Raw genomic sequence first — 72,089 nt, forward strand, 5'->3', positions numbered from 1 at the left:
CCCTCTACTGCTATGTCATAGCATAACTTTTGGTTTGTTCTGAAGCATGAAAAAATGTACCTTTGTGTTGGGGGGGGGGGTGGGGGGGGAATCAGCATGAGTGTTAGTTACAAATTAATAGCTATAGCCACTTCATTGGCTTCTGGATAGATTCCAAATTTGGGATCAAACTGAGTGACAGGAATATTAATAGATTGGGGCGAGGGCCTGGCTGAATGCAATAGGAGAAAAGATGTGAACAAAAAAAAATAAAATCACCAGAATAAGAAAGTAGATTAGTAAATCATCAGTGAAATTTTCATCCGCTAATTAAAATCCAGCAAAGTTATAGACGTCAAAAATTTCAACTGGAGAATATATATTTAGCCTATGTGGTAACTTTTACTTTCTGAATATAAATAAGTTGTGATGTATTTCAGATGATTTTTTTCTTTAAATAATCTAGGTAGTATAGTACAATTTGTAGATAGCTCTTTTACTTAATCTCCTGATAGATAGTCTGCAGTTAAGTGTTTTGGAACATTACTTATTAAAGTTTAATTTATACATCCTATGGATTCCAGTTTACCACAGCATTTAAATGAGATGACCTCTTCTTTCAAGCCTGTTCTCTCTGGCACTTCTACCTTGTTAAAATATAAGCAAAAAAGTTAAATATTTTGTTACATTTACAACATTTTAAGGATAGCTTTTAAATAGAATGGATAGAATCAGATATTGTCTGTTTAAAAATAAGTATATCAATGAGTTCTGTCTGATGTGGTGTCTTATTATGGCAGATCCCATTATAAAACATCTCCGTGTTTCTCACATTTCATTAACTATTCGTTAGCGAGCTAGCTCAAATAACTTAACTAAACTTTCAGGTTCTTGCTTCTTGGAGAAGACCTGACCTTCCTTCCACTGTCAGTCTTCATTGTTGTAAGACACCTTCTCTTCATTACTCCTACTTCTTTTGCACATCACAGGAAATTGAGTCTTAAACCTTGTGTCTTCAAGACAGATTGAATTTGTTTCCTCCTTCCCAGAAAATTCTTTTTTGTGTGCCTAATGTGGCAGCAAAACAGTGCTTCTAGCAAGCGCACCCCTTCTTCTATGGGGGCTGTACTATAGTAAGCTTCCCTAACTATAAGCAAGAAATAAGCCGCTTTCAGAGGATTGCTTTCCATCTAAATCAGCCACAATAAATGGATGAATTTACTCCCATATTGCCCTTCCAACCCCCCGTAGCTGAGAGGGATGCCTCTGTTCTGCTGACATGGCAAATGAGATATTACCAAGGAAAATATTTCATTTTGGATCACTAAACAGCAGTACAGTGCAATTTTGGGCACCAGGATGGCCTTTTCTAGATATTTGTTACGGAAAAGTATGATCTACCTATTGGTTAGTCCTCATGATCCTCAGATTTGTTGTTCAAGTGTTGATCTTGAGAACCCAAAAACATGGTTGTACAATAAAAAGTAAGGTGTGTTTCTGTAACCTTTCTCTGTAGTCAGTTTCATTCCATCCCATAGGGTGTTGTCTGATATATTTTAAATATAATTTAAAAAAAAATAAGATGATACACTGTTGAATACTAACTTGATCTAGTTCATAAACATTAGCTTTGATTAAAAAAATTGTGTATTAGACATAGTATCCGTCACAAATTGTACTTTTTCAAATTCTAGTTTTGTTCATTTCATGAAAATACTACTTAGCTTTATGTCTTGGAAATAGCATTTCATAGTAATAAATACTTTACAATTTATAAACATGTGGTAGGTTCAGAAAAAGTTGCATACACATCAGTAGCGTACTCAATATAACACAGAAATACTTCTGCTGTATCAGAAATGGACAGTCACTAAAATGCATGAAGGATCATTTGTTGTGGAGACAGTCTTCTCAGAAGCTCACTCACTATACATTTGGTTTGGCCTTTTTCTGGTCACTTAAAATTAAAGACTCCTTTTCCTTTAACTTATATGTGGTTGTTGCATGTCGTTGAATTTTAATTTTATAGTTCCTTTATTCAAAACACTAGAGAAGGGTAAGTGGAATAGAATCACAAGCGTGTTCTGCAAAAATATTTGTCTGTTTTAAGTTATCTTTAACATCACCCAGCTACTTTTGTTTTACTGTATGTGAAAAATAATGTTTGCATTTTAAAATAAATTCCTATTGTGCTTAATTTTAACTGTGATTCTCTTAAACTTAATGTTACATTGTTTGTTTTTGTTTATCCTAGGCTTTCTGTTCTGGATTTACCCCTTGACGACGTTGACACAGAATCGTTAAACAAATGTTGGATCCTCTAGGAATTTTCCTTTGTAACTGCTGTACAACTATGTCAGCAGATCATCTTTCTTGAATATAACTGCTTATTTATAAAGTTTTAATCACAATGAATTCAGGCTTATGGAGTCAAGAAAAAGCCAGTTGGGAAGAGCGTATCTTTTATTTGCTTCTCCAGGAATGCAGTGTTTTAGACAAACAAAATCAAAAGCTTTTGAAAGTACCCAAGGGTAGCCTAAGCCAGTTTATTCAAGATCGTTCTTCTGTGGGGCACGGCAGAAATATCCCTTCTAAAGGCAAGAAAATGCAGATTTGTTTAAAGGTTCTGGAACAGCCGCATCCAGTCCTGTTTGTGGATGAGAAAGATGTTATAGAAATAAATGAGAAACTAGCTGAGTTGCTTTTGGCTATTACCAACTGTGAGGAAAGATACAGCCTGTTTAAAAGCAAAAGCCGATTAAGTAAAGGCCTGCACATAGATGTTGGTTCACCTGTGAGAGTACAGCTGAGGTCGGGAGATGATAAATTTCCTGGAGTTGTTCGCTTCCGGGGACCCTTGTTACAAGACAGATTATTATCAGGGATATTTTTTGGAGTAGAACTACTGGTAAGTGTGGTGTGTGTTTTTGTTGTTGTTGTTGTTGTTGTTGTTGCATGCTTGATACATGAGCTCAAACAAACTTTGTCACATAGTTCAATTTGTAAAAAATGTCATCCATCCAGAAGGTCTGGATGCCCTGCAATTATTTAAAATTGAATACAGAATTATACAAAGCATCTATTTTCAGCCTTGCTACTTCTAGTACATTAAAGTCAGCTAGCAGCAAGGACAACTTATGGGTGGTTTTTATGATTTTTATTAAATGAGGCTCCAGTTCAGCTAAGTATTTAAGCACATAGCTAACATTTTTTAAGCATATGAATAGCCCTGGATCTTAAGCCAATATGACTGCTCAGGTGCTTTTAGTTACTCACCTGCAAAAATATCTTGCTGAATCAGGTCCTAATTGTTTACTGGAATTTCTCCAAAATGATGCATTATAATCCCTACGAAAATATTAGTATTTTTAATGTTTTGGTTTCTCTTTCCAAAATCCAGGAAGAAGGTCGTGGCCAAGGCTTTACTGATGGACAGTACCAAGGAAAACAGTTTTTCAGATGTGATGAGGATTGTGGAGTTTTTGTTGCCTTGGACAAACTAGAGTTGGTGGAAGATGATGATGACAATGAACTGGAGAGTGATTATGCAGCTCCAGTTGACACAATGCAGGTAGAACTTCCGCCTTTGGAGATCAACTCCAGGGTTTCTCTGAAGATAGGAGAAGGTATAGAGTATGGGACAGTTATATTCTGTGATGTCTTACCAGGAAACGAAAGTTTAGGATACGTTGTTGGAGTGGACATGGTAAGAAAATCTGATTTTTAATAACTTTTTGCATGTGTGTGTTAGTGAAAGTACATGCAATTAGAAGATAAACAGGTATCTACAAGTTACTTCGATGGAGGCTGATGACATGAAAGTGGGAAATCAACACCGACATACAAAGATGGCATTCAGCAGCTATTTTGGCATGAGGTAACAATATAGTATTTGACTCAACAGTTTTTAGGCAGAATAGTCTGATTAAGTTGCCTCCACTGAGTTACTTACTTTTCTAGATATCATGTGAGGCTTGGTATTATTGAACTAATGGTTTGGCTTGTGAGTATGATTTTTACATTTATTTTGCCTTTAGGGGAAATACATTGAATTACTTTTTCCTCTTTGTTTTGGATTTTATTTTGGTATAACCAGTTTGTCTGCATAATGGTATTTTTTTGTTTTGTTCTGTATTTGCAAGAACACTGAGGTTTTGAAGAACAATACTTTACCTACCTATAAAACACTAAATCTTTTCTCTAAATTTAGTTGTCATGTTCATCTTGTTTTTTAAACTTACTCTTCGCAATTTCTGAAAAATTTACTTAACATAAAGAATACCCATGCTTTTGATAGAACCTGCAAAATGTTTTGGCCTGTGCTTCCTTTCCTGATTGCAGCAGCAGTTTGAACAGCTCCAGTGCTTGTTAGCTAACCTAATTATTAGTACAGAAAGAGAGCTTAGCAGATAGCACGTTCATGCAAACAGGAAATATTTGTGAGGTAGACTGGAAGAGGTAATTTTTTTTTTTTTTTTTTTTTTTTTTTAAAGCCCATACATGTAATAAATAAATAAGTGGAATATTTTAACTCTTAATAAAAGAAGCATAAGAGTCTTCCATGGTGCAAAAACCTATTGTGCCACTGCATGAAGAATTGCATCAGTTGTGGCATTTCTGTATTGATGACCAGTATTAAATCAAGAATGATAATAAAAAATGTTAAAAACTATCTTTAGGGCACTTCTGTTAATTTATTACTGATAACAACATGTCTTTTGCATGTTAAAATATTGTAGCAGAACATTATCTATTGCCAACATTTATGGATTCTGAGAATGGTGTATGTAACGAGGGCCTCCTTTTCGCCCTCGCTCTATGGGACTCCTGCACCCACAAATCAGCCAGAGACATCTTTTGGGTGCAATCACCAGTGCCTTTTATTTACAGTGTCGGCTCCCACCGCCTTCTATCTACAGATGGTTCCAAACTAGCAACTTGAGGGATAGCTAGCTTCTCCAGCCAGCAGGGACGCACAGCCCTTGGCTCCTCCCTTTCCTTTCCCCCCCCCCCCCTTCACTTCCTTTCTGCCAGCCCTATATAGCCCCATGGCTTATAAGGCCGTCAGGTTCTTCCCTTCTATCAATTAGGCTTTGGCTACACTGGCGCTGTACAGCGCTGCAACTTGCTGCGCTTAGGGGTGTGAAAAAACACCCACCTGAGCGCAGCGAGTACAGCGCTGTAAAGCGCCAGTGTAATCAGTGCCTGCAGCGCTGCACGCTCGCTCGCAGCGCTGCAAGCTACTCCCCTCGGAGAGGTGGAGTACGTACAGCCGCAGCAGCGCTGTGAATTCTCGAGTGTAGCCAAGCCCTTAGGCATGGCATACTCAGCCAGCCCTAATTAATGCTTCTTAATTGGAGCTGGGCTAATGGGCTGGCTCAGGACCTCCTGGCCAGCACCCTGTTACAGTGAACTATGGATTTTTAAAAAAATCTGTACTTGAAATTTTGTTGCTAAGCAAGAATTTCTTTTTTCAAACCTTGCATTTTTCCACTTGTGCCACATATGGCCAAACCTGCATCTAAACCCACAAATGTGGTGTTTTCTTAAAATTCTGTAAATACTTCTTTTGGACAATACTTTGAGATCTTAATTTTTTTATTTTTAGGATAATCCTATTGGGAACTGGGATGGAAGATACAATGGAATACAACTCTGCAGTTTTGCAAGTGTAGAAAGTACACTTCTCTTGCATATCAATGATGTTATCCCAGGTATGCTTTGTGGATTTGAAAAACACATGGCTAGTTAATATGTAAATAGTGCAAAGTATATAATTGCAAAATAAGTGCATTAACATTTTTAAATATAGCCCACTTATTAGCTTTCCTGGTATCTGCAACCACTTCTGTTTATGCACTAAACATTCAAGTGGAGAGGAGTTTTGATGGGAAACAGATAGTGTCATGAATACTTGTGGATAAATATTTGAGTACTGGTGGTGGCAGTGCACCCATTCTTGAAAAGATTTTTATTAATCATCCATCAGATTGTGTTGAGCAATTTGTGAATATCTGGAACAAGAAAGTAATTTCTTGTGTAAATGAAGCTTAGGTCATCCAGTAGAATGCAAATAATACTGTGATTTTTACCAGTATCACGCAAGGCAAATAGCAAATACCCATAGCAATCATTTCTGAAAAAATCCAAGTTAAAACTGTGGAATGCATGCAGTTTGTTGTTCACATCGGATGAACGAACTGACCTATAATAACTGCAACCTTTTTGTGTGGATGCTTCACAAATGGTGTACTAAACCTCAGTTTTCAAATTGTGGTTTTTCTAGCTCTGGTCAAAATACTGTGCTCTGTGGTAATCAAAATCCTGAGCTAGAATATGTAACCACCTAACTAAAATTTGTTACCTTTAGTAATATTTATATATATTTATAAAAAAAAATTTTTTTTGGGGGTGGGGCCTAGCATAGTTGCGGTTTTACACAGCTGTGGTCTGTAACTGCAACCTTCTCCCCACACTAACTATTAACCTTTCTTCAAGAGTACATTCATGCTGAGAAGTAGTGTGAAATGGCACATGTACATAAATGCTTCCATGAGTGGCATTATGTGCATCTCCTACTCATTTGTTTAGTTTGCAGTACATGGGGTGCACTAGATTCTATGTTTTTTTCCTCCAGAAAATAGGTTTCTTAATGACTCCCACATTATTGGTAAAGAATGTTTATTGCAGCAATTTTGATAAAAATCATAAGAATTCAAAGTTGCAGGTCTTACTTAGTTGTTTGCACTAGTGACATACGTATTTATTCTTTTGAATAGGAATTTTAATATAGCAAAATCTGAACTCAGTGAATCTAGTTTTTCTGCTTTTAAAATGTAGACTTCAAAGTACAGCAATAATTTGTGTTTTTTTATTTAATAAATACAGCTGAGTATACCTTTTAGTCATCCAAAAATTAGGTTTTGTGCTGCTCAGTTTTGCTAAGTTGCCGTGTAATGCCCAAATACAGCAAGGTATTTAAGCATATGACTGCCTATCTTTAAGCAGGTGTATAGTCTAGTTTATTTTAATGGAGTTACTTGCATGCTTAAAGTTAAGCATATGTTTAAATGCCTTGCTGAGTTGGGGGCCTAACAGTTCAAAAGGAATGACTATAGGCTTTCTATATTTTAAATACAGTTTTGTTGTCAACTGTGTCATGGTAAGTTGATGGAATTTAAGAGGCACTATGCACTTTATCATGTTAAAATGGTAAATCTTCCCAAAAAAAATCCCAAGTATCTTCAGGGGATGTTGTTTTGGATGGCTGGGCAGAGATAAGCTAATGTACTCCAGCAGAAGTCACTGAAGTGTGTTTAAATGTACTACTCCTAAGGGGTTATGGTGCTAAAATGTAAATGAACCACTATCCTCATTCAGAAACATGAGGATTTTTTCATTTGAACTCTTTAAAAAGATATGTTGCATGTTCCAAATCTTCTGATGTTATGCAGAAGAAATGATGATTTTCTGCTTGCATGATAACTTGCTGTTTTCAAAGAACTACGTTTAGCTTATTGTGCATAAAATAGGAGGAAATGCAACCAACATTATATTTAAATTGTTGCATGACCTGTTTTTAAATTCTCTTCATTTTTGTCAATTCTTTCTGTAAAGTGGGGGAAAAGATCATCTTGTACGTGGGGGTGAGGGAAGGAAGAGTTCTTCATTGGCTTGAAATTAATAATTGTTCTTTTGACCACATGCAGAATATGAGACAAATTAATACAAAGCACAGCCTAACAAATGTATAATTGATATAACTTCGGGAAAAATTGGGGCAGCTAGATTGTGGCATAAGTTCATTTAAAGTTATGCCTGTTTTGGGGTCTTGTCTTCTATATTCAGTTTCATTTTGCAGTGTACATCGTAGATTTTCCAGTAGCAGTGAACTATTTCTTAAAATCTCATGAAAAATCTCATGGATAGTTCTGAAATACATTTTGGTTCTTCATGCTTCAACTTCTTGCAGTAAAAATAAAATTGGCATGTCACAAAATGCAAGTGTGTGGGTTTTTTTTTTTTTGTTTTTTTTGTTTTAAATCTTGTTGCTTGACTGAAATGTTGATGTCTCATGGAACAGTACATAAAATATAGCTAATGAAATGAAGAAAAAAACTTACAATGAAATTAGTGTTTCTTACACCTTCATCATAACATCAGACTTATTCCAAGATGTCATTATGAAAGGCCTGATATTAAAAAAAATATTGTAGGTCTGCTTCCTCAAGAATCTATTTATGTGGAACATTTGTAAATGCCCTTTTTGAAAAGGTACCATTGACTTGAAATCTGGTCCACTTCAAAAACTAAGTGGGGTACCCACCTCAAAATCCCTTCCAATTTTTCTGAGAACTGATAGGCCAAAACTTTCAAATCTGGGTGCCCAAGCTTAGGCTACAAAAGCCATACTTAAGTAACTCCTCATGAGAACAGTCTGATTTCCTCTCACCCAACGCGCCCCCCCCCCATAAGGCGATGGTCACCCATAAGGCGATGGTCACCCATAGATACCATTTAAATCAATGGGAGCTACATGTACCCAGTATTCTCAAAAATCGGGCCACCTGTTAAGACTCTGACCTTGTATACCCAGGCTTGAAATCTTTGGCCTTAGTTTTTTAATAAGAGAAATGTTGATGTAACATTTTATTTTACTGATCCTTTGTAGTGGTAGTAGAGGGACATTATTGTGCTTTATTGTACTATGGTTTTAACGTTTTTATGCTTATTTTTTGCCTTAGAAGCATAGTTTTATAACCTCTATTATGCTTGCACCTATGTGAAAAAACTAAAATTCTACCTCTATGCCTATTCTAGAGACACAGGACAGGAGAGTTCCCAAACTTACCTTTGCCTCAAGAGGTGGTGGTGACAAAAGCTTATTCAATCATAGTAAGCAAAAGGTCACAGGTACTTGAGAGTAATTTTACTTCTTCTTAAAAACATAATCCATCTTACTTTATTTTTAGGCATGTTTGTATGAAAACGGAGCTTTTTATTTATTTAGTGTTCATCTGCTCTTCCTTGACACTTGAAGTCAATCTTTTGTGAAATCATAATAAAGACTTCAGGTGAGGAATAGCAGCAAATCTGTTTCCATGAAAATGTCCATAGGAAAAAACACTTGCAGGGAAATGCAAAAAATATATTGCATGGAAGCAGAATACAAAGCTGAATGTGTTTTTCAGTTTTCCTTGAGGTTCAATTGGTTGGTTGTAAATAAGTTTGGAAAGTTTAGACTTTTCGGTAAATGACAATTTCTCATTCTCCTCCCCTCCTCCCCCCCAACAAAAAACAGACCTTCTATTGATGATTGGAGATTGCAGATAGGCAAAGTAAGAAAAATGCTACTTGAGAACTTATTATTTTGGTTAAGAATATTTACTATGTATATTTGGACACATTATATTGTAATTTGTGTTTTAACAATGTTAAAGCTTTAACATTGTTAAAACACGTCTGCCTTCTTTAAATAATTCTGAACCTCCTCCATAATTTTGCACAACTGTAAAAATTTAAATTAAAATGCTTAAAAATAAACATTTATATTAGCTGTCAAAATTATAGTAATTTTTTTTAATAGAATCAGTTTTTTGCCAAGCCTAGTTGTAAATTACCATCTGCAAAGTGAATATTTTGCAAAAAATATCCCCATCCCCACCCCCACTCTCTGGCTCCAGTCCTACATGAAGTGGATGTCCATTGAGGTCAGTGTAACTCTGTGTGGGCACAGGGATCTACCTGCATGGAGTTCAGTGTGGAATTGGACCTTCGTTTGCTCTTCTACTCTGAACTAGTTAATTGAATAGCTTTTATTTAAAGGATAACCAGTTAAATATATATATAAAACTTCAGCTTGGACAATTAAAATAGTTTTAGGAGCTATGTTACCTCAGTGCAGGCTTTGAACTATGTTGTCTTTGCTGCAGGAGTACTCGCTGCCCTTGGAAAGTGGAAGGCAGGATTGCCCTTGTACAAGATATGTAATGAAATGAGCACAAAGCAGGATTTTTATTAATAAAATTCTGTATTTTTAATAAAACATGCTGTTTCTTCTAGGATCTACCTCCGAGCCTGGAAATAGAAACAGATCCGAATTTTTTTATACATTAAATGGCTCTTCAGTTGATTCTCAACCACAAACTAAATCAAAAAACACATGGTATATTGACGAAGGTAATGAGGGATAAGTTACCCTTTTATACAAATGCATGCTGTTTCAAATAAGTCTATACTTAAATATGATCATTAGCACAGTGGAAAGTGAGCGTTACTTGGGGGGAAAAAAATCAAAATGTTTGAAATAGATGTTCTGTGTTAATGAGTGTGTTGATCATGCCAAACGTTGGTGAGTGCCCCTTTAAACAGTGGTGGAAAACCTGCGGCCCCTGGGCTGCACGCGGCCCGTCAGGGTAATCCGCTGGTAGGCTGCAAAACAGTTTGTTAATGTTGACCATCCACAGGCACGGCCGCCCATAGCTCCCAGTGGCCGCAGTTCGCCATTCCCAGCCAATGGGAGCTGCGGGAAGCGGCAGCCAGCATGTCCCTGCGGCCTGCGTTGCTTCCTGCAGCTCCCATTGGCCGGGAACAGCAAACCGGGGCCACTGGGAGCTGTGGGCAGCCGTGCAAATGTAAACAAACTGTCTGGTGGCCCACCAGCAGATTACCCTGTCAGGCCACAGGTTGCCCACTACTGCCTTAGAGGTATTATATACACTTAACCTTAACTTGAAGATTGTAGCTTTTCAGCTCTGTTGTAGATAGGTCTGTAACAAACTCATTGTATGTAAGTGGGAACGGATTGTACACCTAATATTGTTGAGGCACTTCACTGAATGTGGATGATACCTTCAAACCTCCTCCTGGTACATAAAGGAGTTTTATCTGACTTCTCCTTCTGAAGTTAATTTAACTCTCCAGTTTTAAGTGGATCATAATATTTTGTCATATTCAGAACACCAGTTATTCAGAGTTGCAACAAAATCAGCTAGTTATGTTTGATAAAACAATAAATGATACAAAAACGCAAGTATCTTTAAAGTTTATTCCGGAAACTGCACACTTGATTTTAAGGAAATACCTAAAGCATGTAGAATCAGTAAATCTTGATTGTTTTTGCTCTTAGCTAACAGAAGACAGAGAGGTTTATACTATCCCCAGAAATTGCTTCTAGGGTCATAACAGGTGTGTTTCATCTGGCAAGGAGTTCTTATGGCTGAAACTGGGGAGGGGGACTGCTAAAAACATGGGTTTACAATGAAAGCACATATAGCAGTAACAGGCACTGAAGTCAATAAACTGTTAAAAATGAAACCGAGTTAAGATCATTCCTGGCTGCCTAGCAAATAATAAATACATTACTTCAGTGTAAAATCGGTTTATTTGAGAGATGATTCGTCTGATTTAAAGTGAATAAGAATTTATCATTTCCTGGAAAGTAACAAGCATGAAGGAGTTAATTTTGTTTTTTGGAATTTTTAAATATTGTCACATAATTAGGCTGACAAGAAAAGGATAAGTTGCTACTTGCTCTATAAATGCCAGCTGTGCATTCTAGACCAGCTAGGAAGTTGAGGCAAGATGTAAGATGCTTATAAATAGTATCGTACTAGTACATCTGCTTGTGACCTCATTTATCTAGCACTGAATTGCTCATGATTTATTTACGTTTCTTCAGATAACAAGTCAGTTACTTTATCCTGTATGAGCACTAGATGACAGATCCTGTTTCTGCGTAAACCAAAATGTACTCTTATGATCTGCCCAGGGGATAAATGATGTCCTAAAGCAGATATTTATAACCTATAGTTAATCACAAGCAAATGTGAAACATACTACACTAGTTACTAACTGCCAGCGATCAAGTCGTTCCATGATTCCTGCTGACGTGTATATTAAGACAACTGTTTTTTTTGGCTTTGGCCATTCCCCATAGCATATTTCTTTAAATTTGTGACACCTGGACACAACTATAAAGATTGGCAGTGTAAGGAAATTATATTCTATATTTATCTTCAGGCTAAGCCTTCCTATAGTTGCCTGCTAACGTTCCCTACCCTGACCTAGAAAATCTGTGCTCTTTGCTGCATCATGCTGTGGAATCTCCTCAGCAAACACTGCAAATATTATGCCTAATTTAGGGTGATAACTTTGTGAAATGGATTATTGTCCATTAGGGAGAGATGTGAGGTTATAAACTATTTACTTAGTTCGGCAAACTTGACTATAAATACAGGAAAAATCTAGGGGCAAAAGGAACAATGTTTTGTGATGTCAGAAAATGGTGCGCCACAGGCATAATAGCATATTAGCTGCCCTTTTCATTTTAAATGGAATACTTTACGCCTTCAGCAAAGTTATGTAATTTTGAATACTAGCTTATACAAGGAGGAAGGGGGATAGGCACTCTTCCCCAGCAGAAGACATGCATCTGGGACACACAATTCTTGGAGCTTTTTGGCATACTGGGGAAATGTGCTTAAAGCACCATATACAGTAGTACAACATGACATGTTCCCTTCTCTATACCCAGCCAGTTGTGTTGGCTGCTGTGGAAGTGGGCACAGGTCTAGCCCTACCTACTCACCTGGATGTCTCATACCATACATATATGGTAGATATACCAGGAATCAATAGGCAGCGATTCCTGGTATATCTACAATTTGTGACTAGTTTCTGCTTGCAGTGATAGGGAAGACCTTCTGGTGCACCTGCACAGGGACCAGTCATAACTGGGCTCAACATTTCCCATTCACAGCTACATTAAGACATTGTTTTTGACCTACAGAGCCTTTCTTTGGGAAGCAAGAGCGAGCTACTTAATTTGCCCCTTGTTTCTTTCTTAACAGTTGCTGAAGACTCTGCAAAATCACTTGCCGACTCATCTTCTGGATTCGGTCATTCTTCACCACCACTACAGCCGCCTCCAACAAACTGTTTATCTAACGAAAATAGATTTCACTCTCTACCTTTTAGCCTGACAAAAACGTCTAATACTAATGGTACTATTGGACATAGTCCCCTCTCTCTGTCTGTTCAATCAGTTATTGGGGATTTGAACACTGCTGCCACTCAGGAATGTCCATCGATAGTAATGCCTGTCAATAACTGGCATGGTCTTGAAGCAGGTTCACTGGCTGAAGTTAAAGAGAATCCTCCTTTCTATGGAGTAATCCGTTGGATTGGTCAGCCACCAGGCGTAAATGAAGTATTGGCTGGATTGGAACTGGTAAATAATACAAACTGCACAATCTTATTGTTTACAGTTTTATTTTCTGTCTATCTTGCAATTTAAATAATAGTTTTGTAGCTGAGGACCAGAATTCATGTACTCTACAAAAGTAATTTGGCTTGGCTGAAATATAGTTGTCACATGATTTGAGTGCAGTATAGTTTAAAATTGTGAATAGGACTTAATCATTTTATAACTTCATTAAAGCCTTGTTTCATCACCAAGTTATGAGATGGTTGGGGCCTGTTCTGTACTACAGATAAAACTGTTGTAGCCTGCTCAGTGAGCAACCACTGTGTTCTTTTAGTTAGACATTTTTGTAGTGTGGAAGAGCCTTGAATTCCTTTTATTTGTTTCTTAGTTTATATAGGCTGCTCCATCAGAACTTGTGAATTACTGGACATCCATCATTTTCTGTTTAAAAAGACAGGGAATACAACCTACATTAAATATTGTCTGTAATAGTCTTCAGAATGTGAAGGCTGTTGTCAGATGGTAGAATATTAGCAGAATGATTGCCACCATAGTTCCACAGTAACTAATAGTTCTATTCGGATACTTGAATTTAGCAGTGGATTTAAGTCATACTTACAGGTAGAGCAGAGCAGGAAATGGCTTTCCAAGTCCTGTTCTGCACTGGAACAAAACTGAGACTTTTCAAATATTTTTCTTGGGGGGAGGGAGTGGGGAGGAAGGGAGAGAAAAGAGAGACACACCCACCCAAGAATAGTCCTAACCACCAGGTACTGGCATTCACCTGGTATATGGGACACCCAGGATCAAATCCTTGCTCTGCCAGATGAAGAGTGCTCTAACCACAAGGCAACTAGCTATTTTGGGGTGGGTTTTTCTTTCTCCCCGCTCTGTTGGAGCGGCTTCACTTCATATGAATAATATTTATTGGGCTAGAGAGAGAGACACTATAGCTAAGCGATTAGATCATTTGTTGGGATGTGGAAGCCCAGGTTCCAGTCCATGAGTCTTTCACGTCCCATTTGAGTGTCCCAAGAAATCTTTCCTGACAAAAGTTCCTGAGAAAAGTGTTTTTGTTTTGTTCTCCCCCATTTCAGTTTTGATGAATCAGCATTGTCATTGACAAACTATTTTGCCAGAAAATTCCCAACCAGTTCTACTTACAAGGCCAATTACACAAATTTCGAATAAAGCCACAGTTGCAGCAAAATTATGGAGATTTGTGTTATGTTTTTGATATGTTTATGGTCGTCGTAGACCTGGTTGTGACTGTGCAGCAACTAAATTATTTTCTGTGCATGTAATATGATGCCTCTTAAGAATAATTTTCTATTTAATTTTACACAAGTATCCATCAAAATCATAGCAGTATACATATGGTAAATATGTTTTCTCTCTTAAAGAAGAGGCAGATGAGTACATGGGTGCATTTTGAGTTGTCACCAAAAAAACCACTGCAGCGGATTAGCTTTGTCCTTTATCCTATATTTTCAGTCACAGATGATCTGCAGGCTGTGTTTTATGACTCCATGGGCTAAACTTGGCTCTTGGACTTGCACATAATACACTTCTGCAATAGGTCTAACATCTGTTTAATATCCATTAATACTTTTGACAGCATCCTTGAAATAGCTATCTTCCAGTGTTAATCATTTTGTTCCCTGTTACAATTATACTGCAAACATTCAGACTTCCTTCATGCTCACACTGTTACAGAGGCTGCACTGGTATATTTCCTCCCAGCCTACAATGAAAAAATTCAAATGATAATTATTTATGGTGGAGAAAAATACCGCATAGAGAATACCATAAACTTATCTGATTGCAGAGGGGTTAAAGGGCAGAGAAGTGTGGCTTTGCTGCTCTTATCACTAAACTAAAAATAAATCACTCATGAACTGAAGCCATATATACCAACTTGTAGCCCTAAATCAATCTTGCATCGCAGAGTGGAAAACTTGAATTGAGGTGTCTTTATCATAGCTATCTTATCAAACACCTAAATCACCAGCATCCTAGGAATTGGAGTTGTAGGACAGTAGTTCTGCATGCACTTTTTTCAATTTTTAAAAAAAGTAGTAAATCCCCTCTGTTTCATTTTCAGGAAGATGAATGTGCAAGCTGTACGGATGGAACATTTAAAGGAACTAGATACTTCACCTGTGCCCCAAAAAAGGCTCTCTTTGTTAAACTCAAGAGCTGCAGGCCAGATTCTAGGTTTGCATCACTGCAGCCTGTTCCCAACCAGATTGAACGCTGCAACTCTCTAGGTATCGAATGTGTCCTCCTCAATTATTTACTAATCTGGAAGTAACATTGTTTCTGATTTTGGTTCTTCATGGAGTAGTCAGCTAGAAATACCTAGCATTTAAAAGGCTGTACAAGCATTACTTAATCTGATTAGTCAATGGTGAGAGTACTGTGCACAGAACATAATTTAACATTTTTCTTTGAATTATTCTATCACTGACTTTAAAGCAAGAAAATGTTCTACCACTACTTTTAAGAAAGTTGAAGTTTTTTCTTGTATATCATGTGACAAAGATCAGTGTGTAAATTGTGAAATGTATTGGAAATTGAAGTTTTTAATTACAGTTGGCATTTCTCACTTTACTGATGGCAGCAGCAATCTTGCTAAGAGTTTTATAGAAATGTAGAGTTGGAAGGGACGTCAAGAGGTTATTAGTCCAGTCCCCTGTGCTGAGGCAGGACACCCTGACAAGTGTTTGTCTAATCTGTTCTTAAAAACCTTCAATTATGGGGATTCCATAACCTCCGTTGGAAGCCTGTTTCGGTGCTTAACTATCTCTATAGCTAGAACGTTTTTCCTAAATCTTCCTTGGTGCAGGTTAAGCCAATTACATTTGCAACTCCAGCAATATATGATCTCAGTTTCAGATACTGCAAGCCCGCTTCCATTCTCCTTCGATATGGCTCATTTTGAGAGGGGAAAAAAAATCAGCATGTAAATACTAACAATTTATTAAAATGGAAGAGAGTGCCTGTTTACATGGTGGAGAGGCATATTTTCTGGATGCAAAATATTCAAACTGTCTTGATCTTGTGCTAGATGTGTTTCGGCAAAGAGAAATAGAGTTTCTAAACATTCATACCTTTAAGATGGTTTAAATAAAACATGTAAAAATTAGGGAGAAATTCATTTATGCTCACTAGGTGAAACTCTATTCCAGTGTAGTGGGCCCAACCCAAGTGTGGTAATGGGACATCAGTGGGGCTTTAAGGACTTGAACACCATCGCTGCAGAATGTGTTTCACTCACTGAGAGTAAATAGTACAATAAATGCCACGCTGCTTCCTTCCCAGACCTGAAGAGCAGCTCTATGTTGCTCAAAAGCTTTTACCTTCCACCAACACAAATTGGTCCAATAGAATGTTACATCACCAACCTTGTCTCCCTTTCTAGTATAGGGAAAGAATGGTTTCAAAGTAAGCAATATGTTGTCTACAAAACACTTATAGGAAAATCTTGATGGAGGTGAAATTTTGAAGCTTTTAAGTGACTTTTAAAAAAAATATTTTCAGCCTTTGGAGGATACTTAAGTGAAGTGGTAGAAGAAAACACTCCTCCAAAAACGGAAAAAGAAGGTTTAGAGACCATGATTGGAAAGAAGAAAGGTATCCAGGGTCATTACAATTCCTGTTACTTAGACTCCACCTTATTCTGGTAAGTGTTTTGTTTTGTTTTGTTTTAATTTGTGCAACTGAATCCAGAGATGTGGGTGAGAGGGAGAAATGTTACAAATGTAATAGAGTAGCTGAGTACTAATCTGTATTGAATGTTTTGCATTATTGCTGTGCAACTAACAGTGACATATTGTGCATTTAATGCCTACTGTGGCATAACATTATTTTCAATTGAATTGGTCCACCAGGACTGGATTGGCTCCTGAGTGTGCATTCTGATATTCACTGAGCGGGTTAAATAACTTCCTAACATGAAATGTTTAATTTGAATTTTTGACTGGTATCCAGTCATTACTCTCTTCTACCTTTTATTTTCTTTGGTGTGCGGTAATTTATTTTTGCTTGATTTGTTCTTTACTTCCTGCTCTGGCCTTCATTGGTTTGTCCTGAGACTTAGTTATGTTCCTCAGCATTTTACAGAATGAAAATAATTTTTTTTTCTCTTTCAGCCTGTTTTCTTTTAGCTCTGTTTTGGACACTGTTTTACTTAGACCTAAAGAAAAGAATGATGTAGAATATTATAGTGAAACTCAAGAGCTGCTAAGAACGGAGATTGTAAACCCTCTGCGGATGTAAGTAGATGCGTAGAAAACATTGTACTAGAACTAGCCAATGAGTCTCCAGTCTAGTATAAATTTTATAAATACCTAGCCACCTGTGCAATACTAGGTCACGGGAATGAAAAGTTCCTTCCTGAGGACTGCTATTGTAAGGCCGTGAGGACCAACAGCTCTGGTGATTTTTAATCTATTTGGTGTAACTGCAGATGATGTTACAAAAAATGTAAGAAGGCATAGTCATAGTCATAGTCATATCAGCATTTCCATTTCATAGAACAGGAAACAAATGTGTCTAGCTTTAGATGATGTTTGTCCATCGTTATCGATGAAGACCTCAACAACTCATTCTTTCGATGACCAGGCTTTGTGCGTCCGAAGATGACTGATCAGTCCGATTCGGGCGTGGAACGTCCTGTCACATGTCGGGCAAACATGTAATGGCACTGTCGATGATGTATGAGCAGCTCTGGACTTGCGCAGCTCACGCTTTTTTTTCAGCCTCAGCAATACGCCTTGCCTCAGAGGTATTACTGCCTGTGTGAATGAGGCTGTGCAATGCTGAACGGTTCAGTGCGAAGGTTTCCCATGTGGCGGTGTTGATCTCGAAGGACTTCAAAGAGGTCTTCAGCGTGTCCTTGAATCGCTTCTTTTGACCTCCATGGGAGCGCTTTCCCTGAGTGAGTTCTCCGTAGAAGAGCTGTTTAGGAATGCGTTCATCTGACATTCTCACAACATGTCTGGCCCACCTGGTCTGGGCTCTCATCAGCAATGTGTGAACTGACGGCAGACTGGCTCTAGTAAGGACATCAGTATCGGGTACTTTGTCCTGCCATCTGATTTTTAGAAGCTTTCGCAGACAGGAAATGTGGAAGTGATTGAGCCTTCGTGCATGACTCCGATAGACAGTCCACGTCTCGCAGGCGTACAGCAGAGTTGGAAGCACCACTGCTCGGTAGACCTTCAGCTTCTTTGATAGGCTGATCCCTCGACGTTCCCAAACGTTGAAGCGCAATCGGCCAAATGCAGAGCTGGCTTTAGCAATTCTGCAGTTTACTTCATCATCGATTGACACTGCTCGGGAAAGAATACTGCCCAGGTACGTGAAGTGGTCCACTGTCTGAAGTCTCTGTCCATTTACAGTGATGGACGGTTCTGAGTACGGAGTGTGGGGAGCTGGCTGGTGCATGACCTCAGTCGTCTTGATGTTAATAGTGAGACCGAAGTTATTGCTTGCAGTTGAAAACTTGTCCATACTGGCTTGCATTTCTGGCTCAGTACTAGCATTCAGAGCACAATCATCAGCAAAGAGAAAGTCTCGAAGTACAGTTTCCTTCACCTTGGTGATGGCACGCAGTCGCCTCAGATTGAATAATTTCCCATCAGTTCTATACTTCAGGCCTACTCCTTCAGTGCAGTGTTGAAAGGCATCAGTCAGAGTGGCAGAGAATATCATGCTGAACAAAGTGGATGCTAAAACACACCCTTGCTTGACGCCGTTGGTGACTGGGAAGGCCTCAGATGTTTCACCGTCATCCAGGACACGAGCCATCATACCGTGATGAAATTGACGTACCATTCGTATAAATCTGTCTGGACAGCCAAATTTCGACATGATCCTCCACAGGCCCTGGCGACTGACAGAGTCAAATGCTTTCGTGAGGTCCACAAAAGTTGTGTAGAGTTCACAATTCTGCTCTTGACATTTCTCCTGTAGCTGACGCACAGCAAAGATCATGTCAATAGTCCCACGACCTTTGCGGAAGCCACACTGTGATTCTGGCAGTAAGCCCTTCTCCAGGTGAGTAATCAATCGGTTCAACAGAACCCGTGCAAGAACTTTCCCCGCTGTAGAAAGCAGCGAGATTCCACGGTGATTGTCGCATACCTGGCGATTGCCCTTCCTCTTATAGAGGTGCAAGATGGATGCGTCTCTAAATTCCTGTGGAATGGTTCCCTGCCCCCAGAAGGACTGAAACAGCTCAGTGAATTTCCGTAGCAGCACGGGTCCACCGACTTTGTACACCTCTGCTGGTATGGCATCTGACCCTGGGGCTTTGCCACTTGACAGCTGATTGATAGCTTTCTTCATTTCGTCCTCTTCTGCTGAAGCATCCATGGAGTCATTGACTGCAACTTGGGGCATCTTGTCAATGGCCTCATCATTGATGACTGAGGGGCGATTGAGAATTGCTTCAAAGTGTTCAGCCCATCTCTGGAGAATCTGCGTCTTCTCTGTAAGGAGCACAGTACCATCAGAGTTCAGGAGGGGAAAGCTCCCAGAAGACTGTGGACCATAGAGTGTGTTAAGGGCTTCATAAAACTGCTTAAAGTCGTTCCTGTCTGCATATGCCTGTATTTCATCTGCTTTGGCGCTCAGCCACAAGTCCCGCATTTTGCGCAATCGGTTCTGTACTGTTCTGCGAACGTTGATAAAGGCGGTCTTCTTTGCCGCCGAGGATGGATCGTTTTGATATGCACGATGCAGGCGGTGCTTCTCAGCAAGTAAGGCCTGGATTTCTGCATCATTTTCATCAAACCGGTCTTGCCGCCTGCATGTGGAGGGCCCCAATACCTTCGATGCAGCTGTATGGACAGTGTTGCGGAATCGCTCCCAGTCTTTCTCAGCGTCCTCCTCAATACGAAGATCAGCAAGCTCATTCTCTAGGTCTTCCGCTAGATTTTCAGTGGTGCGGCTGTTCTTCAGCTTCGACACATTGATCCTTTTGAGAGTCTTACAGCCTTGTGGTCGTCTCTTCGGCATGATACGGAGCTTCATTTTGGATACTATGAGCCTATGATCCGTCCAACAGTCAGCGCCACACATAGCTTTTGTAACCCTGACATCTTGTCTGTCCCTTCTCCTGATGATGACATAATCGATCAAATGCCAGTGCTTGGAACGGGGATGCATCCACGAAGTCCTGTTGCGGGTAGGAAGGCGGAAGACCGTATTGCTGATCAGAAGGCCATGTGCTGCACAAGTTTTCAGCAGTAACAGGCCATTGCTGTTGCACTTTCCCACTCCATTTTTCCCGATGACTCCTTCCCAGGCTGCGGCATCGCATCCGACTCTTGCGTTAAAATCGCCAAGCAGAATCAGCTTGTCTGTGCGGTGCACTGACGATAACAGAGTATCTAGTTCTTCGTAGAATTTATCCTTCACATCCTCTGGGTTGGTCATTGTAGGAGCATATGCGCTGATCAAAGTAGCTTGTTTTCCTTTTTGAAGCGGAAGCTGCATTGTCATGAGCCGGTCATTCATACCCTTGGGGGAACTGGCAAGTTTCCAAACAAGATGATTCTTGATGGCGAAGCCAATTCCAGATTCGCGACGCTCATCACTGCTGCGGCCACTCCAGAAGAATGTATAGCCACCACCTGACTCGAACAGCTGTCCTTCATTAGCAAGGCGAGTTTCGCTAAGGGCTGCAATGTCAACGTTGTAGCGTGCGAGCTCTCTAGCGACAAGTGCTGTTCTTCTCTCCGGTCTGTCTGCCGTGATGTTGTCCAGTAACGTGCGCACATTCCATGTGCCAATAGTGATCGGTGTCACTCTAAGTTTTGTTTTTATTTTTGTTCGACCGCTTTTATGGGATCCCCGCCAGCTGCGGTATGCTAGCCAGGGTAAGGTGAAGCAGGCAATGTTTAGGGCACCTTTTCTAGCCCCCTCCTCCTTCTACGGAGGTGAGCAGTGCAATCCTGAATAGGGCTGCTCAGTCGCTCAAGAAGATGCCGAGCTCCACTGCTGCTTCGGTCAGTGAGGAACGACCATTATGCCTGAGCCGCCTATGTGCAGGTCCGCGGCTACAGCTCCCAGTGTATCCACACCTGCTGCTTCGTCGCTCGCCCATCGCCACAGGACTTGATATGATGTCGAGACTTGCGTGTGAATTGGATTAAAGTGAGGGAGAGTTGCGCAACGTCAGCCTCACTCTCTCTTCCCAGTTCCTATCTGTATCCAGTGGCAGGACAGAAGTCGAGACGACTGGAGATAGGACAGGGCGCAGTGGATGACCAGGACGCCTACGTGTCTTGTCGTGCTCTTAAGCGTTCCACAACGCTTGCTGTCATCGCCTTCCTGACCGTTGAACCAGGTTGCCTCAGTCAGCCGGATCCAGCCTTCGCATGCAATGAGTAGACAAGCCCTGACTCACCGAGAGTCTCATACTCATCAGCTACCCTCACCTGGTTTAGCCCGCCAGTTGAGACGGTCTCCGGGGTATGGCCGCTGTCGCATGCTGACAGCTACTTGGAGCCACAGGTGAGAGCTGGGTGTCAAGAGGGGACCAAAGTGGATGAGCTACTCCTAGGAGTACGACTGCTCCCCCATCAGAGGTACTACCCCTCCCTGACAACCCCATACACCCCATGCTTTAGATAAACCATGTGTGTTGGCACAAACATAAGTGGTAGTAAGCACCACTGGTGACTTGGACAGACATGGGTAGTTAGAACAACCTAACATCTGGATACTTATGGCATGAAAAACAGTTGTTGTGCCTCAGTTTCTCTTCTGTTTAGGATTGTGTGATTCAGACTGATTCTACTCTTCCTTATTAGTCATTAGTAACAATCGCAACTGCTTTTAAAAAGTTTCAGACAATTCTGCTTTGTGGGCATATCATACACTGAAATCACTTAGCAAATTATATTAAGAGAAATTCAAAGGTAATGATGAGTAGAGATGAGAAGTTTGAGGCTCATAGAACAAAGGAAATGTTACAGTATGACATACGTAGCAATATGCAGTGGGGATTATAAATTATTCCTCTTTAGTTCAAAAAAAGACCGCTAGGCTCTATGAAAACATAATTAATTAGTAATGGTTATAGTTCTAAAGCTATACTTTGGTTTTACCATTAATAGCTTATTTGTAAAGATTTTAGCTTTCTTCCTTTGAAGAAAAATACTGGATTTTGAACCTCTTAGAAGTGAGGACATGCACACCACTGGTGTATTCTATGATTCCATGGCCACAGAATGGATTGCAGAATCTATCTCCAGCCAAAGAAATCTCAAATGATTGCTGGGACAGCAAATTAAAAGCTTTTTGTTTGTTTGTTTGTTGTTTTGTCTCCCCCCTACCCCCAACGTTTCAAGGCTTTTCGCTACAACTTCCCACAATATAGAAAGAGGAGACCCATCTCCTCTCTAATTCACAAAACTTCAACCACCTCCATGTGTCAAACAGTTTTTAGCATTCAGGAAAAAGTGAAATACTTTTAACTGGAACAATTTCTGCAATGCTGTTTGCATACTGTCATTTATAAAATTTGGTGGCACACTGAAAACTGAATATGGTGGGATAGTGCAAGTTAAATTGACAACTATTCCAAAACTGAAATTTGTGTAACCTTTAGTATTCAGATAATTAACACAAGGAGGATTGGTTTCATGTTTAATAAAACTCTGAAATTACTTGAAACTATCACAGAAATGTCAATGCACCTCAGAATTCAGCAGCGCTCTGTCACAGAAAACTGAACCATGACCAAGAACGTGGTCCATTGTGCTGCAGAATACAAGAGGTCTGGCATTTAGGTTTATGGGGGGAATGCCAATACTATAAAAATCAGTAAAGGAAATAAAGCCTCTGGTTATTAAGTGTCTCTTCTCTACTGACTTGATGAAAAGATTTAGCTAATAGTTTATTAAACCAATTTCTTAATGTAGTTTCGGATATGTGTGCGCCACGAAAATAATGAAATTGAGGAAAATACTTGAAAAAGTTGAAGCTGCATCAGGATTCACTTCTGAGGAAAAAGGTAATTGCAGAGGTTTTTTGCTTCTAGATTATGTAGTCGTTGCTATAAGAAGGGACCGAAAAAACATATTCATTACATAGTATACGTTAAGATATACAAATATTTTTCTGTAGCACCCATCTCTGTAGTATCAAAGCTTTGATTAGGGATGGGGATTGAAGAATTTACCTTCCTCATGGAATGACTTTGAGCTCATCCATAAGGCCCTTCCCCTTTCCGTGTTCAGGTCTTTCCTGAAGACTCACCTATGTTGTGATGCTAATGGGGAAACTAGTTGACTTTTACTCACAGGTTTGAGACTAATTGGGTTTGTGTGGTGGTTTTTTTTTTTTTTTTTTTTTAAATATATTTTATAGTCAATCTTTTATTACCAAGATGTGACCAGTCGCTGCTCAACTACTCAGCTAATTTCCTTCTTTTCTTTTGGGAAAGTAGCATGCACTTTGCAGGTACTGCTAGAAGCAAATTAATAATCCCGTCAATTAGGAGTGAGAAGAAAACACCGCCACTCTTTTTGATATTGAGATCTGGATAGCAGATGTCTGTCCGTCTGATCAATATTAAATTGGAGGCTCTGACCCTCCAACAAAGTAAAAATGGTTACCACTGTAGATATTTCTTGTATCGATTAGCAGATACTGTAATTACTTTTCTATTTCCTCTGCTGGTGGTAGCTTTTTCTCCCCTCTTCTCAGGATAAAATTTCACAGGGTCAAATAATTCCCTTTGGAGTAGGATATCTTTGTTCATCTGTAAGCCTTGTTATCTAGAGTTTAGCCTTCATCTGTTTTATGGTTCTGTTTGGTGCTTAGTAGATAAAGTTTAGGATTGTGTGCTCCCAAATATGGCAGTTGATAAGTTGACATAACTACTCTGCTACTAAAATTGGAATGGTTTTTTGTTCCAATTAGAATAAAGCTGCTTAATTTTATTTAAAAACAGTCTTGGAGATTGTATGTGCTTTAACATGCTACTATTACTTTTATTTTTGTCCAGATCCAGAAGAATTCTTGAATATTTTATTTCATCATATTTTAAGAGTAGAGCCACTGTTAAAAATAAGGTAAAATGCTCTTTTGACTAAGCAATAAAAATGTGTGTGTTGAACTCTTACAGCCAGATTTATCCCGGCAATGATGCTAGGGTCAGTGCAGGAGCTGAAGAAAGGTCTTCCATCCTTAGAGGCGGTCTAAGTTATGCCTCTTGCTAACATTGCCTCAAGCCTCATTGGGGATGTGACAGGGTGCTGAGTAAGGAGGGCTTAATCAGCCCCTTGCCACTCCAGCCCCAAACAAGGGGGATGGATTGGGGCTGGTTGAAGAGCCCTGTGCCTGCCTGGCAACGAGAAACAGCTGCCAGCCTAATTAGCCAGGGGCTATAAAAGCTGGCAGGAAGGAAGCCAGGGGAAGAGAAAGGCCAGGCACAGGGAGGGGTGGGGCCGGGCCTGGGCCCAGGCCCTCTGGTCTGCTGCTGGCAAAGTTTGGCTGTGGAAAAACCTGTACATGGATAGTAAAGTGGTGGTGCGAAACAGCTGTAAATAAAGAGCACTGGTGTTTGCATCAACCTAAGGCGTTCCTGGCTGATTGGCGAGGGAAGCAGGGGCAGAAACCAGAGGGGCCCAGCTTACGTCTCATTACAGGGGGGTATCGGCAAAACATATTACTGCTTTGGCTGTGCCTACTGCTGCCTCTGGCTTGCTCCTAAAAGCCCTTTGTGTCAAGGTTTTTGCTTCCCTGGGAATGGTGTAAAGGTCTCCTCCCCCTGTTTCTTGTACGTATTGGCCTTATGTGCCTGACTTTTATGGCCCCTCTGTACCAGCATAGCTAACCCACAGGGCCCATAGAGCAATTCTGAATCTAGCCCTTAGTGTGTAGCCAGTTACTTTTGGAACAACTTTTTGAAGCAATCTTAAGCAGTAGAATCTGACATAAAATATTTTGGCTTTTCAGGAAAAATATTATAATTTGCTTTGGAGGAAGCATAAAGATTTTGATTTCTTATTTCTTTTAAAGTTAAACACATGCAGTCCTCATTTAAAAATAATTCTTTATAAAATTGTAAGGCCTCATTCTCCCCTATGCAAGTTATTCTTTCTAAGGCAGGAGGAAAGAACTCTGTAAAACTAACTCATGGAGTTTTATATTCATTCTTTGGATGAATGTTGGGGTTTATTCACCTCCATACCCACATAGGATTGGCAGAGATTTAGCCCCCTAAATCTGCACGTCTTTGGGCTTGCAATGGAAGTAAGGTCTATTACATGGAGGGCCTACTGCTTCCATGCTGTTGCCTAGCCCTTGCCTTTCTGTGGCCCCTTGACAATACATCTCTTGCAGCAGCCTTGTTGCCAGGAATTTCCCAAGGGCTTCTTTCACTGGGAATCCCTTGCTCCCCATAGGCTCTGCAGTAAACTTCCCTGAATTGCCCTGCAGATTTGAGTTGAGATTACTAAACCTATTGTGGTCAGCTCCTAGCCCTCCCCTTTGGAGCTTCTTCAGAGAAGCTACTGTAAGTTGTGGGAAAAGATAGAGGAAGCATGCTGGAGAGCTGGCACACTCTACTTTCCTCCTCTTTCTACCCTAGCCCAGATTCATGGGCTTTTGTCTCCCCTCCTCTCTCAAAAAAATAAGGAAAAACAGTCCATATAGAGAATATTTTCAGAATATAACTTGCAACATCCTGGCCCACTATACTGCAGTGTTTCAGCACTGTGAAACTGATAATTTGCCTAATCAATCTCTAGAAATTGTGGATGTTCCAGATGTAACAGTTTGGGAATTTTGGATATGCAAATTAAAATAGATGTAGTATAGTTTTATAGTTGAACAAAATGTAAAGAATGCTTTAAGCTCAAGGATTTCCAATGCTGTGCTTTCTTAAAGGGACAGTGAAGAAACAAACATCATACTTTCAAAGGAGATACTCTTTATCAGAGTTCTTGGTGACAGACTTTAGCATGTATTGCATTTTAATAATCTGGAGCTCAGTATTTCCCCCCCACACAAGCAGATGGGTGGGCTGGAGAATTAAATGAAAGTGAGGAAGAGCTCCTCTGCTTTATGCCTGCCTCTTACCTATCTTTTCTGCAGCACCTCACAGAGGCCTTTTCTCCCTGTTCCATAAAGATGGGACACTGAGACAGTTTGTATAATGGGTAGGGCAAGGCTGGATAGCAGCAACTTTGAGTTTTGTGCTCTGAGAATCCTCCCTTATATCCAGGCAGAAGTTAATGCTGCTTATTACAGCATTGATCTGTGCTCTAGGGTGGCAGTTATTGCACAGACAAAGAAGTTTAATGACAGTGTGTCCTCAGGAATCCATGCTGGCTAGGCAGAAAGTCCAGCAATGCGTTGAAGTAGCTTCTCTATAATAGCCTTTCCCTGTGATCTATGGGGTTAGAGGTCAATGATGGACTCTCACATACCCCTTTTCCCTGATGGGAGCATTAGTCAGTCTTTCCAACATGAACATTTAATTTACTAAGGTCTTTTTGCAGACTTACTGCAGAAGGGTATGATATGACTTATGATGTAATTTTTAGTCTTTCTGCTATCTTACTACTTGCACCTTCACTCAGCTTTCAGAGTGAAAATTGCCTTGGTGAGTCTCGTTTTCTGATACTCATGCATTTGAAAATGTTTCTGTTGGTGTTTCCAACAATGCATAGGGCTGCATTTTTTAAAACATTAATCAAAATATTTCTATTCCTTTAAATGTTTTTTTTATAAAACACCCTTTTCCTCAATTCTACCTGTGCTTATCCACTACTTGACCATGTCCCTTTAAGCTTTTATTTGTGGCAACCTGAAAAGTGCCTAGTATTAAAAAGTTGTTATAAAAATGAAAATACACCTCTACCCCGATATAACGCAACCCAATATAACACGAATTCGGATATAACGTGGTAAAGCAGCGCTCCGGGAGGGCGGGACTGCACACTCTGGTGGATCAAACCAAGTTTGATATAACGCAGTTTCACCTATAACGCAGTAAGATTTTTTTTTTTGGCTCCCGAGGACAGCGTTATATCGAGGTAGAGGTGTACACTTAAAAGTAAAGGGAATGATATGAAATGGTTTTCTTCGAGTATTTGTACATGTGGATCCCACTCATGGTCCACATGCACTGTATGTGTAGGAGTTCAGAATGTTTTTTCCAGCAGTATCTATTAGGGGTCATTTGTGAGTCTTGCATGCCTCATGCACTACCTCTTTCAAGGGCATAAAAGACCATGTAACCCCAACCTCCACGCAGTTCCTTCTGACTCTCTGCCAAGGGGCAGTCAGAACAACTTCCATATTCCTTGCTTAATCTTAGATAATTTTTTACTTTGTGTTTACTGTAGCTTTTTTTATAGTTTTTTGTGTTTCCTTTAGCCTACTGGCTACTGTAAGTATGTTAACCATTGTTAAAAAATTCCATTTATTTTGAAGATCTATTTTATATGTATTTTTAGATCAGCAGGTCAAAAGGTACAAGACTGTTACTTCTACCAAATTTTTATGGAGAAAAATGAGAAAGTTGGAGTCCCGACAATTCAGCAGTTACTGGAATGGTCTTTTATCAACAGCAGCCTGAAGTTTGCAGAGGTTGGTGACCGTTGTTAGTTTGTTTATACAGATTTGACCTTTTACACAGTGGAAAATATTCTGTTTATAAAAAAGGAGAAATGTATATTTTGTGGTATCTCAATCACTGGGTGAACATTCAGTATTTATGAGAAGAGTGGTCTACTAGTAGTGGTTGAAAAAATGCTTGATATTACCTTTTTCTAAAATCTCTTTGAGATGGTTTAGTATGTCTCTGTCATTTGACCAAAGTGATTGGAAATAAGGCTAATGTTTTGGTATATTTAAAAACAAAGTTTTTGACATTTAAAAAAGTTAACTTTCTTTTGTTAATAATTTAATTTTACAGAGGAATAAGATTTGTGATCTCTGCATGTGTTAAAATTGTGCAGAGACTGGCTGTTCAGGGGAGGGGAATTAGTATATGTTTTAATATACCATTTAAACATGGCTGGTACCTACTGCACATGAAGAATTAGGTTAGAGTCCTTTCTTCTTATGTTTTTAGAATTTTTATGAGATTACAGAGATATATTTGTAAACATTAAATTATTTTTGTTTCATTTGTTATTTTGGTTAATGATATATAGGCATGTGGCCTATTAGCTTTAAAAACATTAATATGATTTAGCAACTATAAACCAATATAATATCAGGTGAAAATTATAAAACAGATGTGTATATTTTGAAGATCTAAATTGCTTTCTATTTTGGGATTTTTGGTAGGCACCCTCATGTCTGATTATTCAGATGCCTCGATTTGGAAAAGACTTCAAAATGTTCAACAAAATATTTCCATCTCTGGAATTAAATATAACAGACTTACTTGAAGACAGTAAGTATAAACTGTTGCTAGGTATAGTAAAAGTAAGTAGCCTGGTAGCCATATGCAAGACTATATTAAAAATGTAGAAGTCCGCAAAATAGACTGAGCTTGGAATGAACTTTTGATCAATTCATACTCAGGGAAACTATCATAACCAGTAAACATTTTTTTTCTTTGAGCGGTGTGACCACACCCCACCTTTAAGTGGGGGAACTATTGTCTGGCTTGCCGAGGGAAAGGGAACAGAGCTTTACGGGTAGGGTGCGGGACGAGAGGTCAGAAGCTGCTGCAAAAGAAGGCGTGGATCAATGTTGTGGTGATGACTCATCCCCTGGGACCAGAAGGGTGGAGAGGTGTGAAAGAGAGCAAGCTCTCTTTCTGCAGAGGAGGCAAGGCCGCACCCACCCTCCCTCCCCTTGAGGTGGCAAAATATCAAGTTTGGTCAGGACCTGCTGTGGGTAACACGCTAGCCACTCCTTTAGGGAGCTTGGGGGGGGGGAGGGGGTTCCCTCACCACCAAATTGGCCGGGGGGGGTGTAGGGGAGGGGAGAAGGGGTTCGCTTTCCCCACAGCAGTTTCAAGGAGGGCTTTGTTATGGTGTGGACTGAAAGGAGTTAAGCTATATGTTGCAACTTATTATGTAAGTGTGGCTCAGATGTCCAGTGCAGGTAGTTCATAGGGAAGGTGTACAGTGACTGAATAAATGTCCTAGTAAAAGGACTTAAAAAGGAAGTGTTAGTTAATGGAACAGAACAGAGGGATGGGTTTGGGGCTCCTATGAATGGCTTGGCAGGGAGCCAACCCCCACCCCCTTTTATAGCCCACCTTACGAAGGAGGGGTTGGATGGTAAGGACCCAGTAGTGGGTTGGCTGGGGGATCTGGCTAGGAAAAGTGGGGGAAGGCCTTGCAGAAGCCCCCGGAGTAGTTATTGAATGAACATAGTTACCTGCACTGTATGCTTTTATCTGCCGGGTACTCCCAGACATCTGATGAGAAAGTTGTGGCCTGATTAAATCCGTATCAGGTGTTTCCTGTCCGACTTTTGGTATAGTCGGACCCTGTGGGTGTTCCACTTCAGGTGTGTCTGTGCCTTTTGAGTGGAGATTTTTGGTAGCAGTGCCCATTTGGCCCACTCATGTGCCATAGGGAGCTGCGTGGGTGAAATATCCTCAGTTTCTTCTCAACCACCTTTGGCCAGAGATTCTACGGTGTGCCTGTTTGCTATAGTATTCTTTAGTTAGCATATAGTTAGTTACCTTATAATGTGCATAGCTGTTGGAACAGTTCCCTTTTTTCTCTTTGTAAAAATAATTTTAAAAAAAATGTATTACTATATAGATGGCAGTTAAGAGTGCCAGACTCTCCAGGTGCCTCCTCTGTGAGGTGATTTCCCTTCTGTGGGTGACATTCCCAGAGCCTCTGCTGTTTGGGAGAAACAGATCCTTCAAGGGCAGATTCCGAAAAAATAGGGAAATCAAGTTCAAACTTCTGATGATGGATAGAGCTTTATGACCAGCTTCAGATCAAGGGGCTGAGGAGTCCCCTGTACATAGGCCTTCCAGTACCACTAGTGCCCTGTGCACATCAAGATATTGGTCACAGGAGACCGGTAGAGAGGTAGACTACCTTGGTACCAAGCACAACTAGGGTAGCAAAGTCCTCTATAGAGGTAGCCTCAACATCTGCCTGTTGCAAAAGGAGGTGGGAGTAAATCTCCAAGAAAATCTCAGGCTATGTCTACACTACCGCAATAAGTTGACCTACACTACGCAACTCCAGCTACCTGAATAATGTGGCTGGAGTCGACGTACCTTAGGTCAGGTTACTGCGGGGTCTATGCTGCCGGGGGTCGACGGGAGAAAATCTCCCGTCGACTTGCCTTACTCTTCTCGTTGGGGGTAGAGTACAGGGATTGTCTGGAGAGCGATCTGCAGTCAATTTGGCAGATATTTACTAGATCTGCTAAATCGACTGCCGGTGGATCGATCTCAGAGCGTTGATCCGTGCTGTAGGATAGACTTGCCCTTAGTCACTGACACAGAAATTGACAGAGACCTCAAGTCCCATGAAGGCTGTGAGTGATGCCGGTACTGAAAAGGTGAAGAGGAGTCAGTCTTCTCAGGCAGACTCAATACTGGGTTTGGGTACGCATACCCAGAATGGCAGAGACACTGGTGAAAGTTCTAAGGCTGTCCCTGGCTACTGGTAGCATGAAAGTCAACAGTACCAAATATCGTTGTCCACCTATGGTACCAATGGAATTGAAGTCAACTCACTCCTATGCCAAATGTTTGGTACCAGCTGCATTGGTACTGAAGCCATCTTCCACAAGTTTTTGCTCGATCCCTTCTTTGATACCTAAATTCTTGTGATATCAATGTTATCCTAAGGACTTGCTAATATCTTTGGAGCCAGAGTCTCCTCTGTTAACAAGTTGGGGGGGTGTCAGCATCAAGACTTGGTCACTGACTCCTCTGTTATCTACAGTTTCATACCTTCCTATACTTGAACAAGCTGAACAACTATTCCCCCCACCCCGCCGTTGAAGTATATGGAAGAGGATTCTTCAGATTCCCAAATATCCGTGCAGGGTTCCCCTGTTTATTGTGGGACATATTGCTATCTCTCCTACACTGACATAATACAGGAGGATAGACCTCAAGTGACACCCACATGACTGGAACACAGATGTATGCCTCCACCTATGCCATTTTGCCCCCCCTCAGTCACCTTTCTGGGACTTGTGTGCATTCTATTGTCAACAATTTACAATGAGATTGTCACACCACAGGAAGGGGCAGAAAAGGGCCCATTTTCCAAAACGACCTATGTCAGGAAGAGCAGGAAGCTAGGGCAGATAAGAAGGTGACTCCTCTCACTAAAATTTCTGCCTCATTACCTGATGCAGCCTTGATGTTTCCACCACCTCCTATGGCATATGACTTCAGGCAGTTCCAAGAATTGCTGAAACGAATCACAGACACACTTCGGATTCGCTTAGAGATGCAGGAGCTCCATCATAAACTCCTAGATATTTTGAATACTTTGACATCTATAAGGATTGCCATTCTAGTCAATGAAACTGTTATGGAGCCCACTAACGCTGTTTGGCAAATCCTAGCTTCCACACCACCTACCTGTAAGAGGGCAGATAAAATATTAGGTCCCTGCAAAGGAATCAGAGTTTCTATTTTCTCACCCAGCTCTGAATTCCCTAGTAGTGGAGGCTGTTAATGAACAAGGCAGACAGCATAGCTCAAAGTACACCCTGTACAGTAAGAACTACAAGAAACTAGATCTTTTGTCACAAATTTTATTCTTTAGTGAAATTTCAGAATAGCAAACCATCAGGCACTCTTGGTCAAATACGACTATTTGAATTATAACAGATTTAATTAGTTTATTGAGCACTTGCCAGGGGAACATCTTGTACAACGGACTTAAATTGTTCATGAGGGTCAACTGCTGGCAAAGACATCACTCCAGGTCTCCTTTTGATAGTGCTGATACATCAGCATGGTTTATATCCACTGCATTGGTTATGGAAGAGCATGTTGGCTACAGCTGTTGGGCTTCCCAAGAGAGAGGTCCAGATGACGTTGAAGACTTTCCCTTTGATGGTCGCACATTCTTTGCAGACTTGACAGATGCATTTTTCCACAGTTCAAGGGTTGCAGAATGGCTCTTGAGTCCTTTAGAAATGTATGTCCTGTTAAGAAGAGATTTAGTATAGTGCAGGGGTGGGCAAACTACGGGCTGCGTCTGGCCCATTAGACCTTTTAATCTGGCCTTCAAGCTGGGGGCTTGCCCCGCTCTGCGCGGCTCCTGGAAGCAGCAGCATGCCTCTTTCCTCCCCCCAAGCTCCTACTCGTAGGCGCAGCCAGGAGCTCTGCACACTGTCCCCGCCCCAAGCGCTGGCTCTGCAGCTCCCATTGGCTGGGAACCACGGCCAATGGGAGGTGCAGGGGGCGGCGCCTGCAGACTGGGCAGCACACACTGCTGCCTGGTCATCCGCTGCACCTCCACATAAGGAGACGGAGGGGTGGCATACTGCTGCTTCCGGGAGCTGCTTGAGGTAAGCGCCGCCTGGACCCTGCACTCCTGACCTCCTCCTGCGTCCCAACCCCCTTCCCCAGCCCTGATTCCCCCTCCCACCCTCCGAATCTCTCGGTCCCAGCCTGGAGCCACCCTCCTGCACCCCAAACCCCTCATCCCCAGCCCCACCCCAGAGCCCCCTTCTGCACTCTAAATGCCCCAGCCCAGAGCCCCTTCCCACACCCTGAAACCCTGATTTCTGGCCCCACCCTGGAACCCGCACCTCCATCCGAGAGCCCATACCCCCTCCCACACCCCAACCACCTGCCTTTGCCTGGAGCCCCCTCCCATACTCTGAACCCCTCTGCTCCACCTCCTGCACCCTGAACCCATCATCTCTGGCCCCACCCCAGAGCCTGCACCCCCAGCTGGAGCTCTCACCCCTCCTGCACTCCAACCCCCAATTTCGTGAACATTCATGGCCCGCCATACAATTTCCATACCCAGATGTGGCCCTAAGGCCAAAAAGTTTGTCCACTCCTGCCATAGTGGGACTTTCCAGTGGAGAAGGAACTGAGGGCAGTTTGCCTGCGCAGCTCCATATAGCCTTGGTGTGGGGCACAAGGATGTGTGGGTCACGAGCACGGGAAAAGGGGCATTACTACCAAAATGTCAGCTCAAAGGTGCAGGATGCCGGCGTACCTGAAGTGGAACACCCATGGGGGACACATCTCAAAGAGCTCCAGTTACTGCACAAGGTGAGTAATCGCTCCTCTTCACAATAATTCAAAGCTCCATCTTGAAGACGTTGTAGAATGTAGATTTGTGTCTGGATATACTCCTTTCCCCTCTCTCTCTTTTTTTAAATACTTCGGGGATAGAATTAAATCTTAATTCTAGTCATTGTCAGGACATGTGTGAATAGTATTTCATTAGAATTTGTTTTTCTAGTTCTAAGGAATAATTAGATGTTAGCAGCTGTAAGAGGTGTTACAGCACAAGTATGATGCGTATCAGAATTGTGGGTGAATAGTGGTCATCTAGAGGCAAGTAATAGCTCTGAGATCAGCTAAGTGAAAGACTTTGAACAGCGAATGACAGTCAAGTTTCACCTGCCGGTGCTCCAGATCCACCAGAGTAGTGCCTAAAACACCTAGGGCAGGTCTGCGCTATCGCTCAAGTCTATTTAACTTACATCGCTCAGGGGTATGAAAAAGACACCCCCCCCCCCCCCCCCGCCAAGCAACGCAAGTTAACAGTGACCTAAGCGCTGTCCACACCGGTGCTATGTCGGCGGCAGGTGCTCTTCCACCTCTCATGGAGGTGGAGTAATTATGCTAATTGGAGAGCTCTCTCCCATCAGCATGGAGCGTCTTCACCAGACGCACTACAGCAGCACAGCTGCATCAGTGCAACTGCACTGATGTAGTGACTAGCCCTCAGTCTTCTCTTTCTGTAGCTTGCCTTGCTGGTGTCTGTTCACCAAACTGGGCCAAAAATCAGTTCAATTTTTTATTAGACAAAAGTAAAAATACTCTACATTTTTTCTGTAATTGAAAAGAGAAAAGAAAAAAACTGGGAATTTTTAGTATTTTTAGCTGTAATTTGTGATGATGTGTTTATATTGGAAAGGCTGGGATGACCTTAATTTCTGGAACTGCTAGTCACCTCTTGAACAAAAACATATATAATACCTACTTATCTGTTTCAATACAATACCTGTAGGTAAATCTCTAGTTTAAAATTGGTTGAAATTACTTCAAATATCTAACAATAGCTACTTTTTATTAACTTCTAATCTTCTGGAATGTGGCTTTAGATGACCCACCATGGCTTTTCAATTAGGTGAGTTAAGGGTTTGTTTGTGGTTCTTTACTTAGGTTCTGATTAAATGCTAAGCTATTTTAATGAGTGCAACACTCACTAGATTAAGAAAATAAGTTTTTAACAGAGAGCAGGAATAACTTGTGGAGTATGCTTTTAAAAAAAAAAAAAAAAAAAAAAAGCATGTGTGCTGTTACATCCAGTAAACCAGTACTGAAACACTTTCTACATCAGCTGTATTTCTGAGGTTAAGGCTTAGTACTTGTGTGTGTGTGTGTGTGTGTGTGTGTGTCTCTCTCGCTCTCTTTCCCTCCCCCCCCCCCCCCACTGTAGACTAGTAAAAGAGCAAAAGTTAAGCCCACAGAAAATAATGATGGACTTTATTTTTATTTTTGTCTCTTTTAATTGGCGGCAATGATGTTAACTGGCTTAATGTAGGTTATATTTTTGGATCAAAATAGATCTTTTGTACAAAAATCTGAGACAAAGCATTTTTATTTTTTTTACCATAATGTAGCTCCTAGGCAGTGCCGCATATGTGGAGGACTTGCAATGTATGAATGCAGAGAATGTTATGAAGATACTGACATTTCTGCTGGAAAAATCAAGCAGTTTTGTAAAACCTGCAACACACAAGTAAGTGTAATTTTTTTTTTATTTTTTTTTTAAATTCTATGGTCCTTTAACCAGTATGTACTCGCAACTTGGTGTAGTATAATAGTATCAGAAGGCACAGACTGACACGTGGAAGCAGGGATATTGGCAGTTGGGCACAACATGAAGGGTGCAGTCCTCATTAACAAGATAAGGCTCTTGATTTAATTCATTAACACACCCTTGATGACTACATCTATTGAGCAGCATTTTTAGTAGCCTTTGGCAACTACATAGTCCAACGTTGTGAACCAGTGAGGAAAATGCAGTAATTCCAGTTTACAAGGGCTTGGAATCCTTTAACTTTGGTCAACAGGAGAGCACCCAATAGTAAAAGCAGAAAAGTAATACTTCTCATTTTCTATGTTGCTGGTTCAAATTCAGTTCCGGGTAGTAGTGACTGAGTACTGTCTGGTTACTGTTTGACATGTTAAATTATGATGGTGTTGAGCTGGTTCCCAGTGGGCAGGTGTCCATTTCCAATAAAGGTATCAATAGTGATGATTATTTTTGTAAGTCTGGGGGAGGGGGGGGGGCACAAAGACTTGAATAGGTTTGGAGACTGAACTCCTCTGATCTCTAGAGTGGGCTTCTCCGTGGCAGGTTGGAGCTACATTTGGTATGGGGAACTTGCACTGCTATTGTCCATGTCAGACCTGTTCTTTGGTTAAGTAAGACTTCATTCTCTAGTGCTGTCAGTCTGCCCTTTTAAAAAGAGTGCCCCCCCCCCACACACACACACAGTTGCTGACTTTCACATGGTAAATAAGCACCCTGACACTCACAATAAGCCCAAAATCAAGCTAATCCCATTTCAAAACAAGCCAATCCCTAAGAACCCCAACACTCTCTATGTGACTAGATCCCCGCGGTGTGCAGTCTGGGACTGTGGTGGGTCCTCTGTGCACCCCTGACTCTCTCACCCCTCCCTCTCCCTTCCCCCCCCCCCCCCGCCCCTGCTTGCCGGGAGACGATAAAAAAAAAAAAAAACAAGCTACAAGCCAAACAAGCAAGAAGCTACAAGCCAGAAACTAACTAACAAGCAACTCATAAATCAATTAAGCTAAAAACAAGCCCAATTTCTGCGTTGTTTTCGCGGGTCTGCCCCCCAGGTGTGTTGGTGTTTTTTTTTTTTTTTTTTTTCTCTTTCTGAAATATTGATCTAACTCTAGGTTCACCTACATCCCAAGAGACAGAGTCATAAATTCAATCCAGTGTCACTTCCTAAAGATCTACCAGATTGGGATTGGAGACATGGATGTATCCCTTGCCAGAAGATGGAGTTATTTGCTGTTCTCTGCATAGAAACAAGCCATTATGTAGCTTTTGTTAAATATGGGAAGGATGACTCCGCCTGGCTCTTCTTTGACAGCATGGCAGATCGGGATGGTATATTTTTACTTAATTTTTTCTGTTAGACTGTCACATTAAACAATGTTAGCTCTTAAGGGGGGAGGGATAGCTCAAAGGGGGGAGGGATAGCTCAGTGGTTTGAGCATTGGCCTGCTAAACCCAGGGTTGTGAGTTCAATCCTTGAGGGGGCCACTTGGGGATCTGGGGCAAAATCAGTATTTGGTCCTGCTAGTGAAGGCAGGGGGCTGGACTCGATGACCTTTCAAGGTCCCTTCCAGTTCTAGGAGATGGGATATCTCCATTTAAAAAAAAAAAAAAAATACTGTGACTATAAAAGTTTTCCAGTACCAGAACATGTCATGTCATGAGGCTTGAAAAGTAATTTTATTTTTAAATGCCAAGACGCACAAATCTGTTTTTGTTTAGTTTAAGTCCACTGGACTGTAGCTATTTAATAACTATACAGTGTGCAACTGTCATTCTCACGTCTCCAAAATCTCAGGCTTAAACAATTCAAACGGTAGCTGTCTTTGGCATAATAGAAATAAAATCTCTATATTGCAAAATCAGTGCCCTCTGGTTTGGTAGCAGTGGGAGACCATTATCCTATGATAAGATTTTGTTTAATTGACTTTCTCTGAATTAACACTGGTGAATTGAGGTGGACAGTACATTCAGTACTTGTGGCTAGTGCCTTAGAAAAGCAGATAGTAATAGATACCACAGGCGTTCGACTAAGGGGAACAGTTGTATTTTTTTGTGGTTTGCACATTATGATAGTTAATACAATGCCAATTGCAGAATGTTTATAAGCAGCTCCGATGATGATATGCAAGCCACAGTAGACTCCAGCTCTCTCTCCTATAGCTGTATTGGTTCTGCAGTGCTAGCAGGAATAAAAAGTTGCAGAAGTAAAAGTCCAGTAAAATACACAAATCTGACTGGTGCACACTGCAGATCTGTTGATTAAGATTTTTCTGACTGTAACTGTACTTCCCTATTGAATGCTTCAGCACAACTGATAGCACCCCACTAGTTAGGCAAGTAGTTAAGACTGGGGTGATAATGGCTTTGTGTGGTACAGCAATGCTGTTTGACTGACCCATCGTCAAGTCCTCATGCTAGCTATGGGAATTAATTCACTAATCATGTTTCATTTAAACAGTTAAAATCAAAATAATTTATATTTGTTCATGAGGTTCCCATAAGCTTACAAATGGTTCCCATGGGGTTACAAAAGCTTGTTGTGGCAGTTGCAATCATTGGGGGTGTTAATACTTACTTAGTACAGAAGTTCACCATGTAGTAGCCCACAGTGACAGCTTTGGATTTGAGATGTTTCCATTTCGGGGGGAGGGATAGCTCACTGGTTTGAGCATTGGCCTGCTAAACCCAGGGTTGTGAGTTCAATCCTTGAGGGAGCCATTTAGGGATCTGGGGTAAAAATCTGTCTGGGGATTGGTCCTGCTTTGAGCAGGGGGTTGGACTAGATGACCTCCTGAGGTCCCTTCCAACCCTGATATTCTGTGATTCCAAGATGTTTCAAAGATGTACGCATTAAAGAGGAAGTAGGGATGTTTAAGATGGTAGCCTAATCCTGTTGCTCTCCTTACTTCCCCCACAAAAGGAGGCCAGAATGGCTTTAACATTCCACAAGTTACACCATGCCCAGAAGTTGGAGAGTACCTAAAAATGTCTCTAGAAGAACTACATTCACTGGACTCCAGAAAAATTCAAGGATGTGCACGAAGACTACTTTGTGATGCTTACATGTGCATGTATCAGAGCCCAACCATGAGCTTGTACAAATGAACATTATTCTCTGGAAAGGAGAAAAAAACTGTACGCAGATTTCTACTGTTGCATTCACTATACACCTTAGTCAGTTTTGATGCAACCGTTGCCGGCAATGGATGCTATTATAGGGGGAAAGCTGACTGCTAGAGCAAAAAGATGAATGTTTTAAAAACTACATGTAGAGTTCTGTTGTTGAAATATTTAATAAGCATTTTGCACTCTAGGAAGTGTGCGTGTGTGTTTGTTTTATAAACAAAGTCTAAATGAAGTTGCTAAAAACTAAAGCTTTAAGTTAAGTGCATTGATAATATGTTGATTTTTGAAATGAGAAAAGCTGAATTGTAACAGGAAAATCCTCCTTAGTCCATTGAAAATGTAAACACACACTGTGTACTTGCTCAGTGTATTTCTGTGGACCAAGGATGATTTCTTTCTTTTTCTTTTTTTTTTTTTCTTTTTTTCTTTTTTTTTTGGTCTGTAGCAACAGTTGCCTTCAGGAAGGAATAATTTTGGTTTTAATAAGATTGGTTGATTTTAAACTGATCATTACAATTTACTTCTGTGGTCTTGTTAACCCTTAGCAGTCAACTGATATTATGCATGTCTACTTCTATAGAATTCCAGGTCTTCACAACACCCATAATCTCGAAACTGCTCTGTTCCTTGAGGTTTTTATTCCTGTTTTATTTGGGAAAGTCAAACCTACCTTCCTTTCGTATGTGATACTTTTCTTCAGGGACTGGGGCAATACTGTCCAAGCATAACCGTAGATACATAAACTAACAGATGGAAGTGTCTTTAATATATATTTTTTGCGGAACATAAAATTAAATATATACAAATGTTTGGATGGCAAGCTAAACAATGTGGCTTATTGCCTCAGGGAGTGTTGTTAAAGTAGAATCTGTAGTCCTTAGTAAAATGAAGTTGACACTTTGACTATCCTACAACATACTGAGCTGCTATATGTAATAGGTCTAAATTTTTCATTGTTTGGGATCATTAATGTTAAAAATATAAACATCAGGAAAGATAAAATTACAAATTTAAAAAATAGCATTTTAAACATTCTACTTGGTACCTGGTACGTAAGAACAAAAAATGAGTTACACTAGTTTAAAAAAAAAAAATCACTCTAAAGTATTATTGATATTTTGTGACTTGGAAGTTGATTCTTATTTGCAATGGAATTCAATTGTATTAATTGCCTTTCAGCTACGTCTGTCTAAACTATTTTAAAAAATGTTTAGAAATGTCATGTGTGTACAGCAAAATTTGGATGTTGTAGAAATAATTATAGGTCATAAACTGCATTATTGTGGGTTGTAGCACATATTTTCAGATTTTTAAGAGCTGTTTTACATGAGTAACTGCCTCTCTGGGATCTACTCTTTGTAGAAAGGATGAAGAACAGATAAACGCACTATCATTTAAAACAAAACAAATAAAAAAACCTAATTCCAAAAGACTTTGGCTTCAGAATATTGTAAAAACTTGGTTAGTTTTGCACTTTTGTGCCAGAAAATGTAGAATATTTCTCTCTGGCTGTTTGATTGTTAGATACATGCTAGGGCAAGATTTGAGAATTGCATTGGAGTAGCTGGCGGACTAAAAGCTGCCAGCTAAAGGTAGGTACCAAAGTTAGGGGTTGGGTAGGGAAATGGTTGGAGTTAGTGAGATGCAGGGGAAAAATTGGTATTGACTCCAGATCATCGCTAATGGGAGCATAGGGAGAGAACTTAATCTCCTCATTCTCTAGAACTGCCTGACTGTTGAGGAGAAGAGACTGACACTCCAAGAGCCTACTGGCTTCTGAGAGATCTGAGGAGGAAACAGGTCTTTGTTTCATAGTCTTTGCTGCCTCAGGTAGGTGGGTGGTTCTTTGTGCAACTCCAGTGCCTGCCTCCTGATCAGAATTCTGGGTGACCGTGAAACTGAGTAACAACTATGAAACTCTTCATTTGTGGTGGCTGCAAAACTACTGGAGAAAGCGCGCGCACACACACATGTTATCTTTCTACAGACTAAGAAAGTCAACACTGCATTGACTTAACCTAGTAATGGAACTGAATGTATCTTAAGCACAAAGGCTAGTGACAATTTACTTTAAACAAAAGGTTAAATTTAACAAATTGTTTAGGCCCTCACACTAGCAATGGCTTTCAGCTCAGCAATGATGAGTGAATTTTTCAAGCCATGTGCTAGACTCATATGCATTTCTTTCATTTGTTCTGTTAATAAGTCTGGTATTCAGCCATCTCCAGGGAAAACATGAGCAGCAAGCTGCCTCCTAACACCTGAAAATCTCAGACTTATTTGAAGTGCATTTAGGGGAAAGGCAGGAACATTTGAAAAACAAAAAGGGAAATAGCTAAGTCCACTAACTGTAAAGTTGTTGTTGTTGTTGGTTTTTTTTTTTTTTTTTTTTTTTTTTTTAAATATTGTCCTTGATTTCTATGGCCCTCATCAGCCTAGTATCTGAGTGCATCTCACAAATTTTACAATTATGGTGATGCACACATTTGTTTTTCCTTTCCAACAAGAAACAGCCTTAGGGATTTTGGATGGCTTTTTCTGATTCTATGAAAATAAGGTTTCTCTTGCAGGGGGAAAACTTGGGTGAAGAGATGGATGATGTTTCTGCTTTGAGGTTACTTTACTTCTGTAAGGAAGAGGCAGTTGGGTGTGTTTTGGTTTGTTTTTTTGTTTTTTTAAGTGCTGACATGGTACTTTCCAGCTGGACTTACTTTCTGTAGTTTCCACAAAAAATTTTGGTGTGAGAAGAATGAAACCTTCAGCATCTCCTTTTCACCTGACATTCTCCCTTCCCCCATCCCAATATCTATTTGTGGGGTTTTTTTAATATACTGATAAAATACCATGTTCTGCTTTGAAAAATTGTAGGAAAAACTTATCTGTTCCCACCATGTCAACAGGCAAGACACTGAAAAGGCTATCTCTAGCTTTTCAAATGACCATCACAGTGGTGGGAAGAGCTGGGGGGAAATTTTCAGTTGAAAAATGCAGATTGGGGTTGACCAAAATATTTTGCGAATGTGTGGAATTGTCAGTCAGAAAAAAATCAGTGTTTCAAGAGTTTCAAAACAAAACCTCTTGATTTTTTTTTTCTATTCAAATTGACTTTTTAAGAAAATTACTTAATTTTTTCCAAACAAAAACAGTGGCAGGCTTTTGCGGTCATTTTAGCTGACAGTATTTTAATAAACTGATTTTCTAAGCTCTGTCTCAATCACAGCTGAGTATTTCCACTGACCCTAATGTTTCAGAGATAACAGAAATGCTTACTGACCAATGTGAATTATAAGGGCAAGTATAAAAGACCTCTTGGCTTTTCCCTCTCATATCACTGGACTTCTTTCCAAAGAGAGTGATTTCACATATAAATACTTTTTTCACTGTGTTATACTTGGAGAATTTGTATAAAGAATTGAGGGAATGTCAATATGTTGCTTTTTACATTTTTGGTGATTGTCTAATATTGTTTTAATATACAGGTTGTGCAGTATGCATTTGTTTGTTAATTATGAACTACTCACCACTTTGGGGATTGTGTGTTAGTGTGGTGGTTCACTATAGTTCATAGTCCAGTCTTGAGGAGTTAAAATAGGTGGGAGAGATGCTTGTAGTAGTTTGGAAACACTTTTGAGGAAAAAATGAACTATTTTTCTAATCTCAATCTCTGTGTTATTCTATGGCATAGTTTTGCATCAGATTTGAGAAACCGATACATACTCTGACGGTGTGTTTTAAAGAGTATGGAAGTTGACCATTCTGGTTCTCTTTACTGAAAGCATTATGCAAATATATAAAACTGACTTTAATGAGAGGAGAAGTTTGAACTACGAAGAATAACTTGTAAACAGTGTACATGATATTTACCAGAGTGATGTAAATCCTAGGCAGTTACCTCATCTTATTTATGAGGAAACTAAAAAATGAAAAGGAATTTGAGATTCTGTAGGGAATAAAAGATGCGTTTTTTTTTTTTTATACCCCATTATTTCCTGGAGAGGGAGCTCACAGAAAGTCAGCATTTTTAAGCAGTTGCCACTGTTTTATACAACGCCAACAAGCATTTGGGGGAGACTTTTTTTTTTTTTAAAAAGTCACCAAAGGGCAATTAGTTGCCCAACTCCCTGACATTCACTGGGAATCGGACGTTTATCACCCTCTTTATTATTTTGAAAATCTCCCCTTTCAGGCACTTTATTACAATGGTGTATCCTAATTCTGTTTACTTTAGAGGATAGGATTTTATTATTTAAACTAAGATTTCCCTTCTGCAAGTGTGGTTAAGGAAGGCTTTAAACAACTAAAATTGATGTGAAAATAACATGGTTCACCATTGTGAATCTTAACTTCTAAATACCTTTAAATTGGATAGATGGCCCGGGAACAGCACATAACACACCTATATATTCAGTTTAGTTCAGTGAATAAATTTGGAAATTAAGTATGAGTCAATGGAAACATGAGCAAGTCATACCAATGGTCATACACTTAGGCTGGGGTTGTGAGGTAGGAGAAAGGTCACTAAAGCAATTGCCTTGCACATAAATCAATGCACAAGCAGCATAGATTTGTGCATTACACACAGCTACTTCTGGTTTTTCAGTTTGGAGGTGATGGAAGAAAAATGTAAGAAGACCTATGTTCAGTTGAAGTCTTTTCAGTGACTTCCTTGTCGTTTTCTGTGCAATGAATTTCTAATGTATTTGACGTTTATTTTGATATTGTGCTCTTAAAAATGTAATTCTGTGTTTTTATTATATGGGGTGAGACTTTTCCTTTTAAGGAACTGTAGCTGTAACTATTATTATTCATGGTCATAAGCAGTCAGTTACTTCAGTTCAATGCATTTCTTTTTATTATGCACTTTACACTCCTTTGGAATGGATGAGCTTGTCACCTCAGTCCTTGATGATAGTCTGCTTCATAGAAACATTCCACAAAATGTTTCTGTTTGACTCCTACAGTTGAAAGATTGAGCTGGCAAGAAGGTTGAACTAAGCTTTACCTTTATTAAGGCTGCCTGTTTTAAGGTTTGAGTCAATTGTTCTGCCATTGTAATGAAGCATGTTTTGCATTTGTCTGCTCTATTTTTGGTATTTTGTTAAATAAACATCCCAAGTTTTTGTGCAAACATAGTTCTTTAAATTTACAAAGACTGTCTCCAAGGGTGGTTAGTCAGGAAAAAAAAATAGTCATATCAGGTTGCCCTGATTTAGCCTTAATACTTTTCAATAACTTTAGAGAAGACTTAATTGCTACTGGAAAGGACTGTACTATATACTATTTCTGTATTAATATTTATTATTAAACTTAACATTCTTATGGCTCTCCTTTCTTCAGAGGCTTATAGGTCATCTGGTTATATTGGAAATAGAAATGTCGAATTCATGGTGTGAACTAGTTTATTTTTTATGAACTTTCTACAATCTCTCTGTGAGGGGGCTCCTAACTGAATTTTGCACTGGAAACAGAGGAATTGCTATATCTGATCACATCAGGGGTTCCATGTAGTACTATAGTCTGTCTTGGGCAGTGCCTAGTACCCAATGTGACAATAGAAAGCACAAGAAATCCTACAGTAGATGAATGTGGACTTAGCTTCCCCTAGGGAAAACTTCTTCCTAACTTCTATTAGTTACAGATTGGCTTGTCCTTAAGCATGAGGTTTAATATCACTTTCAAAACTACCTCTTGTGCCTGGAGGGAAGAGCACAAGGATGCTGCTAGGAAGAAATTATCTGACAGCAGGTGGATGAGTGCATGTGAAACCTGACATTGGGACACGTTAGGGATAACACATCTCAAAAAACAATAGTTAATACAAAGTGAGTAACCTCTCCATATAAGTATAATATTGCTATAATGTAAATTTTGTTTAATTCCTGGTAGCTGAGAGCCACTCTCATTTGCTTAAGAACATGACTTTTCTAAAAAAAATTATAGTCTAGGACTTAACAATCACCACTGCAAATGTATTCAAAACAGCCCCCACACGTAGTACCAGAGTACCTCTGCCTACATTGAACCAAGTAGTTTTGCCAAAAGCTGAGACATATAAAAATGACTAACTACTGGAAACTGGGCTGCATATTTCCTATATCTTGTCACAAGAAGACACTGACTTGTAACAGCTGAAAAACCTGATCCTGAACTATTGTCCTCTGTGGTGTTTGGCAACAGGAGTTTAACTCTGAAGTGCTTTTGGGTGTTTAAAACTGCACTTGGATTTATAATTTGTAAGTATCTGAAACTGACACGTGTTCTTTAAGATTACTAGGTTTAGCTCATTTACAAAACTCTTGTATTTAAGCAGCAAAGAGTCCTGTGGCACCTTATAGACTAACAGACATATAGGAGCCAATACGTCTGTTAGTCTATAAGGTGCCCCAGGACACTCTGCTGCTTTTACAGATCCAGACTAACACAACTACCCCTTTGATTCTTGTATTTAAGAAGCCTTTCCTTATTTTTCTTAGTCTTGAAAATTTGTAATCTAGGGAGTTCTGTCTGCAAGTATTTGCTGGAGGAAAACATTGAATTTGCAGAAGCAAAATCACAGGTTCCAGGGATGAGGAAAGATTTAAATCCCTCCAATGACTCCGACCTTCACAGTAGTGTCCTGATTTAAGCACTTAACCACTTGGTCATAGTATCGATTTAATCCCTAGCTGTAGACTTGAAATCAAGACTGTTACCACAGACAACCCCAATTGTCTGCTAGTAACCGAAACCTGTTGCCCTCTCCATCAGCTATGCCCTAGTCATCCATGCCAGAAGCACAAAGGGCTGGACTGCTGATGAGAATCTGGTCCAATCACAACCAATAAACATACTTTGAATTAGAACTCAAACTAATTGCAAGCTACTGTCTAAAGATTAGTGGTAGAACTTACTGGGTAAAAATTACAATATGCTAAGCTACTTGTAGACAAGAAAAAGAAGGGGGAATTCCCCATTCTATACCTGGCTATAGCTAACTCTATGGTATTTGGTACAATGGTTTTCTAATGGCTTGTCTATCCAACAGAGCTGCTGCCAGAAGGAATTGTGTTGGGCATAGCAAAACCACCTCCCCAAACAACATTAGCTAAGTTACCAAAAACCACTCTTGTGGTAGTATATTTTGCAGGCATAGATATGTCAGCCAAGAGGTGTGATCCCTTCTCCCCCCCACACTCCTAGCTGACAGCTATGCTGTAAAACTTGCCAGTGCAGACTAAGCCTAAGTGTCCCTCACCCATCCATCCCTTCATAGAAATCAGCACTCTCCTTAAGTGACTGAACAAAATGTGGGAGGATTGAGTCGCTAGTTGTTTACCTTCCACCACGGTGGGGGTAGGGACACAAAGCAATTGGGTAATTTGCTCAAACTCCTACAGGAAGTCTGCTGGCATAACCAGGAACTAGGGCTGTCAAGCGATTAAAAAAATTAATCATGATTAATTGTGCAATTAAAAATTGCAATTGTGCTGTTAAACAATAGAATACAATTTATTTAAATATTTTTGGATGTTGTATACATTTTTGAATATATTGATTTCACTTACAACACAGTGTACAGTGCTCCCTTTATATTTTTTTGATTACAAATGTTTACACTGTAAAAAAAAAAACAAAATAAATATATTTCAGTTCACCTAATACAAGTACTGTAGTGCAATCTCTTTATCATGAAAGTTGAACTTACAAATGTAGAATTATGTTAAAAAAAAAAAAATTCATTCAAAACTAAAACAATGTTAAACTTTAGAGCCTACAAGTCCACCCAGTCCTACTTCTTGTTCAGCCAATCACTCAGACAAACAAGTTTGTTTATATTTGCAGGAGATAATGCTGCCCGCTTCTTGTTCAAAATGTCACCTGAAAATGAGAACAGGCGTTCGCATGGCACTTTTGTAGTCAGCGTTGCAAGGTATTTATGTGCCAGATGCGCTAAAGATTCATATGTCCCTTCATGCTTCAACCACCATTCCAGAGGACACACATCCATGCAGATGATGCTTGTTTTAAAAAAAAATTTGTTAATTAAATTTGTGACTGAACTCCTTAGAGGAGAATTGTGTATCTCCTGCTCCATGGTTGTACCCGCATTCTGCCATATATTTTGTGTTATGGTAGTTTAGGATGACAACCCAGTATATGTTTTGATTTAAGAATATATTCACTGCAGATCTGACAAAACACAAAGAAGGTTCCAATACCAGATTTGAATTGAAATATACTATTTCTTTTGTTTTTTACAGTGCAAATATTTGTAATCAACATTTTGTTATTGAGTGCAGTTATATAACAAAAAAATTTACATTTATAAGTTGCACTTTTGTGATACAGATTGCACTACAGTACTTGTATGAGGTGTATTGAAAAACACTATTTCATTAGTTTATCATTTTTACAGTGCAAATATTTGTAATCCAAACTAATATAAAGTGAGTACTGTACACTTTGTATTCAGTGTTGTAACTGAAATCAATATACTTGAAAATATAGAAAAAGCATCCAAAATATTTAATAAATTTCAATTGGTATTCTATTGTTTAACAATGCAATTAAACCTGTGATTAATTGTGATTAATTTTTTTGAGTTAATCATGTGACTTAGCTGCGATTAATCGACAGCCCTAGCAAGAATTTGAACGCACATCTCAGTCCAGAGTCTTAACTGCACCTGACCATCCTCTTACCTACAAGCCAAAACTAGGCTAATATTTGAGTCTCCACCTTCGTATCTGGGGTTTGAATTCCCTCAGTTTTCAGAGGTGTGTTGATCTAAATGGTAGATAGACCACCTGTGACATTCAGCAGTAGATTTTGATTATGTCAGTCTACCCCTTCCTCTCCTCCCCTCCCACAATCAGGGGTATTTGGATGCAGGGTTGGAGGCGGAGGCAGGGCCAGCTCCAGCTTTTTTGCCTCCTCAAGCGGCGAAGAGAGAGAGAGGGAAAAAAAGCCGCGATCGGCGGCACTTTGGTGGCAGCTCTACCGTGCCGCTTCATTCTTCGGCAGCAATTTGGCGGCCGGTCCTTCCCTCCGACAGGGACTGAGGGACCTGCCGCCGAACGTGCCGCCCCCTTCCATGGGCTGCCCCAAGCACCAGCTTGCTGCGCTGGTGCCTGGAACCGGCCCTGGTTGGAGGTCAGATTTCTTCTTGAAATCTTTCAAATGTAGCTAAAATTGTTAATTCACCCTGAATAACTCCTTACTACTCTTCAGTCCCAGGCTTTTGCTTTTTCCGTTGCTGCATTTGTAAACGTCTCTCCCTGAGTTGATATGTGCAAGGGATCCCAGCATGAACACCACCATCCCCCTTCTCCTCTGAAAAGAAAATAAACAGAACTATTGTCAAATGAATTTGGCTCTTGTACGTGTACACACACACACACACACACACACACACCCCACCTGCTTAAATTGCACTGTTTGGAGTGGCTCACCCAGGACAACCTTTGCTTTGTAAGGTACTATTCCACTGCAATAATGCTGTCCAGTGTTTACACAAAGAGCTGTTCAGTGTGCCTGTTTCACCAATTCTGGAAAAGGCCAGCTACAGTTTATTTGCATGACCATCTGGATATATGTCTAGGTCTCTAAACAGTTGCTTTATAATAGCCAAGATTCTCACTGGTGTAAAATGATGACACACTACTGCCCCTAAGGGAACTAGACTGATAGCAAATGTAACCCTTCTGCCAGGTGGAGGCAATAGAACCTACTATGAATAAGTTCTAGGGTCCTCTCCATTCCTAAATGTCCAAAGTCGTCATGCAGGGCCCTCATGGCCAGGGCTCTGTACTCTTTTGGTAGCACTAGTTGCATTTGTTGCTTTTGTAAAGGGCCAGTGGTAATTCGGTGCAGCACTCCTTGAATCAGTTTTAGTGTGTTCCATTCTCTCAATAGTAGTTTACTCTCAGAGTTAGGTGGGATAATTGCAGTGGGGCTTCGCCCATCCCTTTTGAAAAGTAGTGTATCACAAATTTCAATATCTTGCAGCTGGGCTTCTTGCCAGGCAGACGCATTGAGCATGGGCAACAGAGATTAGTCCAACACAATATAATTCACTGAGGCAGATGGCACGCGTCCAGGGAGCAGACCCAGAGCTTCTGCAACACACTCATGAAGGCTGTCATGGGTCTCTGGCTCTCGACGACTCACACTGCAAATAGCTCTCACTCCGTCCATAGGTATCACAGCAACTTCTGATGCCTGCGGATGCCAGGGCAATGCATCCACATCTACATTGCTTCTCCCTGATCGGTACTGAATACTGAACTTATAGCTCGCCAAGGCGGCCACCCATCTCTGCCCTGTAGCATCCAGCCTAGCACTTGTTAACACATAAGTCAGTGGATTGTTGTCTGTCCACACTTGAAACTGAGCACTATACAATAGTCTCAAAACTTCCCAGTGATGGCCCATTTCAAGGCCAAGAACTCCAGCTTGTGGATAGGATAGTGAGTTTCGCTATCAGATAGCCCGTGGTTGGCAAAGGCTGCAGGTTTACAGTTGCCTTCTACTTCCTGGTACAGGACCGCTCCCAGATCCTCCCAACTGGTATCAGTATGCAGGATAAACGGCTTGCTTGGGTCAGCAAAGACTAGGACTGGAGCATGAGTTAGGCAATTAATGATTTCCCAAAAAAGTCCTTTCACATCTCTCATCCCACCATGGTCCAAATGGTTCTAAGGAGCCATTGTGACTCTGCTCGGGAGGCTTTGGGGACCTCCCCTTATTCTTGGTCTTCGATTTGTTCTTGCTGGACTGGTACGCCCGGGTAAGCTCTTTCAGGGGTTTTACAATGGTAGCATAGCTCTTTACAAATCTGTGGTAGTAGCCACTAAATCCAAGAAAGGTCTTGAGTGCTCTGTAATTACTCGGACGTGGCCATGTAGTGAGGGCATCTATTTTGTCAGGATCAGTACTCACACCCTCTTGAGACACAATGTGACCCACATACTTCACCAAGGTTCTGCAGAACTGGCATTTGTCAACTGAAAACTTCAACCCATAGGCTTCCAACTGATCTGGAACTTTAAGTCTTTCTTCATGCTCCTCCAAGGTTCTTCCAAACAGAGTCAGGTCATCCAAATAAACTAACACTTGCAGTAAATTAATGTCTCCCGCAACTTTCTCCGTAAGACGCTGAAAGGTAGCAGGTGCTCCAGAAATCCCTTGGGGCATGCGCTCAAATTGATAAAACCCTAATGGACAGATCAAGGCTGTCTTCTCCTTATCTTTTTTCTCCCAGAAGGATCTGGTAGTATCCACTTTGAAGATCCAACATAGAGAACCACTGGTTCCCCAACAAACAGTCCAAGCATCTTGTACCCGAGGCATGGTGTATTGGTCAACTACAGTGCACCTGTTTAGGGTGTGGTAGTCAATACCTGCGGGACTCTGTAATGATACCATTCGCGATCAGCTCTTGAAGACGATGCTGCACGTCTTCCGTCTCAGAGAGATCAATCTTCCTAGATCTCTCCCTGAAAGGTCGGGAGTCTTGTACCCAGATATGGTGTTCCACTCCTTTTGCACATCCCATGGTCCCACTCATGCACTGAGAATACCTTGAATCTTTTGCAAAGCTTCTTCCTCAGGTGATCCTTCCACTCCTCAGACAGCGGTGAGTCTCCAAAGTCAAACTTCGCAGGATCTATTGCCGGAACTTCAGCTTCACATTGGGGTCTCATGATGGTTTCAGGTTCAAAGAGGTCTGCTATCTTTTGCCCTTGTCTCACATCCACATCACAGCTGGTTTCATTAGCAATCAGTATAATCACCTTTTCCTGGGCTTCAGCAGGTAGGGTTATGATTCCACTCGGAACCAACACTCCTTCAGGGAGCCCTCCCTCAGCCGGCTGCTCTACGGTTGCTAATGTTCCTTTACTGCCGTTTAGCCTTAGCCTTTTATGGCTGTTAGCTAAGGCTGTAGAGCAGAGTCATTAATCTCTCTCTAAGTGGTCTCGGTGCAGGTAGATGGGACAGAGCAACACACCCAGGAGATGTGTGGATTACATAAAAATCAGGTAAAAGTTTCTGGCCCCGTGTCTTTTTTTTTTTCTGTATTACTCATAGAATTTGAAAGGAAACCTCTGCAAAATTTGATTAAATATTTCCCTGTGATGCAGCCAGAAATCCCCAACTGCTCTCTTCCACACTTCTCACTGAAAGTCTGAACACAAATGTATTTTAGTTACGCCTCTTGCTGTATTAAAACGAACGGTTGCTCCTCATTAGTTTGAGGATGTTAGCCTTCCTGTGACTGAATGCATAAAGTGCCATCTTGTGGCAAAAAGGCATTGCTGCATTCACCGGAGCCTCGCTAATCTTTTCCCCCTCTTCAAATAGATTTTGAGAATATCAGCATCTCAGCACAATGTATTGATGTAGAATAAGCACAGTTATATACGTTACACTCAATAGCAGGGCCTTAAGTCATTGGATTGTTTTAATTTTGAAATACATGTGGAAATGAATTTTTTTCTGAGAATTTAAAAAGTTGTTAATTCTAAGCAGGGGAAGCTAGTTTCCACTGCTGCTTTAGTTTTCATTAGGGCTGTCAAGCGATTCAAAAAATGTATTGCACTGTTAAACACTAATACAATACCAGTCATTTAAATATTTGTGGATGTTTTCCACTTTTTCAAATATATTGATTTTAATTACAACACAGAATACAAAGTGCACAATGCTCGCTTTATATTTGTTAGCACTGTGCATTTTGTATTCTATCTTGCAATTGAAATCAACATATTTGAAAATGTAGAAAAACATCCCAAAAAATTTAATAAATTTCAATGGTTACTCTATTATTTAACAGTGCGATTAATCGCAATTTTTTAATCATGATTTTTTTTTTTTTTTTTTTTTTTAGTTAATCGCATGAGTTTAACTGTGATGAATTGACAGGCCCAGTTTTCACATTTGACTAATAATAGATTGAGAGGACAGAAGCAAGCGAAGGGGTGGGAGCAATTACTGTGTGTATGCATAAGCTTAAAAAAAAAAGATGCTGTACTAAAGATTTCAGCCAGCAGTTTAGAAGTTTTATATCACACAGCTAAATCCTTGCGCAAGGATGACTTTTTTTTGTTTTTTTTTGTTGCAAAGCTGAGATTGTGGGAGGGAGGGAAATAGATTGCTAGATCTGAAAGTTTGATGGCTATTGTAAAATGACCCGCCCCCTCTTTTTTTAAACCCGTCTTTACTAGATTCTTTACTAGAACTGACCCTCTACAGAAGAGCAAAAAAATCTCTCTACATGTGTTGTTTTTTTTAAACATCTTTTCTCCTTTGCTGTCTTTTGTGGATGTGGCCTATACATTTACTTACTATTTTTGCGTTCTAGAGGTATATGTGCTATGTGCGTGCTTAAGTAAAGTTAAATGCTATGTAAGGCCTGGTCTACATTGGGGGGCGGGGGGGAGGGATTGATCTAAGTTAGGCAACTTCAGCTTCATGAATAACATAGCTGAAGTCGACCTACTTAGATCTACTCACTGCAGTGTCTTCACTGCATTGAGTCGACTGCTGCCACTCTCCCGTCAACTCTGCCTGCGCCTCTCGTGGCAGTGGAGTACAGGAGTCGACGGGAGAGTGCTAGGGGGTCGATTAATCTTGTCTAGACTAGACGCGATAAATCGACTTCTGCTGGATCGATTGCTGCCCTCCGATTCGGCGGGTAGTATGAACATACCCTAAGAGTGAATAAGGAAAACAGTTTGGGTTTAAAAACAAACAAACAAAAAAGCCACCATTAAGATGAACCAAGTTGGTCAAGAATGTAAAATAATAAAGCATAGCTTCTTAGGCATTTATAATTGGTTTCTAACTTTTTGATTACTTCAAATACATGTACCTCTTTAAAAACTGGCCTACAGAGGCAAGCAGCTGAGCACTCGCTGCAGCACCTTCTTGTGAATTCAGACCAAGCATCGTTTAGCTTTGTCTTATTTCAAGACAAAAAAAAAAGGCAGGTAGCGATTATATGTTGTTCTTGCTTTAAAAGGAAGAAAAAAATGAAACTGGTGGTTTATAAAAACCCCTCCTTGTCAATGGCGTAGACAGTCATTTTTGCATTTTACGGTGCCAATATCAATTAGCGCCTGGTGGCTATGAACATGAGAAGTGATTATCACTTCGATACTGCTTTTTTTTTTATATAGTTGTAATGCAAGCAGGGTCTGACAGCTAGGGATGAACTGTGGGAAAAGACTTCAGGGGCAGCTGTATTTGCATGGACACACACTGCCTACGTATTCAGCAGACAGAGGTGTGTTGTCAAAGTCATCAATTTTGCCTGGTTTTGGGTTACAATTCATTGTATTGAATGCAGTGGTAATGGAAACACTGTTATCCTGATTGCATGAGTAACTGGCAGCAGAACTATACTTAGCTGCTCTGATGGGGGAGTGGGGGGCAGTCCTAAACTGGACAGCACTTGGAGGGTAGGGAGGCTAACATCCACTGAAAATGAGAGAGGGTAGAAACAGGGGTACCTATCTGATGGTGTAGACTCTGCCTGATGAGTCCTAGACACCATTTGATCCTTCCCCCTCCAGTGTTTAAAGACCAGCTGGCTGGATTCTACTAAGAGTCTTTGTTTCTGATCCATGATTACTAGAGCTGAAATCACTGATGAACAGGTCTAGGGACTAATCCTTAGAACTGGTCTGAGGACAGGGTTGCAGTGAAAGAAAATGAAGAAGCAGCAGCAGACGGGTTCCCCACCACATGGTGAACTCAACAACAGCTGGGCCAAGGTGAAACCTCGAAAGGGGGCATCACAGAAGTGGCAATGAGTGGCCAGCAGCAGTGAGAATAGTGGCAGAGTACAGCGGTAAGTGGCAGCAGTGACTGCTCTTAAGGGTGGGTGGTGAACCCCTGTAAATGCACCTCTGAACTCTGGGTCTTTGCTGACCAAGGATAACCAACTGCGAGTGAGGTGCAGAAGAAGGAAAGGGGCGTGGCATGTTAAAGGGACATTTGTTTGTTGAACTTTCACACTCCAAAATGGGAAACTGAGGCAAAAGCCACTGCCCACATACTGTGGTATGGGTTTATGGACGCATGCTTTTCAATCATACTTGTGGTGTTTTCCCAAATTAATGCTAGGGTCCCTTTTCTTAAGTCTTCTATTATACACAGATTCAGTGCTAGCACATGGGGAAGTACTGCCTCTTAGAGGTGACCAGGGGTGGTGTTTAGTTTTCTCAGTTTAGTGGGTGGGGGCTCAACCTGGTTCTGTTTTGTATTGTTAAATTGAATTCCAGATACTGAATCCAGCCCCAGAAGGGTTACTTAGTCAAAGTGCTCGTTATAGACATCTAATAAAGTTAGGGTGACCAGACGTCCCGATTTTATCGGGACAGTCCCGATTTTAGGGGACTTGTCCCGCGTCCTGACCTAACATCGGTCGGGACGCACTTTGTCCCGATATCGGGGGGACCGCGGCAAGCCGGCACTGCTCACCTCTTCTTCCGGGCCCTGGGGCAGTGCAGCTGAGTTCCTGCCAGCCGGCAGGCGCCTGCAGAGTGCTGCAGCCCCACTCCCCAGGCACGCACAGAGGCAGGGGCGGGGCTTGTAGGCGCCGGCAGCGAGCCGCCCTGCCCCCCTCAACCTGACCCGTGCCGGAGCTATGCGGACAGGAGCCAGAGGGACGCTCCCTCCTCCCCCCGCTGCCAGCCCTGCGAACATGGCTGCAGCATGGCCGCGCTTCTCCCTCCTGCTCCTCGCCCTAGTTGCCCTGCTCTGCCCTGCTCCTGCCCGCACAGTGGCCCCTATGCTTGGCCGCCAAGCACCTGGACCGGTGCTTCGCCGAGTGCAAGCGCTGCACCGACCCAGAGTGCAGCAGTAAGTGGGTGCGGGGCGCTGGGGTCCCCGGACGGGACCTGCCTGCTGGATCCTGAGGCTAGCACTGCGGGGCGGGGGGGGGGACTGTGCCAGGCAGGCTCTGGGAGGGAGGATGGGGGGGGGGGGGGTCCGATGCCGCTCTGGGTAGCCCGTGCAGGGTGGGGTGATGATGCTGCAGGGACGGGAGACCCATGGGGAGGCCGGGGTGGAGGCAGTGCTCTTGGGGCCGGCCCTCGCCATGGGGCTGCACTTGTGGGAACCGCGATCCGGCCGCGAACCAGACGCTTCTCCGTCCCTTTAAAGGGCCAGTAGCCCAGCGTCCCGTCGGGCGGGTTATCCCACGCGTGCCGGTCCAGCCCCAGTGCGGGGTGTGAGGGGAGGCGTGTGTTTGGCCATCGGCTCCCCAGCCCCATCTGCAGCGTTAGTACGTTCCGAGCGGAGCGGGAGGGGACGAGTGGCAGTTGGCCGAGAGCGGGTGGAGGGAGGGGGCTGGGGGACGTGGCCTGAGCACACCCTCTGGTGCTGGGGGGGGTGTCCAGGCGTGCACGGGGGAGAGGCTTGTTGTTGTTTTTTGCTCCGCCCCCTCCCCCCCCCCCCCGCGTCCCGATTTTTCACTTCTGTCATCTGGTCACCCTAAATAAAGTAAAGGTGCTCCGTTAAAGTCCCATCATTCAAAACTTCACACTTTCCAATAGAGATTCTCCTTTTTTCTAAGATTAATGATGATAAATGTCTGGTTGAAAGATAATTTTGGTGGTTTCTTGAAGGGGGGAGCGGACGGAGTTGGTTTGAGAAACCTGGGAAGGTGATTAAAAAATAGTTTCCATTCTAAATGGTCTGTTTTTGCCTTTATTACGAAGTAGAGCTAGTCAACATTTTTTCAGCCAAAACATTTTCTCACAGAAAAATGGGGCTTCATTGAAAAACCTAATCAAAACAAACTTTTTAAATTCTGTGTGAATTTTTTTGATTTATTTCATTTCAAAATTTTCTCTGAAAAACCAAACATCTTTCAAAAGAAATTTTTTTTTCCACAAGGAAAAAAAAGGTTTTGGTTTTTCTTTGTGACCAGCTCTATTATGGAGTCCTCATCATGGCCTCCTGCCACAGAAATTACCTCCGAAGTGAGCAGCAGGAGATGAGTAGAGAGATGTCTTTTCAAGGGTTGCATGTGAAGTAAAAGTACCTCCCAAAATTAGTTATTGAAAAACCAAACCCTAGATATCAACACATAGTTTAATTTTTAAGGACCTCTCACTTTTAATGCCTAACACAACCTACACTAGAGTTTTCTGAAAGCAGGAAAGTAATGTTACATTTTAATTCTTCACATCTTAGTGAAAAATACAAAATGTTTAAAAAGATATTCACGAAGAATGATCCTGGACTCTGCGTTCAAGGCTGACTCACAAGACATCAAACGCATTTTTAAAACAAGCCTATTTAAACAATCAGACTGTTCAAAAGCAAAGGGAACTGCTTTTTCTAAATGGTCACTACATCCAGCTGGGGAATTTAAAAAGAGGGAGCGGGGGTGGGGAAAATAACCACAGAGAGAAGGCACAGTTTGACTTAGAAAATACAACCAAACATCAGGAGTTGAGCCAGACAATGATATTTGAAGAGGTCAAAACTAGAACATATTTTGGCCTCCTACCCCTGTGATTGAAGTCCCAATGTCCTGCAGCAATGGGGGAATGCATGCCTTGTTGCTTTGATGTCTGTTAAGAGTACTGTTTAGTTATCCAAGGTGCTCATAATAATCTTGTGCTTTTACAAAAACACACACCACTAATGCTCTGTCTCAGTTTTAAATGGCTACAGATGTAAGATTTTAAGTAAGCGCTGTATAGTCGTTTTCACTGTTAGAAATCACTGAGGTTTATAGCCCTCATTTAATGCCTGTGTCTGATATTAAATTTATTTTGTATAAAATTAAATGTAGGTTGAAATTAAGTAAAATGGACCTATAATTAGACAGATGGAAATTTAATTTGGATAAAACAATGGCTCCTATCATCACCTCTTCCCCCAAACCTTTGAGAACTGAACTCAACCCAAACAGGGTTGGAGGCTTTCTTTTTTTTGTCGACAAATGGGAACATGATGAAAAAGAGAGAACTTGAAAATGAAAATGTTTAAAACAAAAAAATTTAACTAGCTTTACTTACAAGTTGAGAATGTCTCCAAGAAATGAAAAACAAAGTAGTAACTCCTGTAGCGAACCAGGAAAACAAGAATGATAAATCCCTGGACTAAATCTCGAGGCCCTTTGAAACACAGGATACTGTGTATATGGGTGAGTTGTTAGTCAACCAATTTCTAACATACCACTGAATGTACATTACCTACAACCCACAAGTTTCTTATACAGAAGACAAGTTTGGAAATCAGAAAGCAAATAGAGGACTCTCTGCTTATTACCGGAAGGGAATCTTGCAACCAGTGACCATGAGTGACTTGAATACACCATAGCAAGAAATGGACTCTTAGGGCATCTTAGAGTACATCAGCACAAGGATATGTACTGCAAGAAAGCAAATCTTGGAAATAAGACGTTTATGGAAGAAAGGTAATAAATCCTAAAATACAATAGGTCGGATTCTGCCAGTCCAATTCACAATAAGTAGTTGTTTGACTACTTCTTGACTACAATGGCGCCGTGACACCAGGCCCCTTCTGCATGGAGGCCTGGTGTCACGGCGCCATTGTAAACCCAGTACTGAGCAACCATGAGCCACTGAGTGCTGTTGAGAGTTTCATCCAGACAGCTACAGTGAGACGTCATATTTTTAAACTGGCATGTTAGTGAAGACAGCTTGTAGGTGAGTGCAATGATTGTAATATACTGTAATATACACACACACTCACTCTTCAAAAGCAAATGTCAGCGCCTGTGAGAACAATCCTGGCACGTTAATTTGTATCTTTAGTAAAACAGTAGTAAATGAGATTTGGGGAAAGTCACTGGGCAGCTACTGAGTGATAGAAAATGAGTAATAAGTAGTGTGGGTTTGTGTGAAATAAAACTTGCCAGACAAACACAATTACTTATGATCGGGGGGGGGGGGGGGAATCACAAAATTAGGTAACAAGAAGAATAGACTTAATATTATCATTTGTATTCTGGTAGTGCCTAGGGGCCAATGCCTGTTTGTGATTCGCTTGGCTTGTAGTCAAGCAATTGAAATGGTCTCACCCAAAATATTACTTAAAAATGAGTTCATATTGGCTTAAGTAGGGACACTGTCATCATGGACTAAGAAAATGGCCAAAAGCCATAAAGCTACCTTGTGGGATGAATCCTGGCCCTTCTTAGCTGGTTAAAAGCAGTGGAGGCTGTGTGTGCGCTATACTCATTAAACTAGCTCTCTGCTTTCCCAATAGAGATAAGGACTAGGATTAAAGCCAACTGTTCCATCCACATAAGACAGAAATCATGCTAATTAGCAAAAGAAAGCACTTTGGCAAAAACTAGATCTGATTCCACAGCTGAGGGTGTCTTCCAATTAACAATCAAAGAGAGTTGCCATGGGGAGGTATTACTGGATGCCTCATTTTTTCTGATAGCCACAGGGGCCAGGACCACAGGTAAATTTTACAAAGGGATTTAGGCCCATAAAGTTGCAGATAGAAGCCTAACTTCCATGCATGCTTTTTAAAATTCTATTAGGACCCCAACAACTCCCATTGACTTATCACAATGGGCACCTATCTGCATCTTTAGGCACCTAACTACATTTGTGAATTTGGCCCCAGACTTCTATTTCATCCCCAGCTGGGCAAAGGATTGTGATTGAATGCAGATCTCACTACATTAACCACGCTTTTGTTCCCTCCAGGCAAGAGTGTTGTTGCTACACATGGAATTAACCTTGGAGGCTACATCGACGCACCTGCTGATGCAGCACAACTGCTTGCCTTTGAGTAGATAGACAGGTGATATCATACCGTACTTGTGCTCTGTTGGTTGCCAATTCGTTTCTGAGTGTGTTCAGCTCCTTTCATAGGAATCTATGAAGCCTTTAAGAGCTGAGCTGATTATCCAGACTTATTTAGTATCTCTGAGGGCATTCAGATACAAGGAGTCATAGCTAATAAACAAACACACCCCACTAATATAGCTGTGTGGCTTTTTTTCATTTGCAAAGTATAAACAACTTTCTTCCCAAGCAGATCTGAACGACTGAGTGTAATGCATGTTGAGTGTCCAGTTAGTTACATTAATTAAATCCTCATTTAATGTACAAAATAATGTAAATTCATAACCAATTATTCTAAAGTTGAGAGGATATTAGTCCACAGTGAAAGGAAAATCATTTTATTGAAATGTTAGTGAAAAACCTGAATATGCATAATTGATTATGAAACAAACAAACAAAAACCCATAGCAAAGCTCCACTAAGGACACTTTGTCCATTTATTATGAGTCTACTTTGTGCTCATTATAATAGCATTGATCACAGGAAATCATTTGGTAGGCTCTTCATGTAGACATCACTCTGACATTCCATTATAATTCATCATTAATTAAACACAAGTTAGCAGACTCTTTAGGATTGCACTCTCCATCTATGTGCTTACATGTTTATAATTCACCATTCCTCCCCCCCTTGGAGCTTCTCTGAGGCAGGACAGGTGCACTGGGCACTTGGTATACAGGAAAAAACAGCTGTCAGCATCCACAGGTCCACTCTACCTCTCTATAGGCAGTGAGAGGGAAACAAATTTTTGACTTGTTAAGGCCAAAGGACTCATATGACGTGCAGCATTTTCACTCTCTGCTGTTTCATAGCATCATAGAACTAAAGGCTGGAAGCGAGCTCGAGAAGTTAAGTCCAGCCCTCTGTGCAGGATCAAGTAAATTGATACCATCCCAGACAGGTGACACCTGTTCTTACAAATGATGTCAAATGAAGGGGATTCCACAACCTTCCTTGGAAGCCTATTCCAGAACTTAACTATCCTTACAGTTGGAAAGCTTTTCCTAATATCTGACCTAAACCTCCCTTCCTCCAGATTAAGCCCAACCTTCAGGGCACTCGGTGAACAATTGATCACAGTACTCTTTGTAACGGCCCTTAACATATTTGAAGACTGGTATCTGGTCCCCCCCTCAGTCATCTTCTCTCAAGACTAAACAGCACCAGTTTTTAAATCTTTCCTCATTGGTCAGGTTTGCTATAACATTAATTAATTTTATTGCTCTCCTCTGGCCTTTCTTCAATTTGTCTTCCCAGAATTGGACACAGTATTCCAACAGTGCCAAGTAGACTGGGACAATTACCTCCTGTGTTTTCCATGCAGCACCCTGGTTAATATACCTTTTTAGCATCTGCATCACATTGTCTACTCATATTCAAGTTGTGATCTACTATAACCCGCAGCTTCTTTTCAGTAGCACTGCTCTCTAGCCAGTTATTCCCGATGTTGTAGCTGTGCCTTTTGATTTTTCCCTCCTGAGTGAAATACTTTGTACTTATCATTATTGACTCATTGGGCTGATTTCAGACCAATTCTCCAATTTGTCAAGGTCATTTTGAATTCTAATCCGGTCTTCCAAGGTGCTTGTAACACCGTCTAGCTTCGGTCATGTGCAAAGGTTATAAGTGCACACTCCACTCCATTATCCAAATCATTAATGAAAGTATTGAATGGTACCAGCTCCAGGACTGATCCTTCTGGGACCCCACTAGATCTCCCTCCCCTTCCCCCCTCCAGTTTCAAATGCATTTAAACATACTTTGGAGCTGAGGAAGAAACCAGAGCCTATCATCATCATCAGCGATAGGAGAAGCCATCAGGAATTTAAGCTTCACAAAATCTCTAGCATGTTAAAGGTAAAATTTTGGCAAATGCTTGTGTCAAAAAACATTTTCCCTTCTTCATTTAAGTTGTTGTTTTTCAGGCGAAATGTACTTAAATAAAACAAGCAGATGTAAATGGAAACCTGTGCTATGCAGACAATAAAGATTTGTGTTTGAAATTTACCCATGACATTGGAGTGAGTTGTGAATGTTGAAAGCAAATGCTTCAACACCTGTTTCTCTTGTTTAGAGGGGCTGAACTGCTTCCACTGAGCTACCTGCTACTGCCATAGTGCCTTTGGCGATTGACCAGCTATTGTTTCCTTTTAAGTTAATGTATTGTGGTCAGTTCCTCTGTTGCTATACAGACAGTCAGGAAGGATACCCAAGACCACACTTTGAGTCATTTAACAGGACAAACATGGAGTAAGTTTACTTCAGAAAGGAAACTGAGTTCAAAACACTTAGAACACTGGAAATAAAGTCTGATGAACTACTCAGCGGGACCGAAGGACCAGCACTGATGTTAGCCAATGGTCCAGAAGAGCCAGATGGAGGGCATAGGCTGATGAAAAGACAGAAGTTTGGTGAACATAAACAGGAGCCTTCAGATCCAAATATATACCTAGATCTTATCTCTGTATCACATTCAGACTACTATCTTCTGCCAGATCTGCTTTGGTTTTGGTTCTGAAAAATATCTTGAGTGATAGGCACCTTTTAATAGTCATCAGCAATATCTTTTTGCATGTGGGTGATCTACACTATTTATGTTCCACATTCCCATCACTTTTTGCCACAGTAACAACTGTTGCCAGGCCCACAGATATACACAAATGCAGTTCAGTCAATAAATCACACACATTAGTATAGTGGTGGAAATGAAAATTAAAATGAAAGGGAAATTCAGATTCATTTTTAGTAGCCACTTAAGCACAGTTAACTCATGCGATTAACTCAAAAAAATTAATCGCAGTTATAATCGCATTGTTAAACAATAGAATACTAACTGAAATTTATTACATATTGTTGGATGTTTTTCAATATTTTCAAATATGTTGATTTCAATTACAGCACAGACTACAAAGTGTACACTGCTCACTTTATTATTTTTGATTACAAATATTTGCACTGTAAAAATGATAAACAAAAGACACTTTTTTTCAATTCACCTCATACAAGTACTGTAGTGCCATCTCTTTTTCGTGCAAGTCCAACTTACAAATGGAAATGTTTTTGATACGTAACTGCACTCAGAAACAAAACAAGTCCACTCAGTTCTACTTCTCGTTCAGCCAATCACTAAGACATACAAGTTTGTTTACATTTACGGGAGATAATGCTGCCCTCCTCTTATTTATAATGTCATCAGAAAGTGAGAACAGACATTTGCATGGGACTTTTGTAGCTGGCATTGCAAGGAATTTACAGGTATTATATGCTAAACATGCCAGAGGACATGCTTCTGTTGTAGGAGCAGCAGTGATCTGTATGCTCTGTATGACTATGCTATGTATAACCTGTATGCTCAAAAGGTCTGTTACACTTCCCCTCCCCCCCCCATTTGTCTCCTCTCCCTCTTTGACTACCTGTGAAGTGGCTTTCCCCCTCCCCGTCCCCCCTGGAATGCTTGTGGGATGAATGGGCTGGTTGAACAGCTGGAAGATCAGAAGAGCTCCCAGGTAGACAAGGTGTCTGGAACTCTAATTAGGCAGTACTCACACACCCAATGCATGGACACTGCATGGACACTGCCCGAGGTGGAGTGTGACCAACCAGATGTGGCCAAGTCATCTAGGATGATGACTCAGCACATGTTGTTCATTTTAAGAACGCTTTCACTGCAGATTTGACAACACGCAAAGAAGGTACCAATGTGAGATTTCTAAAGGTAGCTACAGCACTCCACCCAAGGTTTAAGAATCTGAAGTGCCTTCCAAAATCTGAGAGGGATGGGGTGTGGAGCATGCTTTAAGAAGTCTTAAAAGAGCAACACTCTGATGTGGAAACTACAGAACCCGAATCAACAAAAAAGAAAAATCAACTGAAAGAAATTTTGCTGGTGGTATCTGACTCAGATGATGAAAATGCATATGTGTTGGTCCGCACTGCTTTGTTATTGAGCAGAACCTGTCATCAGCATGGACGCATGTCCTCTGGAATGGTGGTTGAAGCATGAAGGGACATATTTACATGCCAGATGCGCTAAAGATTCATATCTTGCGACGCTGGCTACAACAGTGCCATGAGAACACCTGTTCTCACTTTCAGGTGACATTTTGAACAAGAAGCGGGCAGCATTATTTCCTGAAAATGTAAACAAAACAAAACAGACTTATAGGCTCTAAAGTTTTACATTGTTTTATTTTTGAATGCAGTTATTTTTTATACATAATAATACATTTGTAAGTTCAACTTTCATGATAAAGAGATTGCACTACAATACTTGTATTAGGTGAATTGAAAAATACTATTTCTGTTTTTTACAGTGCAAATATTTGTAATCAAAAATAAATATAAAGTGAGCCCTGTACACTTTGCATTCTGTGTTATAATTGAAATCAATATATTTGAAAATGTAGAAAACATCCAAAATATTTAAATAAATGGTATTCGATGATTGTTTAACAGTGCGATTAATCGTGATTAATTTTTGAATCGCTGACAGCCTAGTTTTCAGGGGCATCCATTCAAATTACAAATGACTGTTCAGTTTGACCATCTCTGTTTTCAGTCACTAACATTTGGTTTTGTTCTCCCATTTGTTTGGGGGAAATAGCTGTTTTTTTCTGAGCATGCCCGACCTACAGGCAAGCAAGGATGCTCATGTGCAAACAAGAGTACTGCTATTTGCTAATGATCATCAGCATTCCTTATCTGCAGCCCTCGTCTGAGAAGCAAAGCAGTCTATTGGGCAATCATTCAGTTACTAACTGAGGATTCTCCTAGTCTAAATGGCTTATTTAAAAGTCATTAACTTGTCAGTGTTTGTGTTTCTCACTGGTTTTCAAGAAAGAGGGATATTGTTGAACCAATATGTTCATTATCCAGCTAAGGGTTGAAATGTCCTTGGAGAGCGACAAATGGAAGGGGTAACAGAAGTGCAAATCTATTGCTATTTTCTTTTTAAAGTTTGTCATAAACTCAGGAAGCACAAACAATACCATGTGCCCAGTTCCAGCCCGTGATAAGCGAATAGCTGAACAGCCACGAAGCTGAAGCTTGTTCATCCAAGCTAGGCAGTGGTTACACACGATTGACTGATGTTGTGCCACAAACCAGGATTAGTTCACAAAAAGAAAAACGGCTCAAGTTATGTCATTTATTTGCAGTGCTTAATTAGCCCAGCTCTGTTTCTGAATTGGCCAGTGCCAGGTCTGTTTCTTTTGATAATTCTTTCTCTTGGCAGAAGAATAAACTTTGGGCCTCAGGCTGCTTTTGGAGACTGTTCAGCAAGTTCATTCCACCCAAAAGGCACTGGTGAGACCTCATCTGGAAGTTGTGTGTGCAGTTCTGGTCTCCCATGTTTAAGAATACTGAACTCAAACTGGAACAGGTGAGGAGAAGGGTATTAGGATAATCCGATGAACAGAAAACCTACCTTATGAGAAAAGACTCCAAGACCTTGGTTTGTTTAGCCTAAGGGGAGACATAATTGCTGGCTATAAATACATCAGAGGGATAAATATCAGGGAGGAGGAGTTATTTAAGTTAAGTGCCAACGTGGACACAAGAACAAATGGATTTAAACTGGCCATCAACAAGTTTAGACTTGAAATTAGGCAAATGTTTCTAACCATCGGAGGGGAAAAGTTCTGGAACAGCCTCCCAAGGGCAGCAGTGGGGGGCAAACAAACCCAACTGGCTTCAAGACTGCACTTGATAAGTTTATGGAGGGGATGGTAGGGTGAGACTGCCTACATGTAGCAGATCTGTGACTGCTAGCCGCAAATATCTCCAATGGTCAGGAATGGGACACAAGATGGGGAGTCTCTGAGTTACTGCAGTGAGTTCTTTCCCAGGTGTCTGGCTGGTGGCTCTTGCCCACATGCTCAGGGTCCAACTGATCAGCATATTTGGAATCAGGAAGAAATTTCCTCCTGGGTCAGATTGGCAGAGACCCTGGATTTTTTTGCCTTCCTCTGCAGCATGGGGCACAGTTCACTTGCAGGTGTAAATTAGTGTAAATGGTGGATTCTCTGTAACTTGAAGTCTTTAAACCATGATGTGAGGACTTCAGTAACTCAGCCAGAGGTGAGGGGTCTATTATGGGAGTGGTTGGGTGAGGTTCTATGGCCTGCAATGTGCAGGAGGTCAGACTAGATGATCATGATGGTCCCTTCTGACCTTAAAGTCTGATGGCATCACTTTGACCCTTTAAAAGGTGATGGGTGAAATTCTGGTTTCATTGACATCAAAAGGAGTTTAGCCATTAAGTTCAATAGGCCAGGATGTAGATGCAAAGTTAGAGACTGGATAAGTCCCTGAAACAGTATGAAAGAAAGGGAGACAGAAGAAAAACAGAACCGTCCTCCAGCTGGCAGCCCTTCTACCTTACCGCAGCCTATATGTTTAGCTCTTGTAGGGCCTTATCTACAATCCGCTGAAGTTAATGATGCCTTTACATGGACTTCAAGGGGCTTTGGCTCAGGCTGCTACAGCACACACATACCTACTCAGTCCCAGCTTTCCAGAATCGTTTGCAGCGCAGTGAAGAGTGAGGCAGTATCCCCGTCCAATGTTACATCTGCAAGGTAGTGAAGGCCAGTAAATTATGAATATAAATGCAGACCTTGTACATGTGAAAGCTGGCTGGAAATGCACTAAGAGAAGGACGGCCCTAACTTACTCAAATGCTTTGCAAACTTCCTACCTGTGTGGTTCTGATGCACAACTCCTACCTTTCTATCACTCCTTTTCAACATTCTGCCCTCCTCCCTATTTCCACAATGAGAAATCGAGGAACATGAGTATAAAATACCCCTAAGTTAGATCATCACAAACACCAGTGGTCCACAAATTGGCAGTTTACATGTCGGAGCTGACGCTATAAAACAAGATGCCATGCACTCGATGATAACTTGTGAGCTATACAGATTGCACTTAGCTTCTCCACACTGCATGTTATTTACTCTCCAGGTTTCCCACCTATCAAAGCAATTTGCAAAGATAATTCTATTTGCAGCCAGCTATTGCAATAAATCAATGAATAAATAGGTTATAATGTAGCATTTAAATGTATAATGAGATGGGCAACAGCTATTAATGAATGCAGCGATAGATATTTGCCCAAAGGTGAGTAGACTTCCCACTCTTCTTTCAGACCAGGTGTTGGTCGTTGTATGATGGAGAAACAAGCAGCTGTTAAATATGTAAATGAAACCAAGAGATATATGGATTCATTCCATAATACTCCTCTTCAACCTCATTACTATCATCACATTATTAACTCTTCTGCGAGTTTTCACTTGAATATTTAAAGATGAGGATTGTGTAATTATCTTTAAACAAGCATTTGCCCAATGATTGATTCAGTGATCCTGCCTTGGTCTTATCACATTGGTAACACGACCTACTGTCCATGGACTTCAGTTTTCTATCCAGCTGAGCTAGTTGGAGAACAGAAATTCCATTCAATGATAAATGCTTACATTTTAAAATTTTGTTTTCATGCTGCATTGGAATGAAAAGCAGAAATTTTGAGATTTCTTGCAGAACAGAAATTCTGAAAAATTTTGATTCAGAACTGTCAAAAATGACATGTTTAAATGTCAAAACATAATCTATATTAAATATTACATGCAAATATAACTTTGAAATTAACATTTTAATGTAATATAAATGTCTGAACAAAACATTTCAACATTATCAAAACCAAATGAGAAACGTAAAACAATTAATTTGACCTTTTCCCCATCAAAATTAGCATATTCCCATAAAATATTTCCATGTTGACAGAACTGCATTTTCCAATGGAAAACTGTTCCACCAGAAAAAAAATGGTGCAGCTTTATTACTGAGTACAATAAAGTATAGTTAGTCAAACTTGCACATGAGCCCATCCTTATTCGTCCTTAACCCGTTTTAAAGGGCTGTCACAAAGGATTCCCTAGGCATGTGTCACATAGCTTTGGTTCCTTTTTAGAAAACCATCTCTAGTGTTGATGCCTTTAATGATTGCATCACTGTATATACCTCGTATTTCTGTAGCACCACTGAGAACCAATTATTCAGAGACCATTTTTATAATGGAATGAATGAAATACTTACTTTTTTGCATGTTTCAGCATACTCAAGCAATGCCGGCCTGGCACAGTAGTATGAGAGGTACAGTGCTAGCCTAGAACACTGTTTGGGGTTTGTTTCAAACCCTCTGACTTTCATAAGCTGCTGAATAAAGGTTTGGGGTGTTTTATACAGTAAAAGAAATAAGGCTAGATCATTAGCTGGTATAGACGTCAACCGGAGCAACAGTGATTTATTTATTCATTCATTTAGTGTAATGGATGGCTAGAAACAGAATTATCTTAACAAATTAGTTGGATAGTTGGGACATCTTGGTAAATAACATGCATTGTGGAGGCCTGAAGTGCACACATTAGTGAAGTCAATGGATTTATGTCAATTTACAGCAGTGGAGGATCTGGCCCCACCTCTTTAGGTGACATTTCCACTTAAAGGAAAAACATGGACATGGACGCTAAGGTGCTACCGCAGATGTCTCTCTCTGAGGCTGTCCTACTTTGTTGGCATTTTCTGCTGAAGTGAGCAATACTAGTGGATTCACGTGTGCTTTTTATACAGTTCAAACATGTAATAGGCAGCAGTTTCAGGCAAGGGTTTTCCAGCTTGCGCCTTCCATTCAGAGAAGAACACTGAGCTGAACGAATAGGTTTGATGAAAAAATCCACACATCGTTTTCTTGGATACTTATCGTTGCCTTCAAACTCCAGCAGCAGCTGAATCACTTGGGCCTTTTGCAGGCATTCCTGGAACTGTGCCCCATATCTATTTCTAGAGGAGCTTTTATTGAGCTAGAGCTAAAACTTATTAAAAAAAAATCCTCTGCAACTGATCCCTGTGACTGTATAAGCCCAGTCCTCCTTCCCCAGAAGTTAATGCAAAAAATGTCTATTACTACAAGACACAGCTCTGAATCACATTGTTAACCACTGAAATGCAGCCACCGCTGGGTGGAACATAGCAGCTGTTTAACAGCAGATAGCAAAACTAGCAGGGGTTAAGGCTGGGTATTAAAGAATCCTACTGTTTCCAATTGAAATTACAGGGGAATTTAGTTGGCAAATGTAATTACCTAAATTGGCACTTTTTTTCATGGGTGGGTGGAGGACAAATGGTAATAAAGGAACTCAAGGAACCACACCCTGTTAAACATCACTCAGCTTCCTCTGGCTGACTCCTGTAACTTGCCTGCAGGATCCTTTCCTGGCTGACTGAATATTAACAGGTAAAATTCATTTATTTCTAAGGCCCAGTGGTCATAGGATTAGATTGGGCAGAAACATTGATCAGTGAACGCAGAGAATGACGCCAGCATAAACTCATAGACTTTAAGGTCAGAAGGGACCATTATGATCATCTAGTCTGACCTCCTGCATGATGCAGGCCACAAAAGCTGACCCACCCACTCGTGGAATAATTCTCTCCCTTGACTCAGCTGTTGAAGTCCCCAAATCATGATTTAAAGACTTCAAGTCGCAGAGAATCCTCCAGCAAGCGACCCCTGCCCCATGCTGCGGAGGAAGGCAAAAAACCTCCAGGGCCTCTGCCAATCTACCCTGGAGGAAAATTCCTTCCCGACCCCAAATATGGCGATCAGCTGAACCCCGAGCATGCGAGCAAGATTCTCCAGCCAGACCCTCCGGAAAAAAGTTCTCTGGAGTAACTTTTAATATCCCAACATTGATCATTGTTACTAATTACCAGCGATGGCACGTTATTGACCTATTGACTAAAATCACGTTATCCCATCAAACCATCCCCTCCATAAACTTATCAAGCTTAATCTTAAAGCCAGAGAGGTCTTTCGCCCCCACTATTTCCCTCGGAAGGCTGTTCCAGAACTGACTCCTGATGCAGAAAAGCACATAGGCATGTGGCTTAATGAGTTGGGGCCCAACACAGGTGTAAGTGAGGTCTCAAGCTGGCCCAGAGCTGCTCCACTTGAGAAAGGGAAAGCAATGCCAGGACGCTGGGAAATATACATGAAATATAATAACCTCTGCTTGTAGAAATGAGATTTGGAGCACTAACTTCTCTCCTGAGTGTCCACAGGCTCCATGGAGGGGCCCAGCGTCCACCTCTCTTGGAATTTCCAGTTAGTGCCTCAAGGGCCTAGAAACAAAATGATAACATGGCGGGGGGAACCAAACCTTCTTTGCAAGGTAAAAGCTCAGTGATAAATAGATCTGTGCATATTTTCCAGCTTCATTCCTCACTTGCCAAGTCTGATGCTATTTTCATTAGGTCATGTTCCCATACATGTCATTTTATACAAAGGTGCAGTATATCACAACTGGAGGTTGAGGTGCTTGTAGTGAACACAAATGAGCTTGTAATGGTCCATCTGCTTTGATTTTATTTAGTGATCCCTCAAGGGCTGGGAGTTAGAGTGAGAATAACAATGCTTCAACCCATCTGCTATTGTAGTATCAGCTCCAGTTGAATTATCACATGTTCTGAGTGGTTGGCATATGCCGTGACATAAAGCTACAAGGAAGTGTTGCTCTCCAGCTGTTGTGTTGACAAATACTTTTCAGCCAGTCATTAACTTCAGCTCAATAACCAGGCGGAAACTGCAGCTAAGGTTGATTATTATTCTGTTTTATTTTAAGCATTAACGATCACAAGTGCAATATATTTTGTGGCAAAAATGTCACTAAAGGCACACACTGTACATGAGATTTAACATAGCAACTTCCTTGTAATGCATGTAGATATTTGTGTCATAGACCTAACACTGACAATGTAAAGCTGCTTAATGAACCAACGGCTAACCAAGTTTAAGAAGCTGCACATGTGAGCTCAATTGTGTACGTAAAGACTTGCTGACTGAATAGTGCTATAGGCCTTTTCCATGCTTAACTACAGGAGGAGACACTTGGAAATGGACTTGAGATCTGAGGCCACACCGCTTGGCTGGCTATGAGATTGTATCTGAAATGATGCGCAGCTGAAGCACAAAGGGACAGGCACAAAGATTATATACTCACCGGCTGCAATAGCTTCAGAAAATCACCTACATTCATAGGGCCTGACTGAGACGTGCTGGGCGCAGGACTGCCACTTCACACTCTCCTCCACTTCTGGAGAGGAAGACAGCTGGGAGCCCCCAGCACAACTCTAGGCTGCTCTAATGTGTTCCTAACTGCAATGACCCCCTCCAAGTCAGATAGGAATCTGTGGAGCTTGGCAGTCATGCCCCGTATGTGTCTCCTCTGCCAGGCCACTGGAAGGTGTGGTGGCTCACATAGGGGAACCTCAGCTGCCACTTAACTGCAAGTTTGCTGGAACAGAGCAAAGTAGAGTTAAGTGGGGCTGAGGAACTGACCCATGGAGTTAAATAATTAGGATGTTGGGCAAAGAACTACATGGGCTGGGGTGGGGCGTGGAGGGTAACGGTGGAGACAAAAAAAATTACGACGACAGATTTCTGTGCTTGCAGATCAGATTAATCACGGATCATTTGTTTTCAAAGTATCATCAGAGTCTCTATTCTGTATTTTCCCCCCCCGGTGCTCCTGATCTGATCTGCACCGCACTGCAGAAGCCCCAAAAATGCATCTTTGAGGCTGTATGTATGTGTTTTAAGCATAGCAGACTCGGTCCTGTGTGTAATGCAGTTATGTGACCAGGGAAACAGCTCTTTAACGTACCCATTTATCAAAGTGCCACATAAATCTGTGTGCTGCATGTACCTTTATTAAAGGCATTTTCTGGCTACCCTCCAGCTCCTTGACTTGTTTCGTGGTCCACTGGAGGGCACTGTGGCTGAGTGGAGAGCGTGCGAAGAGGGGGATGTGGCAGCATGAAAGCATAAGCACTGTCTTGGTGGGAGGCGGAGGTGGTTTGGAGAGAGAGAGATGGCTACCATCCCAGAACTCATGCCACAGTGAAGCTCCACTTCTGCATGGCTAAAGGGCTCCTAAGTCATGTAGCTGTGGCTCTTTGATACTGCATGGCTTTGAAACCCTCAAGTAGAAGGTTGATCCTACTGCTCCAGACAGTGCTTGATACCCTTATGGCTTTGCGTGACGCCTGCTCTGGTGCCATGCGACTTATCAAAAGACTTACTTCGCAATCAATTCATATGACATGTCATAGCTGACATATTGACTGACACCCTGGGGAGTGAACTGGAAGCTGCCAGCGCTGAATGCATGAGGCTCTACAGCTTGAGCTAAAGTCGAGAGAAGGCTTGAGCAGACACAGCTCCTCTGCATGGGGACCTGTAATACACTGACCAGTTGCTTACATTAAAATTCTATAGAATACCACAGCATTTAGTGCAGCTTTGCTTCAGGAAGCAGGAGCTCTTGCTGCTTAATTCAGGTGCCAGGGATACAACACGTTCCTATTCAGAGCACTTTAGACACATTAAGTAAACAATCCTCATAACAACCCTCATAAGCAGGGCAGGGTGGCACCTAGATTGGTATATTTATAGGCCCATCACTGTACTACCACAATTTCGCAGATGAAAAATGGAGGCAGAAAGATTAAGTGGCTTGTCCCCAGTCACAGAAGGAGTCAGTGTCATAATTCAGTCGTCCCCAATGCTGGGCTCAGATCACTGGGACCACATTTAATCTCCTCACAAGTAGTCATTGTATTTGACGATTCCTCAGAAATATTTGGGGCTGTTTTCAGGCTTTAAGGCACTTTTATATTCTGAGTGACATTATCTGTTAAACATTTGTTTGGCCTTATTTCTTGCATAACCTATTCATTATATGCTGACATACACGTGTCACGTATAGCAGGGGCTTGACTTGTACCTTACATTCTTATGCGCAGCTCGTTCTGTGGAGAAGTGCACCCGGCTAGAGCAAATGCATGTTTGGTACTGTTCTCATCTGAGCAGAAAGCCTTCCCGTGACACTACCCCAACTTAAACTCAGGCTTTTGCTAGGTGAAAACTCTCGCTAGAGTTCTCTGGCTAATGCCAATAGGATTTAACGCTACAAGTAACCAAGAGTTTTCCTGGAGATCTATAACTGTATCCCAGAGCATATTAAATAGCTGTAATGAATTCTTATAATTGCTACAGTACAATTATAGTAAAGACTCAGGACAGAGTCTATGGAGAGATGGCTCTTGCTGAATTCCCATTAGCTATTGGATTCAGGCTTCAATTCTTAAATATTACTTATGCTTGTATTTGTATTGGAAGACAACAGGGACACTTCATGTTGAAGCATTGCAATTCAAGAGGTTTATATTTCTTATTGTATCCAAAGACTTGTTGTGGGTGCCAGCTGTCACTGGTACCGCCGTTGTATTATGATCCCCCGGCTAACATATGAATTGCTGATTAGATTGCCTTTTGAATCAGTTGATTGCCATGAATAATAGGGCAAAAAGGCTGTCAGCATTTTGACTTTAACTATAACTGTTACAATTAATTATGGGTTTAATTAGCATACATGTCTGGCTGCGAGAATATAATACTTCTTGGTTAACAGATGACCCTGCAGCTGTAACAAAGTGTGATACAGGTTCAGGATACAGATAGTTATTAATAAATTGCTTCTATTGTTTGAGGTCCTAATTTATACAAATTAGCAGGCACTACATAATCAACTTAAACTGTATAATTTATAATAATTGATTTGGTTTTGACTGACCACCAGTAGGCTACCAAATACCCTCAGAAGAAAAATAGCCCTATTAGGATAAGTTTAATCCTAAACATAGCTAATGAATCCTATTACTTTAAGGTCATATTTGAAGCTTTTGTTAATTGTCAGAACCATTTTAAATTGATTAGAGTTAAATTAAATCAATGTAATGTTTAGAAAAACAATATTTCTAATGGATGAGGCTGAGCTGACCTCGAATAAACATATTTATCAACCGATTTCAGTGAATGAGAAGGCTAACAGC

General features: G+C 40.9%; 1 protein-coding gene across 2 annotated transcripts; it reads left to right on the plus strand.

Moving 5' to 3' along the window:
* Window positions 1-2,389: 2,389 nt before the first annotated feature.
* On the plus strand, window positions 2,390-39,728 carry CYLD (CYLD lysine 63 deubiquitinase). Of its 2 annotated transcripts, none has more exons than XM_065416411.1 (16): window positions 2,390-2,887; window positions 3,380-3,685; window positions 5,588-5,693; window positions 8,800-8,892; window positions 10,042-10,158; window positions 12,831-13,210; window positions 15,291-15,456; window positions 16,730-16,871; window positions 17,341-17,463; window positions 23,125-23,216; window positions 24,213-24,279; window positions 27,673-27,805; window positions 28,511-28,619; window positions 34,988-35,106; window positions 36,297-36,513; window positions 38,105-39,728. In XM_065416411.1, the coding sequence occupies exons 1-16, from the start codon at window positions 2,390-2,392 to the stop codon at window positions 38,287-38,289; spliced, it is 2,853 nt and encodes a 950-aa protein (XP_065272483.1). In that variant the 3' UTR covers window positions 38,290-39,728. The 2 variants fall into 2 exon arrangements, with proteins under 2 accessions (XP_065272483.1, XP_065272485.1); XM_065416413.1 differs by having other exon boundaries at window positions 12,840-13,210.
* The last annotated feature ends 32,361 nt before the right edge of the window (window positions 39,729-72,089 follow it).

Source organism: Emys orbicularis, chromosome 14 (genome assembly GCF_028017835.1).
Source record: "Emys orbicularis isolate rEmyOrb1 chromosome 14, rEmyOrb1.hap1, whole genome shotgun sequence".
Classification (NCBI taxonomy): Eukaryota; Metazoa; Chordata; order Testudines; family Emydidae; genus Emys; species Emys orbicularis.

Coding starts and splice junctions, on each gene's coding strand:
- CYLD (XM_065416411.1), top strand. CDS start 2,390: ATGAATTCAGGCTTATGGAGTCAAGAAAAAGCCAGTTGGGAAGAGCGT. Junction 5,694..8,799: donor TATCAATGATGTTATCCCAG/GTATGCTTTGTG, acceptor TGCCTATTCTAG/AGACACAGGACAGGAGAGTT. Junction 35,107..36,296: donor GTAAAACCTGCAACACACAA/GTAAGTGTAATT, acceptor ATCTAACTCTAG/GTTCACCTACATCCCAAGAG.